Genomic DNA, 72,089 nt, shown 5'->3' on the forward strand with positions numbered 1-72,089 from the left:
TGTTGAGTGGGGGGTTCAGTTAGCTATAGCGTTAGTTAAATATAGCAATTTTCAAAAATGTTGAAATTTGGAAAATTGAAATTTGAAAATGAAAAAAAGAAACAGTAGTTAATTTTTTTTTGAATCAGTAATATTTTTCAATGTTTTTCTACCAGTTCTAGTAAACACACAGTAAGAAATAGTAATTGTTCCAAAGACCTTAAAATCAATATGGACAAAGAAAGGGAGGAGAAAAAGAGTCACAAAAAGGGACTCAATCACGGTCACACAGCAGGCTCCCAGTCTAATGCCCTACCCTCTAGATTAGGGGTTCTCAAACTGGGGGTCAGGACCCCTCAGGGGGTCATGAGATTATTACATGGGGGGTCGCGAGCTGTCAGTCTCCACCCCAAACCCCACTTTGCCTCCAGCATTTATAATGGTGTTAAATATATAAAAATGTGTTTTTACTTTATAAGGGGAGGTCTCACTCAGAGCGCTTGCTATGTGAAAAAGTACAAAAGTTTGAGATCCACTGCTCTAGACCATGCTGCTTGGTACCAGATATCTTGTTTGAAATGAAGTCTTTTTTTAGTGTTGATACTCCTTTTCCCTATGATGTTGCTTTCTGTTCTGGCCTGAGTGTTTAGTCATAAGAAAAGGAATATTGGGTCAGACGAATGGTCCATCTAGTCCAGTAGCCTGTCTTCTGACAGTGGCCAGTGCCACATGCTTCAGAGGGAATGAATAGAACAGGGCAATTATCGAGTGAGCCATCCCCTCTTTTTCAGCACCACCTTCTGGCAGATGGAGGCTTAGGGACACTCACAGCATGGGATTGCATCCCGGACTATCTTAGTTTATAGACATTGATAGAGTATCCCCCATGAACTTATTCAATTTGTATTTGAACCCAGTTATACTTTTTGCCTTCAGAGCACCTTCTGGCAATGAGTTCCACAAGTTGGCTGTGTGTTGTGTGAAGAAGTATTTCCTTGTGTTTGTTTTAAACCTATTAGTTTCATTGGGTGACCTCTGGTTCTTGAGTTATGTGAAGGGGTAAATAACACTTCCCTATTCACTTTCTCCAGATCATTCATGACTGTATAGACCTTGATCATATCCCCCCTTAGTTGTCTCTTTTCTAAACTGAACGATCCCAGTCTTTTTACTCTCACCTAATATGGATGCACGCCCCTAATAATTTTTGTTGCCCTTCTTTGTACTTTTTTGCAATTCTAATATATCTTTTTTTGAGATGAGACAACCAGAACTACATGCAGTACTCAAGGTGAGGGTATACCATGGATTTATATAGTGGCATTATATTTTCAATCTTATTTTCTAACCCCTTCCTAATGGTTTCTAACATTTTGTTCGCTTTTTTGACTGCCACTGCACATTGAGCGGATGTTTTTGGAGAACTAACCACAATGACTGAAATTGTGGAAAAGCAACATCACTTGCCCCATAACCTCAGCCATGCTGAACACAACGCCATCTACAGCCTCAGAAACAACTCTGACATCATAATCAAAAAGGCTGACAAAGGAGGTGCTGTCGTCATCATGAATAAATTGGAATATGACCAAGAGGCTGCTAGACAGCTCTTTAACACCACATTCTACAGGCCATTATCCTCTGATCCCACTGAGGATTACCTAAAGAAACTACACCATCTGCTAAAAAAACTCCCTGAGAAAGCACAGGAACAAATCTGTACAGACACATGCCTAGAACCCTTACCAGGGGTATTCTATTTGCTACCCAAGATCCATAAACCTGGAAATCCTGGACGCCCCATCATCTCAGGCATTGGCACCCTAACATCAGGATTGTCTGGCTATGTGGACTTTCTCCTCAGGCCCTACGCTACCAGCACTCCCAGCTATCTTCAAGACACCACTGACTTCCTGAGGAAACTACAATCCATCGGTGATCTTCCAGAAAACACCATCCTGGCAACTATTGATGTAGAAGCCCTCTACACCAATATTCCACACAAAGATGGACTACAAGCTATTAGGAACAGTATCCCCGATAATGTCACAGCTAACCTGGTGGCTGAACTTTGTGACTTTGTCCTCACCCACAACTATTTCACATTTGCGGACAATATATACCTTCAAGTCAGCGGCACTGCTATGGGTACCCGCATGGCCCCACAGTATGCCAACATTTTTATGGCTGGCTTAGAACAACGCTTCCTTAGCTCTCGTCCCCTAACGCCCCTACTCTACTTGCACTACATTGATGACATCTTCATCATCTGGACCCATGGAAAAGAAGCCCTTGAGGAATTCCACCATGATTTCAATAATTTCCATCCCACCATCAACCTCAGCCTAGATCAATCCACACAAGCGGTCCATTTCCTGGACACTACTGTGCTAATAAGCAATGGTCACATAAATACCACCCTATACCGGAAACCTTCTGACCGCTATACTTACCTACATGCCTCCAGCTTCCATCCAGGACACACCACACGATCCATTGTCTACAGCCAAGCTCTAAGATACAACCACATTTGCTCCAATCCCTCAGAGACAAGCACCTACAAGATCTCTATCAAGCATTCTTAAAACTACAATACCCACCTGCTGAAGTGAAAAAACAGATTGACAGAGCCAGACGAGTACCCAGAAGTCATCTCCTACAAGACAGGCCCAACAAAGAAAATAACAGAACACCACTAGCTGTCACCTTCAGCCCCCAACTAAAACCTCTCCAGCGCATCATCAAAGATCTACAACCTATCCTGAAAGATGATCCCTCACTCTCACAGATCTTGGGAGACAGACCTGTCCTCGCTTACAGACAACCCCCAAACCTGAAGCAAATACTCACCAGCAACCACACATCACTGAACAAAAACACTGACCCAGGAGCCTATCCTTGCAACAAAGCCCGATGCCAACTCTGTCCACATATCTATTCAAGTGACATCATCATAGGACCTAATCCCATCAGCCATACCATCAGGGGCTCGTTCACCTGCACATCTACCAATGTGATATATGCCATCATGTGCCAGCAATGCCCCTCTGCCATGTACATTGGCCAAACCGGACAGTCTCTACGCAAAAGAATTAATGAACACAAATCTGACATCAGGAATCATAACACTCAAAAACCAGTAGGAGAACACTTTAACCTGTCTGGTCATTCAATGACAGACCTGCGGGTGGCAATTTTGCAACAGAAAAGCTTCAAAAACAGACTCCAGCGAGAAACTGCTGAGCTGGAATTGATATGCAAACTAGATACAATCAATTTAGGCTTGAATAGGGACTGGGAATGGCCATTACAAACGTTGAATCTATCTCCCCTTGTAAGTATTCTCACACTTCTTATCAAACTGTCTGTACTGGGCTATCTTGATTATCACTTCAAAAGTTTTTTTTCTCTTACTTAATTGGCCTCTCAGAGTTGGTAAGACAACTCCCACCTTTTCATGCTCTCTGTATGTGTATATATATCTTCTCAATATATGTTCCATTCTATGCATCCGAAGAAGTGGGCGGTAGCCCACAAAAGCTTATGCTCAAATAAATTTGTTAGTCTCTAAGGTGCCATAAGTACTCCTGTTCTTTTTGCGGATACAGACTAACACGGCTGCTACTCTGAAACCTGTCACAATGACACCAAGATCTTCTACCTTGAGTGGTAACAGCTAATTTAGAACACATCATTTTGCATGTATGGTCCCAGTATTAAAGTTAGATTTATCTCTAGTTATTAGATTTCTTCAGTAATTCCACTGCATATCAAATAGGAACTCTTTTAGACAGTATTAACAATGCAGTGTCAATAACATAGCATAAGAAAAGCAATGACATTCTTAATATAAAGTATTCAGTGTACCTATTCAGTCATTTTATCATCCATCTTTACATCTCTGTTCCATTCATTTACAGCCTGTCATGTGAAAATAGCTACTGTGATTCTTTGTGTTTTACTAATCCTTCCGCTGTGTGTAAAAGGTTATAGAAGTCACCACAGTACCAGATTAGTAGTGTATCTGTCATTTCATTGTTTTCGATCCAGCTCAACTATCAAATGCTTTTGAGGATATTTCTACAACAAGATTGTATTAGTGTTGATTGTTACCACATCAAATGTTTTGTGTGCATTGTCAGGTTTAATTAAAAGTTGGCTTGAACAGCATCTGTTATTGCCTTTGCTAATATTATAAAGAAACACACTACATGAGGTTTTCACCTTCTAGATTCTTGATTATTTTTGGTGTATTGTGTCCTGTGTGTTCTAATATTAATGAGCTTCTTGTTGTTTAGTGTCCTCAAGTATTTTTAGTGGTACCAGGGCGTGTACAAGATAACAGTTTTTAGTCATTAGTTTGGACTCTGATTTGCTTCATCATTCTGCAGCATTCCCTGTGGCCCCAGGTTGATGATACAACAAACACAGGAATTGACTGTTCTACTGGTTTCTTATTAGGTAGAGAAAAAGAAAAGAAATATCAATGAAACTGAGCTTCTGCCTCTGAAATATAGAGTGACAAAAATTAAATATGGTTTATAACATTTATTTTAATTTCTGTTTCAGGACAAATAATTCCCTGTTCTAATTCCATAATGAATTACAATGGGAATGTATTTGGCCCAACATCTGTATATGTTAGAAGTGTTTTGTAGGTATGTACGTATCCCTTTGCTGTTTGTGTTGGTGGATGGCATGGATAAAGATCAAGTGCATATGCTGAGTTAGCTTTGCTGAGCAAGAAGTTTTGTTCACATGCTGGTACCCGGAGAGGGGTGGATAGATAGAAAATAATTGAGCTATTTGAATAATTCTAGGAGGTTAATATGATAATGATACCCAGCTCTATTTCTCCATTTAATTGAATCTGGGGGGTACAGCACAACAGTTTATCCACGTATCTGGCTGAGAATGTGGTTTAGACAGCAACAACTTGTTGGAGATTCGGCCCAGACAAGACTTAAGTAATGTTAATGGGGAAGGAAGAAAGAGAGGGAAGCAGTCAAAAAAAGGGCAAATTTTGTATTTGTGGCCCCCAGATGTAGGAGATGGGTGCCTGCTATTTGTCACTCAGCTTTGCAATCTGTGAATCATCCTTGATAACAAATGAGGTTTAGAAATAAGAAGATAATCTGCAGGTTAGTAAAAATTAAGGTCAAAATTTTCAAACATGGTGACTAAAGATAAGGTTATCTACACACACAAGTTGTATTGCTTATACCAGATGGGAAGGAGAATAAGGTAGCTCGATATAAGGCACTTTTATAGTAGTATAACTGCATTCACACTAGGGGCTGTACCAGTATAACTATTTTAGAAAAAAAATTACACATCTAACTGAAATAGTTATACCACCAAACAAACAAACAAACAAACAAACAAACAAAAAGTGTGTAGATCAGGGCTTTGGCTCCTAAATCCATATTTGGGTACCTAAATAAAAATGCCCAATTTTCAGAAGTTCTATAAGTGTTCGAGTGCCTAAATGTGGATTTAGGAGCATAACTCTAGGCAAAAAAGGTTGCCAAAACTCAATTTTTCCTGATATCGCTAAAATAACTAATGTAGAAGATTATTTTTAAAAATAGCTGTTCAGAGCTAGTGGCTTTGACATTATTGAAACTATTTGTGGAGTCCCTATTTAAACTGATTTTTATATTTAAGATCTTATTAAGATGTTTAAAATTACTGATGCAAATCTATGGAGCTTACCTAGAAAGTGGAGGGTCACACACAATAAAAATAATATTAAGTTTGTACTAAATTATATAAAACAGAGTGAAAGGGATTGAATAACCCAATTTCCTACTCACAGAGGGTAATAAAGAGAACTCAACTAGAAACATTCTATAATGTAGCAGCAGATAAGCCAAGCAAACGATGACTTGGACAGAGTTATTTTACATTGTTTCTGATTCTTTCTTGCTCAGATATTTGAGATATTGTACATAATGAAACTAAAATGAGGCACCATGCTGTTTACAAAGAAATAATTTTCACGGCTGAAACACCAATATAATGAAACTCTCAAACAAAATTAGTTCATTACCATTCCATGATTTACCTCTTGGTATGTGTAACAGAGTGGGCTGCCACTATAAGGACGTGGGACCAGCCAGCCCTGTCCTGAAGTGGAGCCCTGTTAAGAACAGGTTGGGGCCTGGTAGTTTGTAAGTGGTCAGCGATTGCCTGATGAGCATCCAACTCCTATAAAGGCTGAAAGAGCTCAATGGAAGGAGAACAACTGCAGAAAGCAGGTTGGCTCCTGTGCCAATCTCTGGAATAGGGTGATTCCCAGACAGATGGCCTATAAGAGGGCTGGGGGAAGAGCTGCTGGGTTCAGGGACACTCTGACAAGGAAGCCCCTGGTTCAGGGGAAAGGACCTGGTTAAGTTGTTGGGATTTATGTTCAACTGTTTATTTGTGGGGGTTGGCTGAAGACTGTCAGTACCACCCATAAATAAAGCCCTAAAATCAGGGCATGATTCAGATGGTGTCAGTCCTTCCCTGGGTGAGGGACAGGCCAGCAGACTACAGCATACATTTTCAGATCCGCATGGAAAACTGTATAAGCCTTGACCCTAAGCTACCGTATCTCCTTTTAGGCAACATAGGATAAAAATAAATAATAGACTTTGACTGTTGTTTTTTGCCAAAAATCATACTGAAAACATTGTCTTGAAATAGACTTTGAAGATCTGGGTAACTTTTTCTCCAGTCTCCCTGCGTACCACCCACTCATATTTCGGATCCAATCCTACGAGGCGCTGAATTGCCAACTCCTATGGTAGTTGAAGTTTTTCTTAAACCTCCAACTTCTGGAATTATGTAAGAATTTTGTTTTTAAATGAAAGTCAAGTTTTGTGCCCTCCTGGCTCTGGAGAAAAGCCTGCAAACATGACCCAAGTAGACTCTGAAGGCTCAGAAACCAAGAGACAAATAAGAAGAATGTGCAATGTATTATTTGTCTTAAAATCTCATGATTTGTGGGGCCTGACTCATAAATTTTCAATACATGGGGTTGGTAGTACTGTCTTCTGCAAAATGCTGACCACTTTCATGGGAGTTGAAGGCACTCAGGCCCAGATCCTCAAAGGTATTTGGGCACCTAATGCCCAATGAGATCAATGGAAGCTAGGCACCTAGACACGTTTGAGGGGCTGGGCTTCAGCACCTGGCAAAAATTGCTAAGCACTGTGCAGGACTGGGCCTACTGACAGCCGTGTTAAATGGTTTGAAAAAATGAACGTTGTAAGCAAAAATAGAGACAACAGCTGAAGGTGCATTCCTTTCTCCCATGCTTTGTCTTATCTACTAATACTGATAGCTCCTGAGGGTGAGAATGTTTCTTACTGTGTGTTTGTACAGAGCATAGCAAGATATAGGAGCCTGTGACGCTGGCGGGTCAGATGCCAGCTCTTGCCCACGGTGCAGGCATTAGCTAAGAACTGACAAGCTCGTAACTGGAGACCAGACCAGGTTACCTGTACATTAGTTTTGCTCAAAATAGGTATTAGTCTTATAGGAATGTATTTAGTGTTTAGACGCAATAAAACACTTGTAAGTTGCTGCATGTATTGATCTCACTTGTAATGTCTATCAGAAAATATGCAAGTTTTGCTTCATAACTTTAAAAATGTTTGCCCTGAACTTGTGAACTCAAGTGTGGGAATCATTCCCACCCATCCAGAAGAACTATCAAAATCAGATGGGCCACCAAGAATCATCAGAATACAAAGGATTGGTTAATGGCCCTATTGCACCAGGGAAATGCTATGTACAAGGTAGCTCGTTCTGTGGCCTTCAAAGCTGAATGAAGGAAATAAGACAAAGCCACAGGAAAAATTTCAATCTTTTTGGCTGTTTGAACTCTGACAGGGCCAGAGTCTCCAAACTGAAACCAGAGATCCCCAGGGGTTGCCTCCTGGGTCTGCCCTGTGAAAGACATTTAGAATTGACAGATTACTACAACTCTGTCACTCTTAGGATTTAGATGGTAACTCATTTGTGTGTATAAGTTTGCTTGCTTTAACGTGTAAATAACTCTCTTCTTCCTTTTTCCTAGTTAATAAACCTTTAGATAGCTTATTACAAGATTGACTACAGGTGTTGTCTTTGGTGTAGGATCTAGGGTACCAACAGATCTGGTGATAAGTGACTGGTCTCTTGGGACTGGAAGCAATCTGGATGTGGGGTGATCTTTAGTGTACGTGACCATTTATCACTAAGTCCAGTTTGTCTGGGTGGCAAGATGGACTGGAGAGTCTAAGGAAACAGATTATTATAGTGATCCAGGAGTTCACAATTGTTACTGGCTTGGTGAAAACTAATTATAGAGCACACTGCCAGTTTCAGGTGTCTACCCTGTTTTTGACAGTCAGCTTTGAGGTAGGCGCTCACGGTCATGAGTCACTCCAGACAGCATGACAGAGCCAATCAAGATTGTGTCCCTAGGCACTGTTGTAATGCAAATGAATAATAATAATATGACCTATTTTAGATACTTGTTTCTAGACGATTCTGCCTAAATACTAATATTTTTTAAAATGTAAACTTTTGGGGCAAAACATCTGTGGCTCTGTCTTAAAAACAGGAAAGGTTTTTTCCTCCTCAAGCCCTTAGGCATCTAGGTAAGCACTCCAGACAGCCAGTATTCAGCATTAATACATCATGTTTTGTGCACACTCAGGGTATGTCTACACTGCGGAAAAAAACCCACAGCACCGAGTCTGAGCCTGGATCAGCTGACTCAGGCTCACAGGGTCAGACTTGGGGAGGAGCGGTGTCTAAACATTGCAGTGTAGATGCTTGGGCTTTAGCTGGAGTCCGGGCTCTGAGACCTTTTCCTTCCTTGCAGGGTCTCAGAGCCTGGGCTCCAGCCTGAGCCCCATGAGACCGAGTCAGCTGACCCAGGCCAGCCGCATCCGTGGGTCTTTAATCACAGTGTAGAGCTACCCTCATAGTCCAGTCCAACAGCCCTTACTCACGTGAGTAGCCCCAATGATGATAATGGAACTATGTCCGTGAACAAGAGCTGCAGAGCTGGGCTCTTGCACAATACCTCAGTGATGGTAGGCATTTGGTTTCAGGCCTTACTCAACTGAGAATACAGTTTGTGTGATCTGTTTTTCATACTGGAATGCCACTTGAATCTGTTTCCTGCAGCCGCTGTTCAGGTTTCCCCAGATGGAATTTATTCTTCTGAGACTTCTGGAGTACTAGAGCCATGTGTCAGGTTGGATAAAGAATCTAAGACCAGGTGTACACTAGCGAGCTTACAGTGGCACAGCTGTACCGAGGCAGCTGCCCCAGTGGAAGATTGCTCGTGTAGCCGCTCTATGCGAACCCTACATGTTTTGTCCCACGTGAGGTGCCTGTCTAATTCTTAGGAGTTCCCGCTTCTTCTGATAGCCTGTTCAATACATTCATTCACCTCTGGGGAAAGAATATTCCTAGACTCCCTTAAGCCCTGATCCTGCAACACTGAAGTCAGTATGAGCAGAATCAAGCCCTTAATGCTCATCATTTCTTACCTATATTCCTGTAGGGACTCCATTTTGGATGTCAAGCAGAAGCACAGTAAACGTGAGAGGTTTGCTTTCCTCACATGACATTGTCCAAGGTCATTTTAATGATGGCTTTCTAGTGCTACCGTCCTCAGTTAATTTTTTTGTTTTAATTTTGCTATTGTTATGCTGTAGTGGATGCTAATGTCCTATTTTAAAATGCTATACCAAATTCTGCGCACTCTTACAGTGTGCAGTAACATCACGGACATTGCTGCAGTTTTCTTCAGGCTAGCTAAGCAGAGAATTTAGCTTGCTAGATCTTGTCTATAGTAATATTTTCTTCAGATTCCCTACTAATGGGAATGCTAATGGAGAGTGGTTGGTCTACTGCTGGTGTCTTAATTGCCATGTTGCTCAGATGTGCTTGAAGCAGGAATAGATTACAAAATGGTTAAACCACTGGTAGCCAGTCAACAATAGTGCTCCATACAACTCAGCAAGGCCATTAGATTAGTTAATTTTCAAAAAGACCTCTAAAGATGTACTCACAAAATTTGCATGATTATGCATTTGACAGCATGTATGGACACAATGTCTTATGCACGTAGTTAGCCATTTTGCAGGAAAAATATTTTCATATGCAAATAAGATGTTGCATGAGCAAGTGGATACAACCACAAATTTATTAGCACATTTTTAGAGTGACTTTTGAAAATGTGGCCTTCTGTTAATGTCTATAAGGGCAATTAGAGCCTGATCCTGGACAATTGAAGTTACCAGACGCTTTCCCATTGACTTCAGAGGGGCAGGATAGACCAGGAAGCAGCTTACAATACCCTCACATAATACAACAAGCCAACCATGAAGTGGTGTGTGTCTAAGCCCCTTCGTTTTCGGTTTAAAGTGATTTTTACTCCCAAAAACCTCTGGATTTTATAAAAAGTATTATTAATCTTTTTCCAATTTTCACCCTACTTTTGTATCATTCAAATATATAAAAATAACTTGTTTTATTAGGAAAATACAATACATTGTATAAGATATATGTATTACGATAATACATTAGTCTGTGGGTATATGCAAAGATGCCTGTTGCAGTAAGGCTATTTATTAGTTTAGAAGATACACACAAATAAACAAACATGCACACACTCAAGCTCTGAAGTGCATGTGCATCTGAACAGACTGATAAATCTCACGCCCATCACGTACACATTTCAAGCTGGCTCAGCTGATGCGGAGAGAGTATTTTCGAAATTTGGCTACATCTAAGGCTACGTCTACACTACGGGGGGGGGGATCGATTTCAGATATGCAAATTCAGCTACTGGAATAGTGTAGCTGAATTCGACGTATCTGATCCAACTTACCCCGCTGTGAGGACGGCGGCAAATCGACTGCCGCGGCTCCCCCGTCAACGGCGCTTACTCCTACCTGGGCTGGTGGAGTATGCGCGTCGATTCGGGGATCGATTATCGCGTCTGGACGAGACGCGATAAATCGATCCCCGAGAGAGCGATTTCTACCCGCCAATCTGGGTGGGTAGTGAAGACAAGCCCCAAGACTGTAGAAGAACAGGCCTTAGAAAAGACTCCTTAAAAAGATTGCTGTGAGCCTATGCTATGCAGGGCTTTTGGAAATTACACTGAAGGATTTCACTTAAGACAGGGAAGGTTTATAAATATTTTAAAATGTTGGGCCCAATTGTTAAATGTAAATATGTATAGGCTAACAGTTCTAAGTCTACAACAGTAAACTATTTATTCAAATAAAAAAAGTTTTATTTGGGGATGAGAGGTGAAATTGTGTTTTGAGTTCTGTTTTAGTTCTGCAGCAACCCACATTGAATTTCATTCATCAAACCATTAATCTACTGAATAGTTTTTTCTCCTGTCCTTCCATCCATCAAAATAAACTCCATATTTACCAAGAAAAAATATTAATTGTTTTTTGCACTGATTTTCAGCTGTTTTGTTGTTGTTGTTGTAGTAATAAACATTGATAAATTCCTGGGAAAAAATAGGTAAAATAAAAACCAAAAACGAAGGGCCCTATGTGTGTCAGAGGTTGCTAACAATAGAGATTTTAATGAGAAACCGTCAAGTGTAAGACACTCAGCCCCACCCCCTTGCAGACAAAAGGACCTTTGTACAAGATGCTGAAAATTAGGACCCTTCCCTTTACAGACATAATGATCTTCAAAGAGCCCTTTCAACATAATAAACACAGCAGAAGAAGACTGCTGCTATATGAGAGAGAGTTCTTATTTCTCCATGCACTTTGGGGGAGTTGGAGAGCTTCTCCACATTTTGATATCAATTATCACAAAAAACAGCAACCAAAAAGACATGTTTAACATAAGGCTGGTTGCATTTCCTTATGAAATAAGTTCAGGTCAGCAAAAGTCCTCCAGAAATTCTGACAAAATCTAAAGAAAAAAGTTCCCCACTTCATAACTGCATTTTGACAGGAAACACAAATAATAAAGCATCTGAAATACTTGATAACTGCAGCTTAATAATGTAAAAATTACATTCTATACCTTCCTCCCTTGTTTCCAGGGCTACTTTTCATCCACCTGGCTTTATAGTTGAAGAACGTTGTAGAAGCTGTTTTTTTTTTTCCAATTGCACACCCCAGGCTAGCTCTTAAATCTCATTTATATCTCCTAATTCTCCTAACTAAATCCAGAATACTTTGTATTTCTAAAAAAGCATCTTTTGGGGGATTAGGATTTTAATCATGATAATACCAGGAAAATAATCAAATAGGCAAATATTTCTCATTAAGGAATACAAATAATCACTGTTAAAATGTTTAATGTAAACTAGTGAGAATTTGATTACAGGATTTAGAAGATTAGAAATCAGATTTAAAAGTGCCTGGAGCATAAAATCAAAGACTTGAAACAACTAATTACCATGGTTTCAAACAAAAGAATCAGAACATGACTGGGATCAGGATGACTCTGCCACACTCCTACACTCACTCTCCACTGGTGTAAAGTCCGTGCCTAGCATACCTCTCTACAGCAGGTAGTCTGCTCTTACTAGCACTGGGGCTAAGTCAACACAAATCACAGCATCATAACTGGTTCCCTGTTGGCTCACCCTATTTCCCTGTGTTGAACGGAATTCAGATGCTGGCGAGAATTCAGTCCTTTGTTTATACTGAGAATGGAGCAATTTTATTAACTTTCCAATGGAAAATGTGATCACTTTAGTACTTATATTTAGGTCAGTTACATATGTATAAGTATAAAAGGACATGATTTGCTTCTGACAGTTGGCAAATTATCGTCCATAGAACATCATGCCAAAAACAATCTCATAAACATTCAGATCATTAATATACTACAGAACACAACAATGGGTCAGGGAAATCAAATAAATTGGTGGTTCTTAAGCTTTTGTTATAGCCAATCACTTTTTAAGAAAGAGAGTCTTGTACACACCTCTATTCCTATCCTCCGAGTCCTGATCCCACACTTTCCATGCAGCAACCATAGTGCCCATTTACATGAAAGAATACTATTAGGATAGCAACAATGACATAAGGTCTGGGATTTTTGATGGAGCCTAATAGGAGTCAAACATCCAACTCCCATGGAGTCTCAATAGGAGTTGGTTGCTTAATTTCCTTAGGCATCTTTGAAAATCTTACCCAAAATTCCAGTGGGAACAGGATCTGGCTTTAAAGAGGCAAGCCAAGAAATTCTGTATAAGTTAATTTAACATTTTGGTACTTAATCACTTCCTCATTAAAACCAAAACTATAAAATTTATTACTCGGTAAAGAATGGTCTATGGCATAAAAAGTCATTTTGAAGATCAATAAATGCAGCACTGACTGAATTATTCATATCTTCATTTTCACACATCATTAAATTTCCTATTTAGGTGAAATTCTGAATTGCCAACTGTTTAATAAATGATCAAAAGTTCAATGATGTATATAATCTGGATAGTTTGTCCCACAAGAAACAACATAAAAATAGGCCTATTATTGTTACAAAGTTGTAACTTTTAAATAAAGATACTTTAAGGTGTAATTTTCTATTTAATCTATTATACTCCTATGCTCAGAGAGAGATTTATAATATCACAGATTAGATGATGTATAGTAGTGGAAACTACTAAAGTTAAACTACTACCAGTAACATCTGAGCTTTCTGGAAAACATCCTATTAAAGCCTGCAATTCAGTTTCTTCAAAACTTTGACCAGTGTGGAATTAGATTTTGCTGACCATTAAAAGTTGTAGAGGTACAGAATAATTCTGAAACAATTGATATAAAAATATCTTTAAGCATATCAGCCATACATCCCCCCAATTAAAATACGCTAAAGGTGGCAGATTCCTGCTTTATTTTAACTTACGTTAGCAATCAAAATAAAGGGCCTGATTCTCATCTCACACCACTGCATATCAGAAGCAACTCCAATGCAGTCAGTGGTGATACATAAACGTAAAAGGGAAGAAAACCAGGCCCTAAGAAAGGAAACGAAAGGATTCTCTACTGCTTAATTGTCAGGAGCTACAGAGCTGCTAAAAGAGTGAGGGAAAGGGAGAAGCTCACAAAATTGTGCTGCAGTCCCTCCCCATCTCACCTTCCAAAGCAGAATTCCATGAATCCTGGTCTTTTTCCGTTACAGGACTGCAACAACCTCAGTGGAGCTCCTGGATGGGGGGAGAGAAGGACTCTGTTCTGTCTCTTTTCTCACAGAGATGAATTAAGAGCATAGTCAATGGAGAGAAGTATGTGACCACATATACATTGGTGTTCCCTGGAGAGGCCCGCAGCCTTAATGCATCCCTCCCCTGTGTGAGCATTTGAGAGTTCAATCCTAAATTCTGAGGATTAAATTTGAGGGTTGAATCTAGTTGTTCTGGACTAGATTTTTTAGAGTTTCTGGGAATGCCTATATGCTTCCTACCTGCACTTGAGTTAATCAGGTTCAGAGATGCAAAAAAAGATCCTGAGCTTCTTTTAGGGCTCTCAACAAGGATGGAGTGTTTGCTATTTTGAAGCCAGAACACAGAAATCAGGATACATTAAGAACTGTCTGGTTGATATTGTTTGTTTTTGTATTTGAAGACTGCTAATATGCCTGAAGCAAAGATAAACAGAGAATTTGCTGTTTTATTTTGCGCCTCAGAAAAACCTGTGGCTAAACGTGAAATCCCTGAGAGGTTTTTGTCTGATTAACTTGGTGCTTGTACTGAGGTTCTGTCCAGCTGAGTAGATGCTGATCCTGCCTCCACATCCCTTTATGGAAAATATCTTTTAGAATTTCATAGTAAATAAACCAGTAGAAATATAATAAGGTCCTAAAGAAATTACTCTATGAAATTATGGAGTTTGATCTTCTATTGTCTTCTACTTCACAGTCATTTACTCCTGTGCAAAATGAATGTAAATTTCACATTCATGTACATTTCTATTTCACATATAAATGCTATTCTGATTTAATATAATTGTACATTCACTTGACACAGTTGTAAATAACTACAAAGGGTTAAAGGCAGTGGCAAATCTGGCCCACAGAATTAAATAGGGAATAATACCTTTTCTTTAGTTGCTGGTTTTTTTAACCATCCTATAGAAGTCTAAAGCAAAGATAAAATTTTGTATTAAATTCTATATGATGGTTGAGAAAGCCTAAATAAATGTTACCATTTTCTACTAAATTCATACAGCCCCATTGTGGTCAATGGCAAAACTTCTATTGACTTCAACGGGGCTAGGATTTCACTCTCCGACTCTTCCATAAGGAACTCTTCACCTCCTTCTCATGATCAATAGTGTAGCCTATAGAGATGATGCTTGCTTATGTTAAATAGAAATATAAGTAGAGAAAAGGTTTGTAGGCCTAAATTTGAGCTTAATAGTAAAGGCCTAATAAAATATGAGTGAAGTGAGACAATTCAGAGGCAAGTTAGAGATAAGTTAGGACATAACCCCAGGTCATACTATAAACACGTTTTTGTCTAAAACACTCATTAAAACCCAATGTGAATGTTGGATGAATGCTACCTGTATTGATAGTTATTGGAATGATATTATGCAGGTGTTAATTAAGATAATGTTTGTTAGATAGCCAATGAGAAAGTAGAAAATATTTTATTATGATAGCTGAAATATAGATATGATAATAAGTACACTTAGTGTTAATTAAGGGGTGTTGTTATAATTCATTATAAAAATATATACACTAATTTTACATTAGCTTGATCGTCTACCATCAAGATACTGCTTGAGAAAAGATTATATACCCATTCTTCTCATCCAGGGTCTGATCACCTCTGGATGCACCATTTCCTCTTGGAATGTGAGTATAAATGCAGTGTATGGTTTATATTGTAATCCTGTTTGTTTTACCTAATTATATTGTTTTAAATAAAGTTTTTAATTCTGTCACTCATTGTGTCACTCACAATCCTCCACTAAATTAAATGATCTGTAACAGCCTTGGAGACTTGCACTTAAAGAATTCAGTTTGGTTTTAATCCTTAGCTTTAAATTTATTAATTGGGAACACATAAATCAAGGTTACAGGTTGGTGACTGCAGCAGAACTGTAGGGTGCATGACTAAATGATTCTGGGGTTCACTGGGGCGTGAGAAAGTCAGGAAAGCGCCAGAAAGCAAACTCTCACTTCTCTTAGAATTCTTGATAAGTTCTTCACGCAGCAGCAAACTGTTTTGAAGTAGACTGTGGATTTGTTTTGCAAACAGAGCACTGCTTATCAGTTCAAAGCACTTTCTCTTTTGCTAATAGCTGCAGTTAAAAATATTGTTAGCGTTACATAGGGGAATTGATTTTTGTAAGTATGTAATTTGATTTTGGTGGTACTGGAGGCTACTGAAAAACAGTAGATCCGAGACTGTTGGCATCCAGGCATATACAAACAAGCAGCTATGCTTGAGCACAGTTCACATACTCTGCAGTAAGGGCAATATTTTTCGTTCTTGTGTAGCAGGACCAGGTATAGCACTTTTATTAAGAAACAGTAAATCATTTATTTCTCAGACACTGTCTCTTCAATAGGGGGGAGCCTATACAGGAGAGATGGGCTCCACCTAAACCAAAGTGGAACCAGACTGCTGGCACTAAACATTAAAAAGGTTGTAGAGCAGTTTTTAAACTAGGAGATGGGGGGAAGCCGACTGCTGCAGAGGAGCATGTGGATCGGACAGAGACTTCTCTTAGGGGAGAGTCTATTGATAGAGATTCTCTAGGTTATAGTCAGGAGCAGAGGATGGAAGAGGATAATGTAAGGGCCAGATCAGATGATAAACATTCACATAAAAAAGAATCTGACACATCAGAAAAGGGCAGACAAATAAACAGTGACAAGTTTTTAAAGTGCTTGTACACAAATGCTAGAAGTCTAAATAATAAGATGGGTGAACTAGAGTGCCTTGTGATAAAGGAAGATATTGATATAATAGGCATCACAGAAACCTGGTGGACTGAGAGCAATCAATGGGACACAATCATTCCGGGGTACAAAATATATCGGAATGACAGAACAGGTCATGCGGGGGGGCGGGGGGGGGGGGAGTGGCACTATATGTGAAAGAAAATGTAGAATCAAATGAATTAAAAATCTTAACTGAATCCACATGTTCCATAGAATCTCTATGGATAGAAATTTCATGCTCTAATAAGAATATAACATTAGGGATCTATTATCGACCACCTGACCAGGACAGTGATAGTGATGATGAAATGCTAAGGGAAATTAGAGAGGCTATCAAAATTAAGAACTCAATAATAGTGGGGGATTTCAATTATCCCCATATTGACTGGGAACATTTCACTTCAGGATGAAATGCAGAGATAAATTTTCTCGATACTTTAAATGACTGCTTCATGGAGCAGCTGGTACGGGAACCCACAAGGGGAGAGGCAACTCTAGATTCAGTGCTGAGTGGAGCGCAGGAGCTGGTCCAAGAGGTAACTATAACAGGACCGCTTGAAAATAGTGACCACAATACAATAGCATTCAACATCCCTGTGGTGGGAAGAACATCTCAACAGCCCAACACTGTGGCATTTAATATCAAAAGGGGGAACTATGCAAAAATGAGGGGGTTAGTTAAACAGAAGTTAAAAGGTACAGTGACTAAAGTGAAATCCCTGCAAGCTGCATGGGTGCTTTTTAAAGACACCAGAATAGAGGCCCAACTTCAATGTATACCCCAAATTAAGAAACACAGTAAAAGAACTAAAAAAGAGCCACTGTGGCTTAACAACCATGTAAAAGAAGCAGTGAGAGATAAAAAGACTTCTTTTAAAAAGTGGAAGTCAAATCCTAGTGAGGCAAATAGAAAGGAGCATAAACACTGCCACATTAAGTGCAAGAATGTAATAAGAAAAGCCAAAGAGGAGTTTGAAGAACAGCTAGCCAAAAACTCCAAAGGTAATAACAACATGTTTTTTAAGTACATCAGAAGCAGGAAGCCTGCTAAACAACCAGTGGGGCCCCTTGATGATCGAGATACAAAAGGAGCACTTAAAGACGATAAAGTCATTGCGGAGAAACTAAATGGATTCTTTGCTTCAGTCTTCACGGCTGAGGATGTTAGGGAGATTCCCAAACCTGAGCTGGCTTTTGTAGGTGACAGATCTGAGGAACTGTCACAGATTGAAGTGTCACTAGAGGAGGTTTTGGAATTAATTAATAAACTTAACATTAACAAGTCACCAAGACCAGATGGCATTCACCCAAGAGTTCTGAAAGAACTCAAATGTGAAGTTGCGGAACTATTAACTAAGGTTTGTAACCTGTCCTTTAAATCGGCTTCTGTACCCAATGACTGGAAGTTAGCTAATGTAACGCCAATATTTAAAAAGGGCTCTAGAGGTGATCCCGGCAATTACAGACCGGTAAGTCTAACATCGGTACCGGGCAAATTAGTCGAAACAATATTTAAGAATAAAATTGTCAGACACATAGAAAAACATAAACTGTTGGGCAATAGTCAACATGGTTTCTGTAAAGGGAAATCGTGTCTTACTAATCTATTAGAGTTCTTTGAAGGGGTCAACAAACATGTGGACAAGGGGGATCTGGTGGACATAGTGTACTTAGATTTCCAGAAAGCCTTTGACAAGGTCCCTCACCAAAGGCTCTGACGTAAATTAAGCTGTCATGGGATAAAAGGGAAGGTCCTTTCATGGATTGAGAACTGGTTAAAAGACAGGGAACAAAGGGTAGGAATTAATGGTAAATTCTCAGAATGGAGAGGGGTAACTAGTGGTGTTCCCCAAGGGTCACTCCTCGGACCGATCCTATTCAACTTATTCATAAATGATCTGGAGAAAGGGCTAAACAGTGAGGTGGCAAAGTTTGCAGATGATACTAAACTGCTCAAGATAGTTAAGACCAAAGCAGACTGTGACGAACTTCAAAAAGATCTCACAAAACTAAGTGATTGTGCAACAAAATGGCAAATGAAATTTAATGTGGATAAATGTAAAGTAATGCACATTGGAAAAAATAACCCCAACTATACATACAATATGATGGGGGCTAATTTAGCTACAACAAGTCAGGAAAAAGATCTTGGAGTCATCGTGGATAGTTCTCTGAAGATGTCCATGCAGTGTGCAGAGGTGGTCAAAAAAGCAAACAGGATGTTAGGAATAATTAAAAAGGGAATAGAGAATAAGACTGAGAATATATTATTGCCCTTATATAAATCGATGGTACGCCCACATCTCGAATACTGTGTACAGATGTGGTCTCCTCATCTCAAAAAAGATATACTGGCACTAGAAAAGGTTTAGTAAAGGGCAACTAAAATGATTAGGGGTTTGAAACGGGTCCCATATGAGGAGAGATTAAAGAGGCTAGGACTCTTCAGCTTGGAAAAGAGGAGACTAAGGGGGGATATGATAGAGGTATATAAAATCATGAGTGAGGTGGAGAAAGTGGATAAGGAAAAGTTATTTACTTACTCCCATAATACAAGAACTAGGGGTCACCAAATGAAGTTAATAGGCAGCAGGTTTAAAACAAATAAAAGGAAGTTCTTCTTCACGCAGCGCACAGTCAACTTGTGGAACTCCTTACCTGAGGAGGTTGTGAAGGCTAGGACTATAACAACGTTTAAAAGAGAACTGGATACATTCATGGTGGTTAAGTCCATTAATGGCTATTAGCCAGGATGGGTAAGGAATGGTGTCCCTAGCCTCTGTTTGTCAGAGGGTGGAGATGGATGGCAGGAGAGAGATCCCTTGATCATTGGCTGTTAGATTCACTCCCTCTGGGGCACCTGGCATTGGCCGCTGTCAGTAGACAGGATACTGGGCTAGATGGTCCTTTGGTCTGACCCGGTACGGCCGTTCTTATGTAACTCCATGAATTTTAATAGGTTAAAATCAATAGCATTTTATTTTCATTTCTTAAAGTAATCAATCAAAACTGTTGAATTAAAACAGCAGCCCAGCTGTAGTACAATGCAACCCCCACGGTGCCAGTGACTTAACCAACTAATTTCTAGACAGCAGAAGAATGGTACGAATCAGGATTCCTGGGTTCTCTTCCTGGTTCTGGAAGGAAGTGTGCTGTAGTGATTACTCACAGTACAAACAAGCACCCTCATTTTGCAAATTCGGGCCTGTCACGTTAAAAACAGAGAAAGTTCTATTCCCAGTTCTGCTAGTGATGACCTTGTGCAACTCATCAGTCTCCTTATACCTTCTGTAAAATAGGGGGAATAATACTTGTCTGCCTCCTAAAATAGGGCTATGAGGCCTTACTCAATAATATGTGCTGTGAAGTACACACAATTATTTAGTCAGAAAAAGAGCTGAGACAACCAGGCCATGTTTTCAGGCTTCTGTTGTTATGATTCTTATTAAATGGAAGCAGAGCTCAGGTAATTACATAGCAGGGGTTTTAATAAGAGCATCAGATCTCACCAGCAATTGCTGAGAGTTGGCAACAATGCCTGTAAACAGCTTCTCCCTGGTGATTCACTCTTTGCCCACCCCCTCATCTGCCCTGGTGAAACACTTCAGACCTGTGTTGAAAATAATTTTTGGCCAGTGGCACCAGTTTCAAGAGTGAGTGCCGAAAAACTGTGATTTTTGGATACCTACATAAAACTCAGAAATTGTTAAAAATAAACACTGAAAAATGAAATTAATAACCCCCGAGAATGCAAGCCTTAATTAAGATACAGTCTTGCCTAATATTAAAGGAAGTCTGTTACAGAGACAAGAATAGAATTCAGCTCTCCTGAGTCCCAATCTGTTGCTTTAAACACAATCCATTTTCTTCTTATATCCATCTGTCCATCCTGTACACTAAAAGAGGCAGGACTCCTGGAAAAAAAAATAGTATGTGATGACACAAATAAAAACTATAACAGAATGCCTATGCACAAGGGGCCAAATTAAGTTTGCACACGCAAATGTAATCCCGTCATTGCCTAGCTTTTGAGTGCTTGACTTTGCAACCTTAAAAAAATAAATAAAAATGGAAAGACAGAAAATGCATCATGAGGAACCACAATGACCCTCTGTATCGATCACTAGCAAGGTCTGAGCTCAGAACCTGTGCATCCACAGCCCAGACCTTTGAGTTAAAATATACTTGATAGCGGTAATAGGCTATTAAGTATTCTTTATGTTTTAATTCAACAGTTTTGATTGATTACTTAAAGAAATGAAAATAAAATGCTATTGATTTTAACCTGTTAAAATTCATGGAGTTATTGAAGAGGCAATGTCTGAAAAATGTTGGCCTGGTTGAAGGGGGGGGAGCTATTAGTTTCATTTTACTAAAGGGGCTTTCAAAAGTTTTGGAACATTGCCCTAGGGCCTAGGCTTAAGGGACAGATGCTGAAACCTTGTCCTATCTACAGTTCAAGCTATGATGAATCACCAGAGAGCATTCTTAGGGTATATCTACACTACGAAATTAGGTCAAATTTATAGAAGCCGGTTTTACAGAAATTGGTTTTATACAGTTATAGACTCATAGACTCATAGACTTTAAGGTCAGAAGGGACCAATATGGTCATCTAGTCTGACCTCCCGCATGATGCAGGCCACAAAAGCCGACCCACCCACAACAGAATCTTCCAGCCTGCGACCCCTGCCCTATGCTGCGGAGGAAGGCGAAAAACCTCCAGGGCCTCTGCCAATCTACCCTGGAGGAAAATTCCTTCCCGACCCCAAATATGGCGATCAGCAGTACCCCGAGCATACAGGCAAGATTCTACAGCCGGACCCTCATTTTACCCGCGATGGCACGTTAATGCCTAATTGACTAAAACCACGTTATCCCTTCAAACCATTCCCTCCATAAACTTATCAAGCCTAATCTTGAAGCCAGAAAGGTCTTTCGCCCCCACCGTTTCCCTTGGAAGGCTGTTCCAAAATTTCACCCCTCTGACGGTTAGAAACCTTCTTCTAATTTCAAGCCTAAACTTCCCCACTGCCAGTTTATATCCATTCGTTCTCGTGTCCACATTACTACTGAGCTGAAATAATTCCTCTCCCTCCTTGGTATTAATCCCTTTGATATATTTAAAGAGAGCAATCATATCCCCCCTCAGCCTTCTTTTGGTTAGGCTAAACAAACCGAGCTCCTCGAGTCTCCTTTCATAGGAAAGGTTTTCCATTCCTCGGATCATCCTAGTGGCCCTTCTCTGTACCCGTTCCAGTTTGAGTTCATCCTTTTTAAACATAGGAGACCAGAACTGCACACAGTACTCCAAATGAGGTCTCACCAGCGCCTTGTATAACGGAAGCAGCACCTCCCTGTCCCTACTAGAAATACCTCGCCTAACGCATCCCAAAATCGCATTAGCTTTTTTCACAGCCACGTCACATTGCCGACTCATAGTCATCCTGCGATCAACCAGGACTCCGAGGTCCTTCTCCTCCTCCGTCACTTCCAACCTATGCGTCCCTAACTTATAACTAAAATTCTTATTAGTCATCCCTAAATGCATCACCGTACACTTCTCACTATTAAATCTCATCCTATTATTTTTACTCCAATTTACAAGGTCATCCAAGTCTCCCTGCAGAATATCCCGATCCTTCTCCGAATTGGCAATACCTCCCAACTTTGTGTCATCCGCAAACTTTATCAGCCCACTCCTACATTCGGTTCCGAGGTCAGTAACGAATAGATTGAATAAAATCGGACCCAAAACCGAACCTTGAGGAACCCCACTGGTGACCTCCCTCCAACCCGACAGTTCACCTTTCAGTACTACCCGCTGCAGTCTCCCCTTTAACCAGTTCATTATCCACCTCTGGAATTTCATATCGATCCCCATCTTTTCCAGTTGATTGTGTGTGTCCCCACATAAAATGCTCTAAGTGCATTAAGTCGGCGGACCGCGTCCACAGTACCGAGGCTAGCGTCGACTTCCGGAGCATTGCACTGTGGGTAGCTATCCCACAGTTCCCGCAGTCTCCGCCGCCCATTGGAATTCTGGGTTGAGATCCCAATGTCTGATGATGCAAAAACAGTGTCGCGGGGGGTTCTGGGTACATGTCGTCAGGCCCCTCCCCCTCCGTCAGAGCAACGGCAGACAATCGATTCGCGCCTTTTTACCTGGGTTACCTGTGCAGACAACATACCACGGCAAGCATGGAGCCCGCTCAGCTCAGCTCACCATCACCATATGTCATCTGGGTGCCAGCAGACGTGGTAATGCATTACTACACAGCAGCAGCTAATTGCCTTTTGGCAGTAGACGGTGCAGTATGACTGGTAGCCGTCATCGGCTATCTGGGTGCTGGCAGACGTGGGGCTGCATTGCTATACAGCAGCAGCTCCTTGCCTTTTGGCAGTAGATGGTGTATTACGACAGGTATCCATCGTCGTCGCAAAGGCCGATTTTAGCGCTAATCCCCTCGTCGGAGGTGGAGTAAAGAAACCAGTTTAAAGGGCCCTTTAAGTCGAAAAAAAGGGCTTCGTCGTGTGGACGTGTCCAGGCTTAATTCGATTTAACGCTGCTAAATTCGACCTAAACTCATAGTGTAGACCAGGCCTTAGGCTATATCCACACTTAAAATGCTGCACTACTAAAATGCTTAAGTGTAGAGGTTCTCCCGTCAGCATAGGTAATCCACCTCCCACCTCTTCCATTAACCTAGTGCTGTCTACACCAGGGGTTAGGTCAGTATAGCTGTCTCTCTCAGGGATATATATATGTTTACACCCCTGAGAGACATAGCTATCCTGATGTGTAGACCAGGCCTCAGTGGAGACGAAGGTCAGTGGAGACCAGGGAGCATGCTCAGTGCAGATATATATACCTAGTATTAACTGCACTGAGTACTTAGCTTTGACAAAATACCTAGTTTTGCCAAACTTCAGGTTTGGGAAAAAGCGTAACTGTTTTTGCTGAAACTTAAAAAACAAGCAAAATTCTTCATAAATTTGTGATGAAGACATACAGCTTTAAAAAAAAAATTGAAGCAAAGTTATGTAAGAAAAAAGCTAAAAATTAAGGGTTCTTCATATATACATATAAAGAATCATCAATAAGGAATAGTCCATTTAAATTAGCCAAACATTTACAGCCTGATCAGTCCAATGGATCCACATGGATCATTTTTAAGGTTTGGGGCCTACAAGTTTTGGCTAGTGTTAGCAAACTGACTATCGCTTATTGAAGGCTATAGCCACATGTATTTACATCCACTACTCACATGCACATACACACATGCAGTGCAAAAGTGATCACGGTGATCCAGTGATTTCTACATGCCGTGCCAACCACTCTGCTCCACTTTCACATCTCCACTCAGCATTCAGCAAGAAACTGTTGTTAGGATGTGACAGTTGGCTTCCTTGAAACTGGTGCCAGTGGTCAAAAATTCTTTTCAACACAGGTCTGAAGTGTTTCATCAGGGCAGATGGGGGGGTGGGCAAAGAGTGAATCACCAGGGGGCGGCTGTTTACAGGCATTGTTGCCAACTCTCAGCAACTGCTGGTGAGATCTGATGCACTTATTAAAACCCCTGCTATGTAATTACCTGAGCTCTGCTTCCATTTAATAAGAATCGTAATAACAGAAACCCGAAACCATGGCCTGGTTGTACCCTAAAGGCTCAAAGGCAAATAAAAGGAACTCAACATTTACACTTCTAGAAACTCAACCAAGCAGGATTCTCTTCGTGGGCCTGACTTGGATTTGAAGCACTGAACTCCCTGCACGCTGGACTTCACTGTGGCTTTAAGCCCCTCACCCCTATTTTAGGCCCTCCCTTCTCACCGCGTGGCCCCTTCTCTGAGCCCCTAGCCCCAGATTCCCCCGATGCTCAGGGATCAGCACGCTGCTAGCCTGAAGCCTACTTCGGGCATGCTCAGTGGGAGCCCCAGCAGCCTGCCACGGCGCCCCGCCCCAGCCTAACCCGGATACACACGCTCCGCTGCCTTTCACCTCTGCTCGCCGGGGAACGTGGAGCCGGGAGCCAGCTGAGCAGCGAGAGACGCCGCCGGGCTCCCTGCGGTTCCATGCGGGCGGGTGCTGCCTGCGGGCCGCTGCCGGGCTGGGTGTGGGGCGGGCGGGCCGCTATGGAACGCTGGTGAGCGCCCGCCTTCGGCCCCCGAGAGCCCGCTCCGTGCCCGCCCCGCCGCCCCCGGCCATGGCCCCCATGGGGATCCGCCTCTCCCCGCTGGGGGTGGCCGTGTTCTGTCTGCTGGGCCTCGGCGTCCTCTACCACCTCTATTCCGGCTTCCTGGCCGGCCGCCTCGCCCTCTTCGTGCTGGGCGACCCGGCGGAGCGGGCAGGGGGCGGACCCGACGTTCCTCCGGGCCCCTTGCCCGAGGGCACCGTGGACCTGCGGGAGCTGCTGGCCGTGTCCGTGCTGGCCGCCGTCAAGGGGGGTGAGGAGGTGAAGCGCGTCCGGGAAAGCAACGTTCTCAACGAGAAGGCGAAGGGCAAGACCCGCGAGGGGGCCGAGGAGAAGATGACCAGCGGGGACGTGCTGTCCAACCGCAAGATGTTCTACCTGCTCAAGAACACCTTCCCCAGCGTGCAGGTGGGTCCCACGCCCGCCCCCTGAGCCCCTGGTCAGGGGCCCCTTCCCTTAACAGAGTGAGCCACGTGTCTCTCAACCCCCCCTCTGCATAGCTGAACAGCAGCCCCCCCATGGGACTCTCTTCCCTGGCACCGCCTCCTTATCCAGCACACCCGTCCCTGATCATAAATCATTTGAACCGGTAACTCAGTATCCTGTAATGGCAACTTTCTGTTTGTTTAAACTGGGTGGCACCTGAAATACTTTGTCAGTGATTCTCAATCTTTTCCTTGCCAGGATCCTCTCATGCTAAGGTCTGAGCTGCACCCAAGCTTTGTACCGGTATAACTCTTTCAGTTAGGGGTGTGATTTTTATGTTTTCTTGTAATGGTTGTCCTAGTGTAATGCCGACCCCAGTTGTCATCTGCATAAAACCTGGGACCTCTGGAGCTTAATGCATGAGCTAAAAGACACATCTCTCTTGGCCAGTGTAACAGGCTCATCAATTCTAGTCACAAGAGGGGGATAGAGTGCCACACCAAGCAGGCCTGGGTTACACTAGGTCAGTAGTTCTCAAACTTTTTTTATTGGTGATCCCTTTCACATAGCAAGTCTCTGAGTGCGACCCCCCTCCTTCCCCCGGTAAATTAAAAACACTTTTTTTAATATTTATTTAACACCATTCTAAATGCTGGAGGCAAAGTGAGGTTTGGGGTGGAGGTTGACAGCTTGTGACCCCCCATGTAATAACCTTGTGACCCCCTGAGGGGTCCTGACCCCCAGTTTGAGAACCCCTGCACTAAGTACAACCCATAGTGTAGATGCAGTTACACTATTATAAAGATGTCTTGTACAAGTATAGTTTATTCTCTTTCCTATGTGGGATTAGGTGTACTAGTCTGAGGTATCTTTATAGTGGTATAACTGTGTCCACGCTACAGGTTTATGTTGCTTGAACTATTTCAGTGCAGTTAAAGCAGCACAACTTTCTAGTGTAGAAAAGACCTTAGCAATACAGTATAAGAAGAGCAGGACACCTTATTGTGATCCCCAGACTGAGAACCCATGTTTTATACAAATATAGTTATACTGCAAACAGTAAGCACGTTAATATGAAACTTCCAGTTTTAATACATTCTGCCCCAAAGTGCTATAAAGGCTTTTGTCTCTCAGTAGGTTGAATGAAAAGAGGCATATTATACATCTGAATTGCAGGGATTGGGGTGGAGTTGGGAAATAAAAAAGTTTGTTTGCATATTTTGACATAACTAGCGTAAGGTAGTACCACGTACTACCTTACATGTGTTGTCATAGGCTGATAAGAAAAAGACAACATGGATATGTCAAGAACAAATCATCCCAAACCAACCTAATTCTTTGACAGGGTTATGGCCTAGTGGAGGATGGGGGGCAGCTGTAGACCTGATAGATTTTGATTTTAGTGAGGCTTTTGACACCGTTCAACATGACATTCTCATAAGCAAACTAGGGAATGTGGTCTAGGTGAAATTACTATATAGTGGTGCACAAGTGGCTGAAAAGCTGTACTCTCAGATTAGAGTGGTAGCCGTGTTAGTCTGTATCAGCAAAAACAATGAGGAGTCCTTGTGGCAACTTAGAGACTAACAAATTTATTTGGGCATAAGCTTTCGTGGGCTAGAACCCACTTCTACCAATGTGATATATGCCATCATATGCCAGCAATGCCCCTCTGCCATGTACATTGGCCAAACCGGACAGTCTTTACGCAGAAGAATAAATGGACACAAATCTGACATCAGGAATCATAACATTCAAAAACCAGTAGGAGAACACTTTACTCTCTCTGGTCACTCAATAACAGACCTAAAAGTGGCAATTCTTCAACAAAAAAACTTCAAAAACAGACTCCAACATGAAGCTGCAGAACTGGAATTAATTTGCATCAGATTAGGCCTGAATAAAGACTGGAGTGGTTGGGTCTTTACAAAACCTAAACTTAATTTCCCCAATACTAATTTCTCCCTACTGTCACTCAGACCTTGTCAATTGTCTGTAATGGGCCACTCTCTTACCACTTCAAAAGTTATTTTTCCTCCCTTGGTATCCTGCTGTTAATTGATTTATCTCATTAGACTGACCTCACACTTGGTAAAGCAACCCCCATCCTTTCATGTATTTATACCTGCTCCTGTATTTTTCACTTCATGCATCTGATGAAGTGGGTTCTAGCCCACGAAAGTTTATGCCCAAATAAATTTGTTAGACTCTCAGATTAGTTGTCCATGGTTGCCTGTCAAACTGGAAGGGTGTATTTAGTGGTGTCCTTTAGAGGTCTGTCCTGGGTCCAGTACTAATCAATATTTTCATTTAATGACTTGGATAATGGAGTGGAGAGCATGCTTATAAAATTTGCTTATGACACCAAGCTGAGAGTGATTGCAAGCACTTTGGAGGACAAGGTTAGAAATCTAAACAACCTTAAGAACGTTAGAATAGCTACAGCAATGGTCCATCTAGCCCAGTATCCAGTCTTCTGACAGTGGACAGTGCCATATGCTTTAGAATGAATGAATGGAACATGGCAATTATTGAGTGATCCATCGCCTGTCCTTCAGTTTCAGCTTCTGGCAGTCAGAGGTTTAGGGACACCCAGAGCATGTGGTTGCATCCCTGACCATCTTAGGTCCATCAATGACTATTATTCATCACCCATGAATTTATCTAATTCTCTTTAGAGTCCAGTTATACTTTTGGCCTTCACGATTTTGAGAGGTTGACTGTTGTGTGAAGAAGTACTTCCTTTTGTTTGTTTTAAACCTGCTGACTATTAATTTCATTGGATGACCCCTGGTTTGTGTGTTATGTGAAGGGGTAAATAACACTTCCTTATTCACTTTCTCCACACCATTCATGATTTTGTAGACATTTATAGTATCAACCCCCATTAGTCGGCTCTTTTCTAAGCTGAACAGTGCCAGTCTTTTTAATAATTTTTGTTGCCCTTCCCTGTATTGTACTTTTTCCAATTACAAGATATCTTTTTTGAGGTGGGGCAACCTGAACTGCATGCGGTATTCAAGGTGAGGGCATGTCATATATTTACATAGTAGCATTATGATATTTTCTGTTTTATTATCTGTGCTTTTCCCAATAGTTCCTAACATTCTGTTAGCTTTTTTGACTGCTGCTGCAACATGAGCAGATGTTTTTAGAGATCTATCCACAATGACTCCAAGATCTTTCTTGAGTGGTAACAGCTATTTTAGACCCCATCATTTTGTGTGTATAGTTGGGATTATATTTTCCAGTGTGCATTACTTTGTCGCCCAGTCACCCAGTTTAGAGAGATCCCTTTGTAACTCTTTGCAGTCAGCTTTGGACATAACTATATTGAGTAATTTTGTATTGTCTGCAGACTTCGCCACCTCACTGTTTACACTTTTCCAGCACTGGTCCCAATACAGATCCTTGGGGGACCCTACTATTTAATTCTCTCCACTATGAAAACTGACTATTTATTCCTACCTTTGTTTCCTATCTTTTAATCAGTTACTGATTCATGAAAGGACCTTCCCTCTTATCCCATGACAATGTACTTTGCTTAAGAGCCTTTGGGGTGGGACCTTGCCAAAGGTTTCTGAAAGTCCAAGAACACTATATCAACTGAATCACCCTTGTCCAGGTGCTGGTTGACAAAGAATTGTAATAGATTGGTGAGGCATGATTTCCCTTTACAAAAGCCATGTTGTCTCTTCCCCAATATATTGTGTTCATCTATGTGTCTGATAATTCTGTTATTTAGCACAGTTTCAACCAATTTGCCTGGTACTGAAGTTAGGCTTACCTGCCTGTAATTGCCTCTGGAGCCTTTTTTAAAAATTGGTGTTATATTAGCTACCCTCCAGACGTCTGGGTACAGAGGCTGATTTAAGCGATAGATACATACCACAGTTAGTAGTTCTTCAATTTCACACGAGTTCCTTCAGAATTTTTGGGTGAATACCATCCGGTCCTGGGAACTTATTATTGTTTAATTTACCAGTTTGTTCCAAAATCTCCTTTGATACCTCAATCTGAGACAGTTCCTCATATTTGTCACCTAGAAAGAATGGTTTAGGTGTGGGAATCTCCCTCGCATCTTTGGAGTGAAGACCTTAGTAAGTTGGAGAATAAGTCTGAAATAAACAAGATGAAATTCAATAAAGACAAGTACAGAGTATTACACTTACAAAGGAAAAATCAAATGCACAGCTACGTGGGTGGTGGGTAGAATAGGCCAGGGGTCGGGGATGTCCTGTCGCCCGGCCCCACACCATAACTCCGAAGCTTCTCCCCCTCTTCAAAATTAGTATTTATTTGTTGTTCTTCAAACCTCTCCACTTTTCCCTTGGTAATTAGCTAACACATCACAGTATTACCTAAAACTTCATATACTTAGTTTAGGGAATGCTATACTAACATTTAGTTACCTTAGGCAACTTTTTTTAGGGGTAACTAATGGCTATATGGAATGAACTCCTGGGGGACTTCAGTCATGTCTTTTCTACCTGCACAAACTCTGAACAGTAGGAGAAGTCTTCTGACTGGTGATTGACTAAATGTAATGAAATATCTCTGGTAATGGGAATACCAAGTGACACACAATACACTGGCCATGTAATATGGGTAATAATCACAATCTTATGAATTAGTACATCAAAGATGTAGTAAACATACTAAGACACTTCTTCCAAAAAGCTAAACTATTACTAAGCTAGGAAGAAAATCTTTTTATATATATATATATCCAAACAAAAACACCAAAACAGACAAGAAGTATGCTAAACTTCAGTTCATTTACAGTTTTCTTCATTTTATCCCACCTCCCTCTTTTCCTGAATTTGTACATCGTGTTTAGACTCTTGAGGGAAGAGTCTTGTCTTCAGACAGATCTGTAAATTGTTTGCCATGCCCTGAGGGCACTCTTTTACGAAAAAAATGGTGGTTTTGTCTCTCTCTCACACACACGCAGCCCCCGCCACTTTCTTTTCCCCCCAATTCCACCCTCATTCTGGAATTTATCCTTCACTCCAGAATGAGGAGTACAGGATCAGGCCCTTGATGAGGGAATTGATGATAGATGGTGATACTGAATCTCAGCTTGATACAATTTTTTAAAAAAACCCTGAAGTTAGCCTCCAGTTCATGAGTGCAAAAACTTGAGGCATTGTTTTGATTAGCAGTATTAATGCTTTGAATCATCCCAGCATATTCACTTTAAAAGTAAATAGATATGCTTTCCTTCTCTGCCTCTCTACAGCTCTTAAAATTAAATTGAGGGAAGCTTGTATGTACAAGATGAAACATATTTAAAATAATTCTTTATACTGTTAACTCCTGTTTAGCAGTAATGATATATAAATTACAACTAAGAGAAGGTGAAAACTCCGTACAGTCTGTGCAAAAGGTTGGCACACACAGATGTGGGTGTAGATCTCAGCTGGTGAAAGTTGTCATAGCTCCATTGATCTTCAACCCGACAGTGTAGGTCTCTTTGTAAAATATTATGTCATGTTCCTTAGCATTGGTTTTTGTGGTGGTGGTGTGTGAAAGGCAGAAGCAATAGTAGGAGTTAGGTTGTCACAGGAGACTGAACCTGTTTTTTGTTGTTGTTTTTTTTTGTTTAAAAACAAGTGTCTTTTGTTATGGAAGCATTGGTTGCTATTACCCTCTGAGCTAACGGTAATCTAAATTTCCATTATAAACCCCACTATCTAATGCCACCAACTTTTGACTGGTGAAACCAATTTGTTTGTAAATTAATATGCTCAAAATAAGTTAGGAATAATATTTTTCTAGAGACCTTGAAAGTTGCTCCCACAGGAAAATTACAGTAATACTGAAAAGGTAATGAAGGTTTCTGTTCTTTAAAGAAACTGTGACTTGAGGGTATGTTGACACTTAAACTGCCACAGTGGCAAAGAAATAGACGCACACTACAGCTGTGGAAACACTTAGGCACACAAATAACTTCTTGCATGAGTAATGTTATGCAAGTGCCTGTGTGTTTGTGGCATCCCTTGCTGGGATATCTCCTTGTCAGTTAGCAAAGGACCAAATTTTGCAGCGAGGCAAGAAATATTGATATACCAAAATGATATACCTTTAATGCAAATAATTTTTGAGATCTGTTTTTATAGATTGTCTCAAAATGTGAAAATGCCATTTTTGATATTTCTACTGGAAACAGTTCTTTCCAGCAGGCAGGAGATTTGACTATGTGGATAATGATTCTCTGCACCAAATTTTTCTCTTCTGTAGCTAACAAGTAACTCTTTTGCATGGGTTCTTTATATGGGTAGTGATGATTCACTTGTTCAGTTAAAATAAAGTCAGGTTTTTCATGGTTATGTGGAGTTACACTTCCTTCATTAACCCGAAATAGTAATTCTCAGCATTATTAATAGGATGGATTATGACCAAGTAAAACTAAAATGTTAAGATTAATTGCTGTTGGTTAACACTTATGAAAACAAAACTCAAAGATACTGTTTGCAATAATTTTTTTTTTTTTTAAATAAGGCATTCACTACCAGGCATAAGTCAAGTATGCACTATTTTGGTTTTAGTGCTCTAAGGCTTCAATTCTGCAAAGAGAAGCATTTGGGCCAACCCCTATGTGAAGCTCTGTTAAAATCAGTGGTTCCCTACATGGGTCCAGGAATGCTTTTCTTTGCAGGAATAGGGACTTAAATCAAGTTTGGTGTACACTGAAAACTTACACTGGCAAAGCTACATCTCTTGGGGTGTGAAAAGCCCATACCCATGAGAGATGTATCTATGCCAACCTAACCTCCATTGTAGACAGTACTAGGTTGACAAAAGAATTCTTCCATCAACCTAGCTACCACCTCTTGGGGAGGTGGCTTAACTACAGCAATGGGAGAACCCCCTCCCATTGCTGTAGTGAATGTCTACACTGAAGCGCTACAGTGGTGTACCTGCAGCTATGTCGCTTTAGCGGATTAAGTGTAAGCATAGCCTCAGTCACAGTTTATTTAAAGAACAGAAACTTTATTACGTTTTCAGCATTATTGTAATTTTCCAGTGTTCAAAAATAGCCTAATTAGATAGTAGGAAATAAAGTGTTTGTCATTTGATCAAAGTAGACATAAGACCCAATGAGCCACTGTATTCCCAGCGGTACTGTCTACCCTGCACTACGCTACTTAACATTATAAAGAAGAAAAGCATGTAAACAGTCAGTACTTGAAGCAGAGTTTCTTGTTAAGACCTCGTTATCCATAGAAAAGGAAGAGTTAGACTTCCTAGTTATGGTATTTGAAATAAACATGTAAAGTGTCTTGGATTTCTGACACCTCTGATTTATAAATAAAAGCACTTGAAATCTGCAGGGGAGAGAAATCCATAGAAAATGTTGTACCTTTGTTTTTTTTCTCTTAGGAAAAAAATGTGCAGTGAGTCTCCATTCTATGCAGAATGGGGGAAAAAATCCACTATTTATACAAGTTATTCTGTTTGATGTCAGCTGGCTAAATTCACACCAGTTACAGTAGCAAAGTTAAATAGGAGCAAGGAGTAGCAATTAATTTTTACTATATGCTTCAGTAAGCCTGATCACCTTTTAATGAGGGTTATTCTTTAATATTTGTATTACAGTGGTGCCTTTATATGCTTCTCAGGACTGGTGCTCCCCGGGACTGGTTGCTATTCAGACATGAAGGCATGGTATGTCACAAAGGGCTTACTGTCTTAAAGCATAAAACATATGATGACATACAAACATTGCATTAAAAGAGGGTTATTTAGGTTGTAAAGTCACACACTCAAAAGTTAGAAAATGCCAGAATAACGGTTGCCAGTTCTGCCTCTTTGTGTTTATGCATTTTGTTAGTATGTGATCATATAATTAGCAGCCATATATTTTTCCACAGGGCTGCTGCCTTTTTCAGTGTATTCACTGGCATGAATTCCTCCAGTATATCTCAAACCTTAGCTGTAGCCACCCTACTTTTGCAGTCCTGAGCCTCATGTGAAAGGGAATGCAAATCATTATAGCATTATGAGTTATATGATTTGGGCAGTTACATTGTTGCAGTACTTTTGTGACATTGTCTCCTTTTTTGGCAATCTCCAGCAAGTACCTAAATAGAACAGTGAGCTAAGATATAAACCCAAAATTCCACTGACAGATACTGTCTTGGGCTTTATGCAGGCCCTCTGCACTGAAGTGAATCTCCCATTTAAAGCTCACTGAAGAAAATATATTAATTCAGGCCCTTAACATCATGGTGCAATATGTTCTGTGATTATCTTTTCAAATGTATTTAAAACTATTTTAGTTGGTATTTTTATTTTAAATTTCCAGACAGAGACCTTTGAGATTGAATTCCTCTGTCCATAAATGAGGAACAGCACAGAATAGTGCAAGCTTCTGCATGCGGTTTTGCCCATGTGCCTCAAATCTGATCTGATTAGGATGCCTTTAAGAAAGAAGATGGTGATTAAGGGCTGGTCTACACTGGGAGAGGGGGTGTCGATGTAAGATACGTCGACTTCAGCTACGCTATTCCCGAGCTGAAGTTGCGTATCTTATTTCGACTTACCTCGGGTCCTCACGGTGCGGGATCGACGGCCGCAGCTCCCCCATCGACTCCGCTACTGCCGCTCGCCCTGGTGGAGTTCCGGAATCGACGGGAGCGGGTTTGGGGATTGATACATCGCGTCTAGATGAGACGCGATATATCGATTCCCGATAGATCGATTACTACCCGCCGATTTGGCAGGTAGTCTGGACATACCCTTACTCTCTATGCCCATCCAATCCTGTCCTGTCTGCAGAGAAGTGGCCAGCTAGAGTGGTGACTTTTTTTGTGATGGGGACACTTGTCTACTAAGAAGTGAACAGCAGCTATTAACTATTTTACATAGGATACTGACCTGCAGGGAATTTAGAACAAGAAAGAGTCCAGGTGACAGCAACAAAGACTGTTACACTCCTGAGGTACCTGTGAAGAAAGGTTGGGGGGAAATAAAGTTTATATTAATTAGAAACAAACTGAGATTAAACATGACTGAGGTCATGCCTTTGCTTAGAAACAGTTTCTTATCACTGCAAGAGTTTATCTACTTCATCATATATGGGAGTGGATTAGCTACCACCATGAGAGCAGATCAGGGTTGGTGAGTGAGGGAATAAATGTGCCATCCTCTCTGATTGAGTTTTAAGGAGCCTTGGCAATGAGATTGTGTGCTTCAGGGAGCTCTGAACTGGGTCTTGCATTTATGTCCCTCATGGCTGGTAATCTGGAAGAAAACATCAGTAATCTCAGTCGGCACATAAAGTACTAGAATTCCCTCAACTGAGAGCTTTATGAGCCGTGCTATTTATTTATTCCTGTCTCTAGCTGCTTCTATCTCCCCCCTCTCCCTCCCCCCCCCCAGCAAAAAAAGAAATGAGAAAGCAACTTCTTGTGGCTAAGCAATTCTAGCATAATAGAGCATCTTCTGACTGTTTTGAGAGCATTCAGTCTAGCTTTAGGTGGTTAGTCCACTGATCTTGTTGGCTGATTTTCTGTTAGTGGACAAAGTTGGCATTCTTGTTGGTTTTGTTAGTTTCAACAGGGGCTTTTGAAACTGTTGACCATAAAAATCTTGATAAATCCTCTGCAGTTCCTGTAAAGGGTGAATTGGAGTGAAAGTGTTAAGCCTAATTTCTGCACATATGCCTAATTGGTAAAGGCTACTTTTTAAATTACAAGCAGGCAGTATTTGACTGAGTTAATCTGCAGTTTTAATGAAATAATAGTGGGATTTATATTTCGGAGTGCTTACTTACCTCCATCTGTTGTTTACACTTCATATATAGATAGATAACTTTTAGGATTTTTTTAAAATTCTCCTACTTTAGTTCCTATAATTAGGTTATTTATGGAAGCTTAATTTTAGCACTTTCAATCAATTTCTTACTCTTTTTTTCAAAGTTTAGCATTGTATGATGAGCTCATTGTGTTTGGAACAAGGAAACAATTTCTTCCTTAGAAATATTGCATTTTCCGTTAGCTGTAGTTGCTATCTTTTAAACTATAAAAATGTATTTCCTTAAAAAGCTGCCAGAAGGATTTGACTATTCACATACTTAATTATTATTATTTGTGTATCTTCAATTTTCTGTGTAATTGAGACTTCATAGAGTATAGCTGTAGTTTTGCTTCCCAAACTGGGAAAAATGTCTTATTTAATGCACCCTTTCATAGACAACTGGCTAATATTCAAGCATGTTTGGGAGGAGAGTGGGTGATGCAAAAAAAGACTTAATGAACTGTTAAGGAATAGCCCAGAGCAGGAAAATGAACCAGTGAGGTTCCTGTAATGCTTTATGCAGGCTGGACTGTGGTTTGTTTATTCAGATTACTAGATTCATCAACATGGATTTTTTTTTTTTTTTGGTATGCTTATGACTTGTCTTTCAATTCCAGCTTTCTGTTTTGCCAACAAATTATGAAAGAGAATGTCCTCAATATAAAGAACCAAGTTCTTAAGGCCTGGGAAGTCCCCTGTTGTACAGCTTTTTCAGGCCCAGATGTTTTGGCTGAATTTTCTGCTCGTACCTTTCTAGAATAAATTGCCTTCGTACTTCATGAGATTCAGATAAACCACAAATTCATTTTAAAGTACCGTATATACTCATTCATAAGCCAAATTTTTTTAGTAAAAAAGGGAAGCACTAGAGACGGGGGTCGGCTTATGAACAGGTATCGAGAGGGAGAGGTGGGACACAGCCCCTCCCCCCAACAGAGGGAGCAAGGAGAGGCAGTACAGCCAGCAGAGACAGAAGGGAAGAGGTGGGGCCAGAGTCTCTCCACTTCTGGCCGTGCTGCTCTCTCCCCAGCCTCTGAAGCAGCTGCAGCTCTGGGGCTGGCAGGCTGCAATTGCGCCGCTGGGCCCCGCCCCCCAGAGCAGGCTGTGGCCGCGCTGCCCGGTCACCGGAGCACGCTGCAGCCATGTCGCCTGGCCCAGCCTGCTGGAACATGCTGTGGCTGCGCCGCCCGGTCTGGCCAGCCAGAGCAGGCTGCGGCTGCACTGCCCAGCCTGCCGGAGCAGCTTCAGCCAGGACACTTTATGCCGGGACACTTTGTTTACTTAGGTTTACCTCCGTACCTGCGGACGCTCGAGGTAAACAAACCATCTCGGCCCACCAGCGGCTTATCCTGATGGCCTGGGAGCCAAAGTTTGCTGACCCCTGAATTATAGGGTCGGCTCATGAACGGGTTATAAAAATTTTCCATTTTTACTTATCCATCTTTGGGGGGTCAGCTTATAAACGAACTGGCTTATGATCGAGTATATACGGTAGTTTTGAATTTGTAGGTTGCAATTAAGTTGCCTTTTTTGTATAAGAAAATAATTGATAGGCTACTCTTGAATGGCTATTCGCCACTTTTAGATGTGTTTAGGAAGCTGCAGGGAAACGAGAAATTTGTATAGCAGAAGGCCGTTTTTTGTGAGGAGTGATTTCCTTCAAACTTAATCAGGAATGTTACTGAAGTGGCTGAAGTTTACTTTTTTTAAAAGTGGTTTATTTAATTCGCACAGTGAGGAAAATATCCTTAATAGCCGGGTTTATAGTTAAACACCATGATCTGAAATATGGGTAGCTTGCAGCAAAATATAGGAGTTCTACATTTTGGTCACTTGTCATGTATTCTGCGTTGTATATGGGCAGATCTAAAGGTTCAGAGGTATAATTTGGTCTCCAAAGTCATTAAATGTTTTGGGATTTCCCCCTCTCCCCTCCCCCACCCACATTGAGTTAGAAATTAAATTCCTCAAGGAGAAAGGGAAGGCTGTTAATTTCCATTATGTGCACAAATATTTGATAGATCCTCCTGGTACAACACTCTGGGTTAATGTGTCTGTTTGTATCATTTTTAACATAGATAAATACTGAAGAACACGTTGATGCACCTGATGAGATAATTTTCTGGGATCGCAGTATTCCTGAAGACATAAAGGAAAAAATACAGTCTAAAAAGGTCCCAGCAGAAAGTGTGACAGTGTGGATCGATCCATTAGACGCCACGCATGAATACACAGGTAACTGTTTTGTTTTGTTTTTTTTTTAAATTGAGCTAAATATTTAATTCTGATTTTTTTCCCTTTAGATAGGAGACAAAAATGTAATGTATTTTCAAGAGCAAGAGCATTTATACAAGAGTTGTTGTTTATTAGAGCTTTTGTAATTTTGCTGAACTACTCTTAAAAAGGAGATCCCAGGTAGATACCTTGGCCACAGCTGTTTTCAAAGCTTAGCACTGTGTTGACTCTCGAGCTAGGTGACACTAAAATACATCTGATGATATTTGTCACTTATGGTTGCAGTTGATTAATACCCATTTCTTATGCTTGAATAGCCAGTGATGCTATATTCTAAACAAATTACTTTAAATTCCAGTTGAATTCTCTGTTCCTGGGCTTGAATTAAGAAACGGACATGAAGTTAAAATGCATCACATAATTGTAAATCTTCCCCTTCTCCAAAAGACTCATGATGCTGCACAAACTATTTAAAATACAGTATAGTGGAGTTAAAAACCTAACCAATATAAACACAGGTAAGTAATTACAGCAAAACTAAACCAGTGGTTCTTTTCCTTGACAATATTGCACTGGTATGATGGTAATCATGTATGAAAATTCAAAACCTAGGAAGAACATTCAGCTCTAAAGTAAACAGAATGTAAAATGAGGTGGAGAATGGGAGGAATTTGTTCTGCCCAAATCTGCCACCTTCGTGTAAGAATCTTTTGCTTAATGACCAGGTGGCAGAATTGGGTCCAGTAGGAGCAGAGTGCACATCTACTGAACAATAGAAAGTATGGGAAAACTGGGGAGTTTTTACTCTTTATAATATTTAATGCTCTTTAATATTTTGGTAACTGTGGAATGACTTAAATCAAGATAGAACAAGGTCATATCTTTTTAAAGGATTGAATTTAAAACTCAGGCTGTTTTAAAGCTTGAAGGATAAGCTCTCTGTACAATCTATTAATTTACTAATGCTGTTCGGGTATTGTGTCAATATATGTAAGTCTATAAAGTCAGGTCTTTTTTTTGTTTGTTTTTTTGTGTGTGCTCTTAACCTATGTGATGTTGAGCTAATTAATTTGTCTGATTTCCTGGCCCCTTCCCCCTCAACCCCACCCCTTAGAGGATCTTCGACAATATGTCACTACTATGGTGTGTGTGGCTGTGAATGGTGAACCAGTAATAGGAGTAATACACAAGCCTTTCTCAGCATATACAGGTATCAGTATGCATCTCTCATTTTTTGTTTCTGCCATTTTCACTGACGTACAGTTAAAGTTTTACATTTGAGGGAGAATCTGTAGTTATAAATGGATACAATAATACTTAATACAGGAAAACAAAAATGTGTCATTATTACTTATTTATATTGTGGTAATGTCCAAAATCCTTAAGATTGGGGCATCCACAAAACACAGGAAAAAGTGATCTTTGTGGGGCAGAAGAATGGTACATGAAAGAAACATAAACCGAAAATACAGTTGTTGATGAAGCTCTTTCATTGAAACGTTAAGAACAATCTCTAAAGAAAATAACATTGCATATATAGGCCTCTGTTCTATCACCCTTATACTGAGTAGCCCCTTGCTCACACAAGCAGTTTCATTGAAGTCCATACGACTGCTCCCATGAGCAGATTATTTATTATCATGAGTAAGGGTAGCAAAATCAGGACCTTAATGACCTGGGGCACCTACAGAAATTTTTCCTATCATACCCCCTATGGCCCCAGCACCTCACCTGTCGAAGTCTGCGCCTTCCAACCCGGCGTGTCCAGGTGCAGTGTCCTGATGGTTTGGGGGGTTACCCGAGATGACTCTGGTGAATCACTAGCACCAGCTCACAGCAGGAGGGAACCCTGTCCGTGCCCACTCAGGGAAAACACTCCCAAGCCACCTGCTGCCAGCAACATAGGTGCACTGTTCTGGGTGCCCAGAGCCCCACTCTGTCCCAGTGCAGGCTAGCAGTTTACACATCCCACTCTTATATTCAAGTGCCCAGTCCCTTATCTTCTGGACACCTGCAACGTACACCAGTTCACTGCCTCCAGAAAAGCAATGCATCCCTGTTCACTGGTTTCACCTTAGTTCAACACACTCCTTAGCACAGGGTGTTTAGACAGGTTTGTAGTAAAACCACATTGAAGTTTATTTAACAGAGCTTGAGATAAAGATTCAAATAAAACCAAGTGTAAGGTTTTGGGAGCATAAGGTTTCAGGTAAAAGAAAAACATAAGACACAATCTAATAGCCTATACAAGTTACTTTCCTGTCTAGTAAGGTATTTCTCACCCAAAGGTTAGTCCTTGCAGCACTTGTTCAGACCAAAGAGCTGCCCCACCCCGGGCACGACAGTTGCAATGCCACTCACGCAATTTTGGCCCTGCAGTCTCTCCATCATGATGGCCAAACCTGAGTGGGCAGTGGGGTGGCCAGCGCTGTTCTTCCTCGCCACAGCCCATGCTATGGACCCTGCGTAATGTGCGCCTGACTGCAGGCACCACTGTTAATAACTATTATGCATCCATCTTTCACAATTTTAAACACAAGACTTTCTTGGGGGAAAATCTGTGTACAGTAACTCCTCACTTAAAGTCGTCCTGGTTAACGTTGTTTCATTGTTATGTTGCTGATCAATTAGAGAACATGCTCGTTTAAAGTTGTGCAATGCTCCCTTATAATATTGTTTGGCAGCTGCCTGCTTTATCCACTGCTTGCAGAAAGAGCAGCCCATTGGAGCGAGCTGGTGGGGACTTGGAACCAGGGTGGACCGGCAGCCCACTATCAGCTCCCCGCTCCTCTAAGTTCCCTGTGCGGCAGCCGCCCAGCAGGCTATCAATTGCCTGGCAGTTCAGCTGTCCCTACCCCCACTGCTATGTACTGCTCCTGCCCTCTGCCTTGGAGCTGCTCCCTGGAGCCTCCTGCTTGCTGTGTGGAGGTGGGGGGGAAGAGGGGTGCTAATGTCAGGGTGTCCCCTTCCCCCTGCTCCTGCACCTTGTCTCCACAGAGCAAGGGGAGGACATGACACGACAGGACTCAGGACGGAGGGAGCTTGCTGGCAGCAGCTGCTGTCTCAACTTGCTGATCTACTTAAAAATGCAGTGTACTTAGAGTGGGGTCAGTGTACTTAAAGGGGCAATGCTTCTCTCTCTCACACACACGGTGTCTGTCTCTCTCTGCCATGCCGTCTCCCCTCCCTCCATTCCTGCTGCCTTGTAGAGTGTGAGGCTACATTAACAATGTGTTAACCCTTGAGGGCTCAGCCGAGTGCTAGTTCATCATTTAGCAGTAAGGCATTCCCTGGGAAATATCCCACCCTCTTCCACCCTCTGACTTCACCACCTCAACCAAACTTCACAATCATCATTGCTGTCTACAGGATTAAATTGTTTGTTTAAAATTTATACTGTGTGTGTGTGTGTGTGTGTGTGTGTGTGTGTGTGTGTGTGTGTGTGTGTGTGTGTGTATATGTGTGTGTGTGTGTATATGTGTGTGTGTGTGTGTGTATATATATATTTCGTATATATATATATATATACGAAATATATATATATATACGAAATATATATAAAATTAGTCTTTTATCTGGTGAAAAAAATTTCCTTGGAACCTAACCCCCCCCTATTTACATTAATTCTTATGGGGAAACGCTTAAAGTTACATTGTAGTTATGTTCCTGAAAAATGATAAGCGAGGAGTTACTGTATTCCAAACATGCAGCACTCACATACAGAATCTCTTGACTCTGTTGAAGCACTGATTAGGATGGATGCGAGTTTAAACATACACATTCAAAGACAGGGTATTGCCAATAACTTCTGAAAGGCTCAAACAATAAATTAAGTGTTGAGTATATTTGAAGGAAATGTGTTTTATATTCCTGGATAGTTAAAACAGAGGCTGATAACATGTTTCCCTTAGGCCATACTGACCTCTAGAGTCCAGAGAAGTTATATAATAGCTCTGACTAATAGCACCACAACTAAGCTCGTTCAAATGAACTAGGTTTTCTACTTATTAGAATATTCAGTGTTGTGATTTTTCCCCACCTAAGTATTACATTCTTTAAATGAAAACTTTAATTCCAGTTGTTTATCATTAGCACTTTATTTTCACATTTATATGTATCTTGGCTTTTTCTGATGCACCTGCCACACCTATTATTGAAGAGCTGATTTTCTTTCCAACAAAAATTCTGTAATTGTAACTGGGAATTTACCACATTCTTTCTTTTTTTTAAAAAAAGGAATCTGCAAGGATAGCCCATCAGAAATCTTCAGGAATGGCATCCAAATAAGATTTTTTTAAAATGTAAAAATATAGTTAGTTGTATTACTCAAGATTAGGGATTGTGGAGGGTAACTTTCCAAACTGGAAATGCCATAACCCTTTGTTTTGTCATGATCCTGCTCTACCACATAGATATAAATCAATAAGGGGGAGCCATATTTAAAGATTACAGGTTAGTTCAGTCTCTGCCCACATAGTCTCAGCCTCTCTCCTGTGCTGAAATCACCAAATAAATGTCAAATTGTAATGGCTTTTGGACACAGCCTATCAAGGGATGGTTTTGAACCAGTAATCTAGAAGTGGAAGGCTATGCATACTGAATTCAGTCTCCTGAATCAATCAATGTTTTCTGAAAATAAACATGTTCATATTCTTCTCTCGATCTGAAAGATGACAGTATTTTGTTGAATGATGGGAAGGAAATAAAAGGTAAAATTTCACAATCCATTTGAAATGTAGTCAATTTAAAAGAATGAGCTAAAGGAATTTCAGGTAATATCTACATTACATCTGCCCCTGAATCTCCCTGTGAATTTTACAATCACTTTTTTCCAGTTTTACAATATTTTATCTATTATGAAAGATTACAGTTGAACCTAACTAGACATAAAGTGTTCTAAAATGCACTAAAACCCACTAATGGAATGTATGTTTCCTTTGCAGCGTGGGCAATGGTGGATGGTGGGTCAAATATAAAAGCTCGTTCCTCCTACAGTGAGAGAACTCCAAGAATTATTGTGTCCCGCTCTCATGCAGGAAAAGTAGAACAGGTAGCACGGCAAACATTTGGAAATAAAACTGTGATCATCCCAGCAGGTGGAGCAGGTTTGTTACCTTTAAGCATTCCAGACATTTTATTGCTTGTGGATTACTTAGTAAGGAAATAGTTATTAACTGGAGAAGTGACCAAAAACAAGTAACTTGCAGCAGAAGTACTGTACTTCATGCACCTAGAACCCAAATTTAAACCTATTTCAGATTGTGGGATGGGAACTGAGTGACTAAAAGCACTGGTTAGTTGGCAGGAAAAGGAGTAAGTACCCAAATATTAGGCACAACATGAAACAAAGGAAAAGAGAGTACTGGGTACATTGAGAGAGGAGCATTTTGGGTGACTTTTGCTCTATGCCAAACATTAGAAAAGATCAGAGTGAAAGTGGCTGCTATGTTAAGAAAAGGCTGATAATCATGAACAGAAACAGGAGTTGTTGCACTGTTTTACTGGCGTGAGAAAACAATAAAAAGATAATATAGCTTCAGATGTACACTCTGAAAATTTTAAGAAAAAGGAGTTCAGTGATTTAAGAATCTAATAGTCAGTTCCAGGAGTGATCTAACTACAAGCAAACAAATTGGTTGGAGGGATTTTTATATTAAATGTCTTGGCAAAATTGGTTCATGGCATAGGCGGAGTGTGCCTATATGAAGGGGGAAGCACAAGTGTGAAGTAATTACCCACTTCAAGATCCTGCAAAATGCAGGTAATTTCTGAATTTCACAAAAGGGCATCTTCCAATTTTGTATGGACAGCTATATCTGTTTTTTTTTTTGTTTTTTTAGAAAGGATGCAGTTAATAATATCTCATGTTGATGAGCTGTCATGGGTAAGAGAATGAGTCTAAAGAAGTTGGGTTCTGGTTAGCAGGAAAGATGAAAGTTTAATTGGTATAGCAGATATTCCATTCCATTTGGCAGCATATAAAAAGGGGGAAAGGTTTAGCAAGAATGAAGAGGATGGACTGTACTGTGAAATGAGTGAGTAGGGAGCTTTGTAAAAGAATGAAGTCAATCAATAAAATGAAGAAAACTGATTACATGCAAAGATTTTTATGAACTGGAAATATGTTTGATATGCATGCCAGCTAGAATTAACAAAATGGTGCATTTGGGAGTAAAGTGGAGATAAGTGATACAATTGTGGTAAAGCAAACAAGCCCAAGAGTGAAACACTATCATTTAGTTAAATGCATACACAATCTGATTCTGTTGATGTATCTGACAAACCAGCAGAGGATGGTGAAAAGGAAATGATCATGGGCAAAATGGGTGTGTTGTAGTGGAAAAATCTTGATTTCAGCACCTTGCAGGAAGTGTAACAGAAGGTGAAGGTTTCTGCTGTATTCACCGTTACATTCTCAACTAACATGACACAGTTAACAAAATCATTTTAGTAATTGCTAATAAATGCCATTATTTTGTGATGAATTAGGAAAGTTGAAGTTTTCATTAACTGATTTACCTTTCTAATCTTTAGGCTATAAAGTTTTAGCCCTCCTTGATGTGCCTGACAAGAAACAAGAAAAAGCTGATGTATATATTCATGTGACATACATCAAGAAATGGGATATATGTGCCGGGAATGCCGTGCTGAAAGCATTGGGTGGTCATATGACTACCCTGACTGGTGAAGAAATCAGTTATACTGGTTCAGATGGCAATGAGGGGGGACTCCTAGCCAGTATCAATGTGGATCATCAAGCGTTGGTTGACAAACTCCCAGATCTGGAGAAGGCATCACATAAACAAACATAACTGCTGAGGAGTACACACATGGTTCTGCAGCCTCAAAATGTTCAGCCTAAGGAAACGGGCATGAGAAGAGCCTGCTACGGGACTAGGCACTGAGAGCCAAGGCCACTCAGTGTTTTCTGGGGGATTACATATAGCATCGGGCTTCTTCATTGGTGGTGGTTACAAATTCAGAATTAGGAAGGCGACTGAACTGTCTCATGCCATCTTTTATCTTTTGATACGTTTCCATACAGTTATACTCAAGGTGCATATACAGTATATATTTTGTGAATATAGGCAAACTAAAAGAAAATCCAGATGGGTACTTATAATAATCTAAGTGGTACTTTTCATATGGATTCTTGGGACACATCACATTGTTACAGTATTGTAGCCGCCCCATCTTGAATCAGGTAGAAGAAAGGATTGATTTATGTAGTCACTTGATAATCCATCTAGCAGGAAATCTATGACCATGTGTTCAATATTCCCTTGGATAAAAAGCACAAGTTGCAGACACATTTGTGTCTGCTTTCAACAGTTCCTCTGACAGAACAGTATTTTTGAATGATCAGACATGTTCTGTACTAGTTTGCTGATATTTTTTCTGAAAACTTAAACCAGTTTAATTCACGTGAGAAAATCATGAATATTGGTGGTTTATTAATCAGTGTAATTATTTCTGTATATCTTTTAAAAAGAAAATAAGTAAGTGATTCCTTGTGTGGGTTTTTAACAAACTCTTGTCCTTGATTTCCGTTTGCAATGTTAAAGGTGCATGCTAGATTTTTCTCTAATGTGAGATTAGTTCAGTGTTTGTCCCTGTAGAAGCAGCCTCCTTTCCTTTAATGTCTTTTTGTTTACTAAGTTACTTAGCAAACACATACGACAGAGTTGTTGGCAACAGTAAGTAGGTGGTTTAGCTTACAATATGGATTTAAACTAGCAGTTTTTTAGAATTCCAAAATTAACTTGCTGGCTTCTTAAAGGTTGTCTTGTATGAATTCCCTTCAAAAGATGTACTCTTTCCTTCTTCGCTGTAAGCACTCTAATTCTGAACAGTCTGTGGCCACATGTTCACCTTGTAAGTTCACCATGGAATTTAGCTCTGCATTAAATTACAACATTTTCCCATAACCCAAAATGGGTTTGGGAAATTTTTGGGGACCTGTGGGATTGCTGTACCTCAGTTTGAAATAGGACACTTTTTAATTAATTCCACTTCCGAGTTTTAGCCCAGTTCATATGGGACAAAACACTAGCCCTTTGAGGTCAGATAACAAATAGCTGCACCACTAAAATCTGTGGGCCTTTCTCTTCTGAAAATGTAACTGTGTAACTGGGAGTCTTCTTAGAGAGGTGGAAGAATAATATTTAATAAAGCAAGTTAAAATGTACTTTTTTTTTTTTTTTTTTAGTACATGTGGGTGTCTCATCATCTCAAGGAAGCTAAAAGTTTCATTTAAACATAAATCTTTTTTTTTCAGTTCTATGTTTATTCAGTGCAAGTATAGACCATTTATGCAAAATTTATATTCCCCTGGTAAAAATTTTAATCTTCACTCCAATAATCATCCATGTGGTAAAAGGAGGGTGACACTGCCTACAAAATAACTTTATAGTTCTTCTTAAATCAAGAGCCTAAATACATCAATGACTTCCTTATGTTACAAAATAAAAGAAATATGCTCCTTTTCAGTGGGCAGATTTATTCTGCACAATTAAACTTCACTGAAGAACTAAAGTCAACGATTTAGCAAGGCTTTAGTAAGATTATTTTGCAGGAGTACAATGTATTTTTTTTCTCCTTCTGTCTACTTTAAAACTACTTGGGGCCTGATTAAAAAGATAGCTCTTTTACTACTAATTAAAGAACAAGGGTTAAATTTAATCCTAGAAATAGCTGTAGTTAGCACATTAGTAAAAGCTGAATGCATCATAGAGATAGGGCATAAGGTGTTAAATAATACTAAGGCAAAGATTTATTTCGAAGGTTCGGATTGGGAGATCATGTAAACTTTTCCTAGTAAGTATGTGACTATTTACTTTGGGGCTGATTCTGCCAACCCTACTTGCATAGAGCTAGATTGTGGAAAAGACTGCATGCCCATGCAAGGAAAGTAAGAAGGGATAATAACTCCCCTTACATTCCTACATAGGCTACTTAGATCAGGGAGTAAACAGAGATATTCACCTGCTTAATCTCTCCCCAGAGCAGGTGACCAGGGAATGGGCAAAGCTATGACTCCACTCCCCCTACTTGCTGGCCACAGCGGCTAGCCTTGAGTCTATTTGAGACTATTTGCTTACAGTTACTGCATCCTTAGGTGTTTTGCTGCATCAGGTCCAGAGTATTCAACACCTTGCAGGATCAAACCTTTATTGTGGGTATCGGCCAGCCGTAAATTACTATCTCTGAGGCCTAAGGAGAAGGCTTTGGAGGAATTGTGATTCAGAGGCATGCAGGGCTGTGCCTAGAGTCTCACAATCTAGCGCAAAGAGGCATCCCCTTGAAGTTGGCAGAATTGGGCCCTTGGTTAACATCAAGCTTTCTAATGTTTTCATATTACAAAAGAATAACTTTTTTGCACAGACCAGCTAGTATTTAAAAGTACTTAAACAGTGCACATCTGGGTTATTTGTGATAAAACTAAGGCCCTGTCTACACTATCCATTTTACCATGATTGTGCTGTGTTCCTAAACATGGTATTAGCCCAGCTTGGATATAACACAGTTTGATCTTGCCCATGTGGTAGGGACTAACTCGTGTTCAGCATGGTAAGGGATCACACTGTAGCATTATCCTCTACAAGGGCTGGAGCACAGGTCCTTACTTTGGTTACAACAACTCTTTGGTCTCTTCCACATAAACCAAACCCTGTTGTACAATGGCAGTACAATATTTAGGCATGCTGGTGAAACATAACATAGTGCAGTTGGGGCCTACAATAGTACTTCTATAAATTTTTAATGTAAAACTTCTATCATAGCTACTAAAAGGGAAGCCCAGGATAATGTTTTATTTTGGCACTAGTTTTTATTTTAACTCGATACTTCAACCAATGTTCTAAGGCTTTAGAGTACCTTGATTTGTAATACACTTTGTTTTTCTCAGAACCATGGTTCACAGTAAAAGGTGGTGTAGATGCTACATAGCACTGTACCAAAAGTTCTAATTTGCATTCCTTGAATGCCAAATATTTCTAAATAAATAAACATGGAAATAAAAGGGTTGAATATTGTGCTTACAAAATGGCTTTTGGTTTTACCTATTTTTTTTATGATATAAAAGCTGATGTATGGAGGGTTTGTTCTTAAACCCACTGCTATTTCATAGATTTTAATAGCTATTTGATGGTTATAATAAATTGGCTCAGGGGAGGTGTGGGGTGTTTTTGTTAATTTTGAAAGCAAGTTGGGGAAACCATTTAGAGAAGCTGACCAATGGTGGAGTAGGGGAAACAGTTACTTAGATTCATCTTTTGGTTACTTATTCCAATTTTGATATCATATACCATTTCCTTAGTTTAAAAAACATCAATCAGGTCATCATGCATCATAATGTTCTAATGTATCTAATCTAATTGTACAAGAGCAAAATTTCCACCGTTAACCTGTGTGTTGTAGCATCATTTTGTTAACAGTATAGAAACAGGCAGTCTATTCCTTCCCTCCTCCCAGTCATTTTAGAAGTGAATTTGAGTGCTGTGCTGCCAACTGTACTCTAATGTCAACTGAGTCCTGCAACTGCACTGACACTATCTTGCTGTGGCTTTAAACTTTTTAATGAGATTCTCCCTCTTTTTTTCCTCAGCTTTTCTCTAAAGAGAAAGCTAACGTCTTTAACTGTGCCAATTTAAAATTTTTCTTGAGTGTTTAAAACTGCATTTTTGTTTTGGAGGGAAAAATGTCAGTGGAAGCTCTGAATTTAGCTTGAAGGGGTTCAGGTCATATTAAGACTTCTAAGAATGATACATTACTCGGGCAATTTAGATCTCTTGACCCAATTATGCTTGATATTCTTCTGAGGTAAGTGAATCTTATGTTTTCTCTTCTTATTTATCATCTTAATTTTAAAGATTGGTCCATCTCCAACTCTTTCTGACTTCTTAAATTGCTGAAGTGGGATTGTCTAATACTGATTACTAAGGTTAAGATTTTTTCCCACTGTTATTTTAGTAAAAGCTACAGACAGGCCACAAGCAATAAACAAAAATTCACGGATGCCCATGACCCTGTCTGTGACTTTTTACTAAAAATAATGGGGATGGGGGGAGGACTATGTCTTAGGCCTTGTCTACACTACAAAGTTTTGTTGGCAAAAGTTATGCTGCTTTAATTAACAGCGCTGTTGCATGTCCACACTATGCTCCTTGTGTCAGCAGAGTGCATCCACATTAGCAGCTCTTGCATTGACACAGAGAGCAGTGCACTGTGATAGCTATACTACTGTGCAACTGGCAGCAGGGTGCTTTGGGAAGGGTTTAGTTACAGTTACCTCTCATGGCTTCAATTTAGTTTTGACATGACTGGAGGTATCTGGAGTCAGAAGATCACAGGCTAATTTTTCTCAATTTTCTAAGTTATTATTTGAAGTATTAAGCTTTCAGCTTATTTCTTTGTGGTAATAGGGTCTGGTTCCAGATAAATTTGTCCTCATCATTGAATGTTCTTATTCATAGTACCTGCTTCTTTTCTTCCTCCAGCAATGTTCAGTGAACTGTATATAGGAAAAGCAGTAGCAGCTCAAGGATTGGCACCCTGGAAATCTTCCCTAATGTCTCAGCAAACTGTATCTGCGGCTGCTGATTGTGTATCAAATGAATAGGAATTCTATAGATAAATCCTCTATTGGACTACGTTGTTGGCTTTGCACTTTTCACATTTTAAATGGACACTTCAATTGATTTGAGTTGTGGTTTATTTGCTTTTCTGCTAAGTTATTTTCAGATACACCTCTACCCCGATATAATGCGACCCAATATAACACGAATTCGGATATAACGCGGTAAAGCAGCGCTCCAGGGGGGCGGGGCTGCGCAGTCCGGCGGATCAAAGCAAGTTCGATATAACACTTTCACCTATAATGCGGTAAGATTTTTTTTGGCTCCCGAGGACAGCGTTATATCGGGGTAGAGGTGTACTACTTATCTTCCTGGGAAGGACAGACTCTTTCAGCCCTAGATATCCCCATCCCTCATATTTGGTTACCATCCCTTTGGTCTCCAGAGGAATTTTCACTAGCCAATGGGTTCTGGCAAACTGGCACCAGAGCCTGGATTCGAAAGCCCTACTGCCAGTAGCTTTTGTATGTGAACTTTGTTCCTCGGGCTGATGCATTCTTATTACTTAAGAGATTTCTAAGAGGTCCCTTTCTGTCATGTTCTTGCTTTCAAAAAGTCTGTTTCTTTTCCACTTGACCTCAAACAATTTCCCTTTTTATAATGTTTCAAGTCTGAAGTTTTATTTTTGTATTTGGTAAGTAAGTTCACACAAATATCAGTGTTTACACTGACATACTCTAACCTAACAGAGTCCAGCCATTCATTTCTTTACAAACTTGAAGATGGATGTTGCTGTCATTGAAGCCCCACAGTATTGTGCTCTTACACATGACAGTGGAATAGTGCAACGTAAGTAAAATGACCTTACTCACATGATAAGCCACTAAAGCAGGCAGCTGTTTTGTTTAGGGAAGTCAGAGCGCTCTGTATTGGGTTTTATTTTAAATTGTTCCCTGGATTTTTCTATTTTCATTTATGATGGTTAATACGGAAGAAATTTCAAGTACTAATCCTATAACTAACTCAGTGGTTCTTGGGCTGCTTGCAGTCCAATCAGCAAACAGCTGCAGCCCATGTGACATCCTCAGGTCCATACAGCTAGTATTTGAGCTGCATCCACGCAATATATATAACACAGAGAGAGTTGCATATGCAGCCCACAGTGGTAAATAGGTTGAGAACCACTGCTATAGCTCCATTTGACAAGATGCTTGTCTTGAATACAGTGCTACCACAGCAGTGTCACAACTTTGTTTTTGTAACTGGAGCCTTGAAACGCCCTTTAAAACATAAATTGTATTCTCCAGAGACCAAATCTGTGGTGCACTCATTTTAAACATATGTCTCACTTTCAGATGAGAAGGGAAAACAGGCTTGTCTAGTGATGTTTGGTGTAGTGTGTGGGGGTGGGAACCAGACTCTTTGCAGTGGTTTTGGTGTTAGGAGTTGCATATTTTTTTCCTCCCCATATCTGGTCATGTGACCTTGGGAAGTCATTCATAGCCTGATTGTTTTTTTCAGAGGTATAAAGCACCAGCAGCTTCCATTTAAAGTCAGCTTTTCTTCTCAGTAGAGCAGAGGGGAAGATTAATTCCTTTGGAATGCAGCATTTCACACCAGCCAGTAGGCAATAGACTCCAGGGATTGCATTCTCTAACACAGTTGGATTTACTAATACAGTGAAAGTCTGTTCAAACTTGGAGGGTCAAGCTTGAAGTAATTTCTCATTTATAGAGAGTTTCATTATGATATTGTTTCCATATTTCTTTGACATCTTGTTAAATCTTAAATACTTATCTTTGCTTTAACAATGCTCCATACTTCGTGGATTAAAACTTGTAATAATTGCATGAACCAAAAGAATTGTAATAAATCAAAAGATACCATAACATCTCATTGCAATAAGCCACAAAAGGGTGTCTGTTAATATGCTGTTGGAGCACCCTCACTACCTGGGAGTTTGAAGGCCTGTTAGGTAACCAGTTGTTAGAGTGCCAATGACCTACTAATACATATCCTAGCGTTGCTAATTGTGTTAGAATGTGAGGCTTAGGAATTTTAAAATGGTGGTGGTGTGGGGAGGATTACCTCGTGGATATTTTTTCTATGAAAAATAGTTCCTAGCAGGAGGATAAGAAGAGTAGGGGCAAAAGAAGTGCTGTATTAGGCACTCTTCTTAGCCCCTCTTCCTCATCCTCCTATTTTTAAATAGGGTATCCCCTTATTTATGGTGACTGCTTTTAGACCCAGTACCATTCACCAAAAATGTGCAACTGGATACTCTGCATCTCCAACCAGTTTCCAATATATGTTGCTTTTACACATCTCTCCACATCTTACAATATTAATTCTGAGGGGGAAAATAGTTTCTAGTCACCTACTCAGTGATTCAGTAACACAGTAGAACACTCGATAGTAAACGGAGTAGTGGCACACAATGCAGATTTACATTTACTTTAGCACCTCTTGGGCAAGAACGCTGTAGAGGAGCAGGGTGTCTCTAATCTGTCAGAGTGGGGGATGACTGCTTCCCCGTGGCAGTTGAACAAACCACTTCCCTGTTCCATTCCTGTTTGCGTAAAACTCCCAGTTTGAAAACTGCTCCTGGGCGGGGAGTGTAACAACGTGCTTGTAGCAACACTCGCAATAGAGTAGCATATTGTACAAACAACTCATGTAAGGTGGTTTCCCTCCTGTCCCCCTCCCCCACCAAAAGAAACTTGGGAGTAATAAAACTAGCATGGATTACCTTTCAAGGGTAAGGCAACAAACTGTTTTAGCTTCCTTGATTGCAGTTTCAGTTTATGTTGCAAAATTTCAGAAAACTCTGAAGAAGTTTGTCAGCATCAAAATTACTCAGTCATGCAGGAACAGAGAAGGCAAAGCTAAGACCTTGTCTACACAGGAAAGGGTTATTTTAATATTATTTAAGGGGTGGATGTAAATAGTTATACCAGTAAAACTACCAGTATAAACTGCTGTCTGGACTCTTATTCAGATATGAGTGTTATGTTTTCCTCAAGTCTAACTTAAACCTCTTCCCAAATGATGTAAGCTAAATACAAAAGTCACTCTTATTCCAGAACAAGAATGTCCATGGGGGGAGGTTATACCAGTATAACTGTACCTTTACCTTTATATCTGGTAAAACTTTCCCATAACGACAATCCCTAACAGTAAAAAGTGTTATCTAGAAGTAAATTTATATGTATAAGAACCTGGAAACATTGATTAGGCCACTAGGGGGCTATATTTTCCTATCAATACAATGAACACGTCCAGAAAGTTAACTAAAGTTCTGCAAAGATTTACACACATGCGGGGTCTATATATCACTGCGGGGTCTCATCCAAAGGCTGCAGTAATTTAAAAATAAACAAACCCATGTCTTGTTCATACCAAGATCTACATTTATGCAAAGGTCACTGAAATTGGACTGTTTTTGCTTCAATAAATAGTGAGAAGTACGGTCTAACACCTGCTCAAATTTACTTTTGCTTGATGCAAAAAAACCTCTAACCCTACCACTTTCTCCCCAGCACATGCGTGGTGCTCTCTCTCTCACCCCTGAACTTCTAGCCCTTGATTATGGCAGAGGAATTGCATTCCCTTGCTTGGTTTGATCACTACATATGAGTCTCAAACTACAGATGATTTGTCCTTTGAAACACTTTTGTTTGTGTAGATCCCTTTTAACATGACTTATATGTGAATTTTGGAGCAGATGGGCTGGGAGTTGCATAGATGTTAGAGTGTGATTTAACTGCCTGGGGCTTGATTTAAGATGTTTAACAGCTGAGTGTTCTCAGAGTTGAGTGGTTATGACTATGGGACTAGCTGTTTACTCTAAAAGGACAATTAAGTCTGGATGTGATCCTTTGTGAGGTGAAAGCAAAATAACTGACTTGGAGGGCACATACTGCAAACTTGCTCAAGTCTGCCCTAGTTTAGGCAAAGTGAAATAAATGCAGCATCTCCGCAGTTAATCAATATTCAGGAGGGATGGCAGTTTCTCAAAGAGACAATATTAAAGATGCAACAGCAAACTATCCCTATGCAAAGTAAAACTAGGCTCCATCTAGAGTTCTGTAATGACCTGAAAAATCAAAAAGGAATCCTACAAAATGTGGACAAATCGCTAAGGATGAGTACAAAAGAATAGCGCAAGTATGTAGGCACTAAATCAGAAAGGCTAAGGCACAAAATGAGTAATACCTAGCAAGGGATGTGAAAGTAAATAACAGGAGATTCTATAAATACATGAGGAGCAAGAGAAAGATGAAGGAAAGCGTAGGCCCTCTACTTTGCGGGGAAGGAGAGCCAATAACCAACGACAGCAAGAGTATGTCTACACAGCATTTTGGGGCAAGCCTCCCAGCCAGAGTTGACAGACTTGGGCTAATGGGATTCTTGTTAGTGCTCTACAAATAGCAGTATGGGCAGCACTCAGGCTGGAGATCAGATTCTGAAGTAAGGGGGGAAAGTGGGCTTCAGAGTCTGAGCTCCAGCCCGAGTCTCAACTTCAAATCACAGTCTATACAGCTATTCGTAGAGCGCTAGCACAAGTCCTACTACCCCACATCTGCCCTCCTGAGCTGGGAGGCTCGCTCCTACTCATTCCAAAAGGCTATGTAGACATCCCCAAGAAGGCTGAGGTATTTAATGCTTCTCTCTCTTCAGCCTTCACTAAAAAGATTGTGACCAGATACTTAACACCATTATTGGTAGTAGGGGGGAAGAAACACAAGCCAAAGTAAGAAAATAACAGGTTAAAGAATATATAGATAACTTAGATGTATTCAAGTCAACAGGGCATGATGAAACTCATCCTTGGGTACTTATGGAACTAGCTGAAGCCATCTCAGAACAACTAGCAATTATATTTGAGAACTCCTGAAGGATGGGTGAGATCCCAGAGGACTGAAGGAGGACAAACATAGTGCCTATCTTTAAAAAGGGGAACAAAGAGGACCCAAGGAATTTAGATCAGTCAGGCTAACTTCAATACTGGAAAAGATATTGGCACAAATTATTAAACAATTTGTAAGCACATAGAGCAGTGATACTTACTCCCCAGTGGTTCAGGAGCCAAATTAGCAATCAACATTACCCAAAAGAGCCATAGTAGTGTGAATTCATTGTTTAATTTATTATAGAGATATGGATATATTTTCTCTCAGCAAAATGACTGACCAAGTATTATTTTATCAACTACAATTGGTTAATAACATAGTAAAAGCATCCTGATTGGTTAATAATTAAAGCATACAATGCTTTAATATCTCATGCTGCAAAGAGACGGAGGAGACACATTAAAGAGCCACTTGCGGCTCTCAAGCCCCATCTGAGTATCATTGATCTAGAGGGTAGTAAGGTTATAGGGAAGAGCCAGCATGGATTTGTCAAGAACAAATTATGGCAAACCAGCCCAATTTCCTTTTTTGACAGGGTTCCTGGCCGGGTGAATGGGAGGGATCATCTTGACTTTAGTAAGGCTTTTGACACAGTCCCACACAACATTCTCATAAGCAAACTGGGGAAATGGGGTCTAGATGAATTTACTATAAAGTGGGTGCACAACTAGTTGAAAGACTGTACTCAAACTGTAGTTATCAGTGGTTCCCTGTCAAATTTGGAGGGTGTATCCAGTGGGGTCCTACAAGGATCTGTCCTGGGTCCTGTACAAATCAAGTCTCTTCATTAATGATTTGGAAAATGGAGTGGACAGTATGCGTATAAAATCTGTGGATACCATCAAGTTGGGAGTGGCTGCTAGCACTTTGGAGGACAGGATTAGAATTCCAAATGACCATGCCAAATTAGAAAATTGATCTGAAATCAACCAGATGAAATTCAATAAAGGCAAGTGCAAAATACTACTCTTAGGCCTGGTCTACACTGGGTGCGGGGGATCGATCTAAGATACGCAACTTCAGCTACATGAATAACGTAGCTGAAGTCGACGTACTTAGATCGACTTACCGTGGTGTCTTCACCGCGGTGAATCGACTGCTGCTGCTCTCCCATCGACTCCGCCTGCACCTCTCACGGAGGTAGAGTACAGGAGTTGACGGGAGAGCGCTCAGGGGTCAATTTATCGTGTCTAGACTAGATGCGATAAATCCACCCCCGCTGGATTGATCAGTGTCGGCCGATTTGGCGGATAGTGTAGACATACCCTTAGGAAAGAAAAATTGACTGCACCACTTCAAAATGGGGAGTAACTAGCCCAGGTGGTAGTGCTGCAGAAAAGGATGTGGGGATTATAGTGGATCACAAATTGAATGAGTCAGGAATGTGATGTAGTTGCTTATAATGCTAATATCTTTCTAGAGCAGAGTTGGGCAAACTACGGCCCGCGCCTCTGAGCTCCTGGCCCGGGAGGCTAGCCCCCGGCCCCTCCCCTGCTGTTCCCCCTCCCCCGCAGCCTCAGCGCGCCACGCCGCCAGCACAACTCTCTGGGCGGCTGGGCAGTGCAATTGCAGAGCCGCGGTCTGACCCGGTGCTCTGGGCAGCGCGGCTGTAACCCCGCCAGCCACCGGTGCTCTGTGCTGTGCGGTAAGGGAGCAGGGGGGGTTGGATAGAGGGCAGGGGAGTTTGGGGTGGTGGTCAGGGGGCAGGGGTGTGAATAGGGGTTGGGGTAGTCAGAGGGTGGGGAACAGGGGGGTTGGATGGGGCAGGGGTCCTGGGGGGCAGTTAGGAATGAGGGGGGGTTGGATGGGGCAGCAGGGGGTGGGCAGGCAGGGGTGGGAGGTCCGGGGGTGGTCAGGGGACAGAGCAGGGGGTGGTGGATGGGGCAGGATTCCTGGGGGAGCCGACAGGGAACGGGGGGGTTGATGGGGTAGGAGTCCTGGGGGGGGCCATCAGGGGACAGGGAACCGGGGGAGCGGAGTTGGATGGGGCGGGAGTCCCAGGGGAACAGTCAGGGGGCAAGAAGCGGGGGGGTCGGATAGGAGGTGGGGACCGGGCCACTCCTGGCTGTTTGAGGAGACACAGCCTCCCCTAACCTGCCCTCCATACAATTTTGGAAACCCGATGTGACCCTCAGGCCAAAAAGTTTGCCCGCCCCTGTTCTAGAGCATATTGACAGGAGTGTCGTATGTAAGACATATGAGGCAATTGTCCTCACTCTACCTGGCAAGGGGGAGTCCTTAGCTGGAGTTCTGTGTTCAATCCCAAGTGCCCACACTGTAGGAAAATGCAGATAAATTGGGTCCTGAGAAATGTCTCTCAAGCAGTGAGCTTGCCATGGCAGTTCATGTAACTGAAATGCTTGAGCTAACTTGCATCTGGGCTCCTCCTCTCCCTGTTTCCGTCTCTTCCATATCCCCTTTTCCTGCCCAAGCTATCCTTCTTCCTAACCTTATCGTTTTTGGTGTTTTAGTTAAATATCCCGATAAAGACAATCATACGTCGCACTTTACCTTCTGTAATCTCATTTACTACTAATATAATTATTTCTATGTCTGAAACCAATATGAGCCAAATTTATTTTCTAGTCCATGTATTGCTCAGTATTGTATACTTAAAGAACCTGTATCATTGGGGTTCATCCTCCATCTATTGAAGTTAACACCAATTTCATGGATTGCAGGACATACAGAATCAATCCCATCATGTCCAACCAGCAATGTGGAGGTATCTGGGGGGTGTGGAGAGAAGGATCGCTGGGTCTAAGGGGAACACGGGAAGCAAGGGGAATAGAGGGAGACTTCTTTGTGTTTAAATGTAAATCTAAAAAAATATGCTAATTTTAGACCTTTGACATATGTGAGATTAATTCTGTTAGTAAAGGTGTGTGCATATATACAGTATTATACTTCATACAAGCAGTATCACACTTATCAGTTACATAATCAAACTTAAGGAACACCCACATTCTAGGCACATGATCATTTTATAACAAGCCATTTTAAAAGACAAGTGAGAATTTTAAAGAAGTTTAAAAAAAATAAAGTAAAGAAGATATTAGCCTTTTGTTCAATCCAACCTCCATGTATAAATAACAGCACTTTGATCAGTTAACATCAGCAATCCCATGTTAGCCTCAGGCTCATTTTGCATATGCATTTATTGAGATAATCAAGATTAACTGAAGTCTTGTTATGTATCTATCATAGGACCTAGAGGGATAACTTCTTATTTCAAAATGCTAATTAGGATCATCAAAGAAAAATCCTCTTGGTGGATAACACCACTAGATTTCCATTTTTGTATATAATACTTTTATCTAGTGAAATTGGATTAATACTAATTAAATCCTTTGGAAAACTACACACACACACACACACACACACACACACACACACACACACACCCCCCCCAACGAAGGTGGTATTATGACTATGCCTATTGCTATCTCAGGTTCTTTATGATTTTCATGGTTAAGAGTTAATGTGTTTTTCCTTAGCACATGTCTGCTGAGTCACTTGAAAGAGCAAAATGGGTTTTGGACAGTAGAATTGAAACTTCACATTTAACTTCTTGAATTGGGGGATCTAGTTTCTCATCAAATGCCTGTTCAAGCAAAAGTGTGTGTGTGCGTGTGCGCCTGCCTTTTAGGAACGGGGATCTGAATTTTGTGGCTTGGGATCCATCTCTAATTACATATTTAGAAGGTTAAGAGTCTGGAGGCACTGGAATTAACTCTGAAATATTTGATGTGAGTTTGAATGAAAGTGTTTAGAATTCAAATAATTTTATCAATATTTGCTGAAATAGAAAAGCTAGAGTCTACTAAATTACCGTTATCCTCAATTAGTTGTGAGGGGCAGAGGATTTGTGAGAATGACATATTGAGTCTTGAGAGGAAACTTACTGTTACTGAGATCTTATAAATAGTTCTATTCTAAAATGAAACAGGAAAATTAACTTAGGTCAGCCTGGCCACTTGGCTGAATTAAACCAAAAAAAAAAAAAAAAAAAAGAAATCCCATTACCATATTTTAAATGAAAGATCTGTAACTGTTTGAAAGTGCTATGAATTATTTAGATATTAGCTTCTACAGTAAAGAGAATCTAATTTTTAATTCTTTGGGGCTCAAATATTTTATCCAATCATAAATATATAATTGACAAAGCACAAAGGGCTTGCTTGAGAAATATGGAGCATTAATGTTTCAAAGACATTTACAAGGTTAGAGGACCTGCCAACTCCTCTGTGTCTGAATTGTCCTTATTCATGAGTGGCCCTATTGGAATAAATGCGAGAATTAATATGAATAAGGGTTTCCAAGATCAGCCCCTGAAATTCCTATGCAGCTCAAACCTGACATGTAGGAGCCACCTCTAGGAAAGAGTAGTGTTTGATCTCAAAGTATGTTCATTCATTCATTTCTTGGATACCCCCTTGAGGCTGCTGGCAAATGGTGCTAATTTAATTCTAAATAGTAATAGTTACTTAATTGTTAGAATGGAGGACTGTTCATAAGGGCCAAAATATTCTCTCCTCAATTTGACTGTAGTGAGAGCTGCAGGTACTCAGCACCTCTGAAAATCTTCAGTTCTTCAAGTTGGGCATCCAACAATGTGCTTTTGAAAACTTAGGCCGAGAATTCTATGAAAAACTATATCATGGCCTCCTCTCTGTTCTTTATTTTCTTCCTCAAGGTGTATGGTTTTGTGTTCTTTGCAACAGTAATTTGTAACGTTGATATATTATTTATCAACATGCAGAATTTTATTTTCGATAAACACTCCTCAATAGATTATTAGACATTTAAAACTCTACATTTAATGGTTATTTCAGGATAATGGTTCTTCAGCACTCTAAATATTATGTACATAAGCAAGGACGTAGACCAGACTCCTGAATCCATCTTTCTATATAGTAATTCAAGTAGAATTGGAGACAAAACCTGTGCTTGAGCTCTACCTTGCTGTGTGGCATTGAATGGGTTTTACTTTTGGTTTGTTAAGTGATCTATCTTTCAAGGGCCACTTACTTTCATTTCAGATCTGTTGGTGATAATGTTTAATGTGTCTAGCTAGGCAGAAAATAGTATCAGGTTAGGACAAACTGGAAAAAGATTGGGTTTGGTTTCTACTGTGAGTAGTTTGGGTGAACTTGTGTGGCCTAAATCAATTGTTCCTGTCTGCCTTTATTGTAGAGATGGGAGACTAACGATAACGGGGGGGAGGGAGTTTGGTTGGTTTGTTTTGTTTTGTTTGTGGCCAACTGCTTCTCCCTGCTACTGGACCGCTCCTCCCGCCTGCATAGTAGGGTTGGCTCTTCTAGGTAGGTAGCAATGGAAAATCAGCTCCCCACACCAAGTACTTCTGGAATACAGGGTTTCCTTGGCTGTGTTAGAAAGTAGACTGTCCTCTCCTTCCTGTGCTGCGAGTATGGCCTGCCTCAGTATTTTTGGCTGGTGTTTCTGCCCACAGTGAAATAGTTAATGTTGACATTTAAATTCTGATAATTGCTTAATTGAGATGGATGGGGCAGCTGACACTGAGTGATTGTCTGCAGACTCAGACTGCACTGCATTGGTTTACGTTTGGTTCATACTTGAAAGATTACCTTTGTCAGCATAAGGGCATAGATTGTAGAGCACAACTATATAGCAACTTTAAAAATAAAAACAAAAAACCACACTGTAACGATGCTGGTTCTGGCGGGACCCAACTGAGAGTGCCAATTCAGGACAAATTGCTAAAACAGTGCAGTTACAGCCCAAGGCTGGGGTTTTTCCACCTCTAAGGCAAACCAAACCAGCCAGACAGTGAAGACTTTGGTCTCACCCCACGGGCTAACCACAAGTCACACAAGCAATTCCCTTAGACACTCCAGTTTCCCAGTATCACCACCAGTGCCACTCGTTATGGGGAAAAATGGTTATGAAAACCAGTACCCCAGTAAAAGAAAAAAGGTTCTCTCGATCCCAAAGGACCAAGCCCCAGACCCAGGTCAATATACAAATCAGATCTTACCCACAATCACACTGTTGCCAATCCTTTAGAATCTAAAATCTAAAGGTTTGTTTATAAAAGGAAAAAGATATAGATGAGAGCTAGAATTGGTTAAATGGGATCAATTCCATACAGTAATGGCAAAATTCTTGGTTCAGGCTTGTAGCCGTGATGAAATAAACTGCAGGTTTAAATCAAGTCTCCGGAGTACATCCCCAGCTGGGATTGGTCATTCAGTCCTTTGTGTAGAGCTTCCATTTGTAGCAAAGTCCCTCCAGAGGTAAGAAGCAGGATTGAAGACAAGATGGAGGAGAGGCATCAGCCTTTTATAGTCTTTTCCAGGTGTAAGAACACCTCTTTGTCCTTACTGTGGAAAATTACAGCAAAATGAAGTCTGTAGTCACACGGGCCAGTCCCTGCATACTTTGCTGAGTTGCAAGGCATATCTGCCTTCTCTCAATGGGTCAATTGTATAGCTGATGGTCCTTAATGGGCCATCAAGCAGGCTAGGCAGAGCTAACACCAACTTGTCTGGGATGTCTCCCAGAAGCATAGCATAAGTTTGAAATACAGACAGTATAGAGCCAATATTCATAACTTCAACTACAAAATTGATACACACATATAGACAGCATAGTTATAACCAGCAAACCATAACCTTGCCTTAGACACCTCATTTGACCCCCTTTATACAAGATTTGGTGCCACTACAGGACTTTGGTTGCAACCATGTTCTATATGGTCCCAGATTATGTCAATAACGTCACACATACACACACATGTGGAGCTACATCTTCATAATTCAAACTGGATTATCAAGGGCAGAGCTGGTAGCACCATCTATGATTAAATTTGCCCAACACTTCCCATTATAAGACCCTGTTTTCAGTTATTTAGAACTTTGCCAAACTTTCGTTGTTTGGGATGAAACTTTCCATGCTGTCTGTCTGCCTCAGGGTGTATTTTATTGTTGTTGTTGTTATTATTTTGAAACTTTCATCCAAAATGGCTCAGCTGTTTCTGAGAATGAAGATAATGGGGAAAATACATTCTTGTGCTCATGTTAAAATTCTGTTGACCTTTTCATTTAAAAACTTGTGTCCCCATGCTTAGGAACAGGGACTTGAAATTTGGCAGGGGGTGGCCTTTGTGTCATCCCCATGAAAATCCACCCGAGTGTGGTCAAGTTACTAGTTTTGAAAAAAATGCAGTTTGCACCTGTTCAGTAGAGTCTTAGATTTTGGGAGATAAATTCCCCAAGATTCTATTCACATTAGGCTTACTCCAGCCTAGGGCTGAGCAGGATTTTCCTTGCAATTGTAGCTCTGGGTTGCCGTGGGCAATGGCAGGCCCAGGTCCAGAGACCTGAACTGAGAGCAGGGGAATTCTCTTCTGAGCTCTCAATGGCTATGCTGCTGAGCACAGGCAGTCCAGATGAGAAAGATGCCTGAACTGAGTGTGGAGAGACAAGAGCCAAACCTATGGGGAGGACTGGGAAAAGGATCTGTGGATGGGAGGTGACTGGGACTAGAGGCTGGTGGCAGAGGAGGATGGAAACTGATTGGGAGTTGGGATGGGTGGAGAAACTGGGACTATCGGTAAGGAGACTGGGACTTGAAGCCAGGGTGGAGGCTGAGAAACAATTTTGGGGGAGAGGAGACAGATCTGATAATCAACCAGGGCATGGGAGGAGAACTTGTACTGGCTGGACAAAATCTGGGGCAAGAACCCACTGTGTGGAGGAAAGAGGAGAAGCAGAAAGAAATTTGATAAAGGAGCCAAGGGAGAGAGACTGGAATGGGGAACATTGGTCAGGGAGAGAGAGAAGGATTAGATAAGGATCCAGGATGGGGGAGCTGGAACTGGCTGGGCAAAAAAGACTTGAACTGGGATGAGAAGCCTCAGGAATGGAGAATGGGACTGGGACAAGGAGCCAGGGTGGGGATGAAACAGGACTGGGACAAAAATGGGGATTACTCTTTGGGCAAGCGGGGGTGGGGGGCAAGATGGGAGCAGAAGACTCTATGCCCATTAGAGCCCCTCCGGAGCCTGGAATGGATCCCAAGATTCCTTAGTCTCATCTTCATCAGCAAATATCCATGAAACCCACCGTTAAAGTGTCTCATCCGCCTCTAGTGCTAATCCATATAGAGTAATATAGGCCAAAGTGGTGGTCTGTTAGCTCAAGTGGCAGAGGTCGGTGATGTGGATGTAAATGTTCCAACCCTGCTGATGACCCATGTGGGTATCAACATGATGCCACATGATAGAATTAAAAAAAAAACAAAACAAAAAAACTAGATTTTTGTGTGTGTAATTTCCTATGTTGCAAAGTCAAGCACTCAAAATTAGGAAAATGCCAGAATTAAGGTTATCTGTGCAACCTTAACTTACTCCATTGTGCATATGCATTATGATGCAGTCTCTAATTGTGTGATCACATAATATTTTTTCCACAGGCCCTCTGCCTCATTCAGTGCACTACAGGATGGACCTGCTTTGAGTGGTGAATCAGGGTTGCATAGTGATAGAGACTGCTGTCTATAGAACCCCTGCCTTATTTATTTCAGCAGTTGGAAGGTGTGTAGTGAATAAGGCAGGGGATTTAGAAAGAGACAGGATGGTCTTGTGGTTCAGGCAATTGAATACAGCCTAGAGAGCTGGGTTCTGTCACTGTCTCTGCTACCGAGCTCCTGTGTGATGCTGGACAAATCATTTAAAACATCTGTGAAGTATTCAGATACTGTAGTGATGAATGCCTCAGAAAAGCCCATGAGGAAATCTAATAATTCTATCTTCAGAGCAGGTTTTGCATGGCATGCAGTAAGTAAGGCATGGGCCACACATAGAACAACAAGGAAAACCCCAAAATATTGAATAGCTGTTCATTAAGTGAGTTGTATCCATTCTCTGCACTGAATGAGACTGGGGTCCTCTGCACAAAATAGTATGTGATCATTTAATTAGAGACTATATCATAATGCATATAATTTCCTAACTTTTGAATACTTGATTTCACAATCTTGATAAAGATTTTTAATGTTTTGTGTCTGTGTGTAATTTAGATAGGGCCTAATAGGCCCTATGAAGTTAATAGGAGCAGCACATCTAAAATTAGGCCTTACAGTGTGTTACTCACTCCACATAGAGCTGAAGAGGCCAGAATTTACAATCTCTAGTTAACCTTGATCTACTTTCATGAGTTACAGCTAAGGAAAGGCTATCAGGGAAACACATAGCCACTCTCCCTACAGAACGTGAAAGGAAAATGGCGAGGCAAATTGGGGCTATTTCAAAATAAATCTGTTTCTCCCTGGAGATAGAATTGTTCCTGTTTGAAAGGCATGGCTGTAGAAGTGAGACTATATGATTTCAGTGATATGGGCATAATTGTTCAGGCCCAAGTCTAAAAACCAGAGAACAGCGTAACTGAAATAAACATGGTCCTGTTGTATGGTTGTGACACAGTGGCTCATTGGTGATTCACTATTGTGTGTCAGCACATCTTGTCAGTACTGACCATCATTTAGGGTGACCAGATGTCCTGATTTTATAGGGACAGTCCCGATTTTTGGGTCTTTTTCTTATATAGGCTCCTATTACCCCGCACCCCCATCCCGATTTTTCACATTTGATGTCTGGTCACCCTACTATCATTCCACTTAACACACTGTTGTCATGATACATGCCCGAAAGGCGGCATGTAAGATATCAATAGAAAACTTTAAAACTCACTAGTCATTAATATTCTTGCATGATGTATGTATGAGATGTGTACAGAGAGTTATAAATATGTGCTAAAAGTATGTTCTTAGAATGTGTTTGGCAAGCAATGCATAAGCCCTGTCTGTCCTAGACCATGAAATGTGTATTTGCTTGGCTGTCCAGTCTGGTTGTCAGGAAGAGACAATAAAGATATATTTACATAAAAGCTAAACAAAGCCATCAAAGAAAGGGGGGTCTGAACCTCAACTGATAAGTAATTGAATCAATTGATTGTATACAATATTATTGCATTATAAAAGTATCAGTAAGGTCTGTTATGAAATCGAATGGCACACTGGTGATTAACAATTGTAAAATGTATGTATTAACACTATATGAGGAATTATGAATATTCATTGGTATTATGCTTTCAAATCTGTGAGCAAACAAAGGGAGAAACAGGTTCTCCCAGACAGGAGGAAAAGTAGCTATCTACAATAAAATTAAGCAAGGTGTGACCAAAAACAATGGAAGGCCTATTTACATATGAATCAGCAGGGGACTGGGAACCCCACAGGAAGGGAAGAACAGGAGGCCATCCTGCGTCTGGGGACAAAACAGTGAGTTTGGGAAGATATATGGAGAGAGAAGAAGCCATCTTGGCATCCATCACTGGACAGGCACAAGGGACCAGAACTCTTGGAAGCTGAGAAGGATGAGCCCTACAACCAAGGGGGTTGAAGTCTCTGGGAACTGAATATAATTGGAAAAACCTGCTTAGGCAAAGATCTTTCACTTAGGAAGACAAGGGAAATCAGCACCTTGTACTTCTGTGGAAGGTCCTGATTGAAAGTCAACCACAGCTGGAAGGAAGAAAGTGATTGGTAAGAATTCTACCTTGAACCAAGGCTGTAGCTTGTTGAGTTAAGTCTGTCACCAGCAGTGGTGGGTGTTCTCAAGCACACAATGTATTTCAATAACACATACAGCAATACTTTATACTTCACATATAATGATAGCACATACAATCCAACAGGATATCAATGTTCAACAGATCAAGACTTTTAACATGATGCCTCACAAGGCATACTTTGTACAAAACATAGCATAATTATATGACAGTGGTGAATGTGGGAGTTCAAGGGTGCTACTTTGAGGTATGGAGTGCCACAACATATTACTTGTGTGACTTTGCAAGTCACTTAATCTCTCAGTGCCTTAGTTTTCAAACTGTAAAAATCGAAATACACCTCTACCCCAATATAATGCTGTCCTCGGGAGCCAAAAAATCTTACCGCGTTATAGGTGAAACCGCGTTATATCGAACTTGCTTTGATCCGCCAGAGCGCGCAGCCCCGCCCCCCCGGAGCGCTGCTTTATCGCGTTATATCCAAATTCGTGTTATATCGAGTCGTGTTATATTGGGGTAGAGGTGTAATAGTACTTCCCTGGTGTATTGTGAAGCTAAATCCAGTGTTTATGGAGTGTTCAGATACTCTGGTGATAGGGGACCATAAAAGTACCTACATTCATTTCAGTGAGCAATATAGTGACAGCTATTTCTGAATATTTTACACTTTTAACTTTTTAATATTCCTGATGTGGTCAAGTCCTCAGGGTTTTTCCCCCATCCCAGATCATTTCAAGTGCTTCTTTTTAATCCAACCACATCCTGCCAGTACCGCAAGTGCCTTCCATGATCTTTATAGATGGTCAGTTCACAAAGGAACTTGCAACAGTCCACGTGGGTCACAAAACTTCTAAAACAACTAACATTTAGTCTAAAGGTCAGTGAAAGAATGGTATTTTTAGAAATCGCTCCAAGTTGATTAATCTCATCAAAGTATCCCCAAAGACTTTGCTATATTACCATCATTTCAGAACTTCATGTCCCACCATGCACTGTAAAACCTGATTTTTATTTTATTTATTTCACAATTCCAGTAGCAACTCTTTATCAGCTAACTATTAGGCTGGTTCTTATGTCACAATTAAAATGCAAATAGTAGGTTGACCAAGTCTGGTGTTCTTAGGGTATTTACATTTTGTTATCCCTGTCAAGGTCCATGATTACATCAAGTGCTTCCACAGCTGCTTGAAACCTGTATGTGTTTTATCAAATGGAACATTGTCATGACAAGTGTTTAAAACATTGTGTAGAAATGTTCCAAAAGCAGCTGTTGAATGGATCATTTTCCTCTGTTGCTTGGATTCTTATTCCGTAGAGATGCAAAGAAAATCTGCTCAGTAAGTCAAACAGTTCTTTCATGCCTGCAACTGTCTCTAACTTCTATAGATTAAAAATGGAACATTTGGGCCTAATCTAAAAAGGAACGTTGTGGGTTGATGCAATTTTTTTTATTGTATGTAATGTGCCTAGAGCTAGTGATAAATGGAAAAATATCAGTTGTGAAGATCAGATGTACTGGAGTAAAATACTGAAAACTGGTTTTTAGAGTGACAAATCCTTTCCCTAAATCGCTACAGTAAAGGTGTGAATTGGGCAGTCCTGTTGCTTTCATTTCAGTAATTACTGCAACTCCTTTTAAAACAATGCTTTTACTTGATGTATTTGAAAATTATCAATACTATTAGGATACTATATTGTAAACTATAGCAATTTTAATTCAAGTTCTGAGTAAATATATTTTCCTGACAAAAGCTAGCGGTTGAAAATACATATCGGTGATTTAGGGTGAAATACATTATAGGGAAATTAACTCTGAATTTCCTGGGTTGATAATATCTTAACATTAAGTCCAAAACACGTTAAAGCATGGAAATGCATTACTAAATCCCGCAATAATCTTGACTGTGACCTGTAGTGATATCATCAAATAACCCAACAATTGTGATTAGTGCATAAGTCTGTAGTCCCAAACTAAGCTGATTTTTAAAGACACACTAGATGTTCTTTTCCCTTCCTCACTGCTTTACTACTGGGAGGAGTTAAGGTTGTTTGGGTGCATTCACTGTGCATTTCTATCCCTTAATACATTTGGATTTGTGACCCTTAGGATCTATCAATTTTATAGGAAAATATGAATAAGTGTGTAGGATCACTAATGGCCATTACCACAAAGTAATTAGAGAATATTCCCAATGGATCTGCCCTTTATTTTAGTTTATTTTCATATTTAGATACAGAACTAAACCAGAGTCAGGCAATCTTAATACTCAATCGCTTTTCTGTGTCGGTAGTATTAGAGTTAACAAAAGTTTTAAAGGGAAGTTCAACACTAGGATTATTTTGCCGCCTTAATGTGTTAATACAGAGTGACTGACTGAAAGAAACAGATTATACTAATAGAAGACAGTAGAACATGCAGAAGTAAATTATAACATGAAATATTGTTCCTGATTCCTTTGGGTAATTTCCCCTTTTTTCCCCTTAGAAAAGCTGACATTAGTGATCGTTTTTAAAAACCTCTCCTCTTGTTCTCCATTCCTTGCTATATTGCTTCATACACAATGAATTATCAAACTTCACCACAGAGGGGAAGTAGAGCATCATTCTTTAACCCTGTGCCAGGGTGAGCAATATTACCTGCTGATTTGGTATCTCCCCATTAGGGGGTAGGGCTCACTACTTATGGGGTCAGCAAGAGGCAGCAAAAGACTTTTAATAAGTTGGCTTAATAATTTGCCATCTATCATGGCTATTACAGAAAAGTGTTGCTGCTCTGGGACGAGGCACAAGTTATTATGTTGCCTTTTCCTAATCCACGGCAAATTAAACAGAACTCAGGCAGCCCAAGAAATAAGAACTGTGCTTTGATCGTGATTTTTTTTCAGATTGAAAAATCAGAATAAAAATGAACATTGTTAATTTGAGTCTTTAGTAATTAGCAAATGGAGACTACATGTATTTAGGCACTGGAATCTCCTCGCATTGTAACACACCCGTGTTTTGTTTTGGAATCTCAGACTTTGGTTTCAAGCTCTCCTTGGCTGTGACAAAGAGGAGACCCTGTGTTGTGGATCTTCGCAACCTTATGAGGCTGTAGTGGTAAACTTCAAAAATAGGAAGTGATGCGTTTGTGTAATCCAGATCTTATTTTAGGAAGGTTAAATACTGAACAAAAAAAGGAGAGATTTTCTAGAAACATACCACCGTGCTACAGGTGTGGGACACCCAGGGAATCTTATCCCATATTTTAATAGCGGAAGATACTAATTACTTTCAAGTGGTGACTATTTACATTTTAATGGTGGCTACAGAAGCACACCTTCACAACCCCAAGTTTGTAAGCCTAGTGTCCAGGACCACTTTGCCCCACTCTCCTCCCTACCCTCCACACAGAGAAGAACATAGAATTGTCATAGTGGATCAGAACAGTGGTCCATCTAGTCTAGAATCCTGCCTTTGACAGTTGTCCGTACCAGATGTTTCAGTGCAAGATTCAAGAGGTAGGAATAACTTTGTGAGGTTCTCCATTCAGTTCTTGAATATGCCTGTAGGGCTCCCATAACCTGTAGGTATCCTGCAGGTCTCTTGAATTTCAGGACCACAAGCCAGTCTCCTATGCATGGATATCCTGTCCCTCTACACTGCCTCTATGACTTCCTGTCGCACCCTCCAGTTCCCTGACAGCGTGGCTTCATTCAATCGTTACACAAGCAGCTGCCTCCAGAACCCACCTCTATGGGGGGTTCCATGACGTATGTGATTCTGCTTGGGGCTCTGTTACCTTGTGTGCATATTTACTGGGGTGTGGGGAGGAAAAACATGCAGCCCTTCTGTCAAGGCTGATTCCTCATTCTGGCACTTCGAGTGCAGAAGGTGGGGGCCTGCAAGGACTCTAAAATTTAATACTCGCCACTCCACGCTTGTATTAAACTCCCAAGGTTACAGCTTTTCTCTGACCTTGGATGGGTAGATGCTGCCATCACCCAAGTGCAAAAATCCTTTGAGAACCCAGGAAGGTGCACTTGGGAATTCCTTCCTGTGGGGTACCCTCAAGCCCTTTCACCACCACCACCCCCGGGGAAGAGCTGAGAAAGAAAAAACAAAGAAAATCAGCTGTTGCCACCAGCTAATAAAAAAAAATGTGCACAAATCTCTTAAGACACAAAACTCCAAACCTGTTCTTAAAAAAGGTAAATTTTATTTAAAAAGAAAATACATCTGAAAACTCAGGCTATTGCTAGATTTAAAAAGAGCAAATACAGGAATTAAGCATTAAAAATAGCTCTCTTGAGGTCTAGCTTAAAGGTTACAAGCAAAACAAAAGCACCTGGGGTTAGCACAGAAGAGTCCATAAGCCATAAAGAAATAAAAGGGATAAACCTAATTGCATCTTCCTAGACATTTCCTGATCTACTTACATATCTGGGGTTTTAAATGAGCAGCTTCTAGGTATGATCCTGATAATCTTTTCATACCTGTCCCCAAGCTTCTTACAGCATAGTTCTGCCCTGTCCCCTCTCTCCTGGAGAACAACCACAGACAGAGAAAAGGGGAGTCTTGTTTCAATTTTAAAAAGTTCTAGCCTTCTGATTGGCTCTCCTGGCCAGGTTCCCACTCACTTCTTTTAACCCTTTACAGGTAAAGCAAGTAGAGAACAGCTACTAAGAGGGATTTTATAGCTAACTACCTGGCTGGGTCAATAAAAGGGAGCTACCCCCCTTTCATTTATCATACCACCTATCCCCTCCCAATGAGTAGATAGTCAGACCCACTGAGCATCCTTGACAGGAACATGAAGGATACTACATAAGTGATTGATTACCCCTGCCTCCCATCTCTCTTTCCATATGCCCAGGGATATATCCTGGCACAGATGGGTTGCATTAGGATTAACTTTTTTCTCCCTTCCCATCTGTACAACTTCAGTTTTCTCCTTCAGATGGGAAACATTTCTTTACTGATGCAGTTGTCTGCTCAGCTGGAGAGTGATTGATCTCTCATCATTCATACAGTCCTTGATTACATCCTTTCTAAGATCTGACACACTAAGATAATAAAGAAGAATTTGAATAGTTATTGAAAGTCATCTGAACAACCATTGAAAAGCCCACATAGCATCAGCAAGAATCTTGGATTTGATTTTTGCATAAAAAATGTTTATTAACATTATTTTAATAGCAATGGACCAAAATCCTGCAGCCCTGAGGTAACATTTTTTGCTCAGGTTAAGGACTGTAGAATGTAGCCCACTGCACTAGGTAACCCATTCAAACCTTCTTAAAATGCTATTTCTGTACAGTCAGTGCATGAAATTCAAATCACAGTAGCTTTTCTTATATAAATTATAATTATAGGCCTAAATGGGGTATAATGAAGCTATGTTCTCATTGTGTACCCTGTGATTAGCCCTTGGGGAAAATCAAAGTTGCAACCTGCAAACCGAATCTATTGCATCTATTGAATCCGAATTACTGTGGTCCTAGACAAGGAAAAGGAAATGTTAATGTTAAAAACATTGGTCCTTCCCTGAAGGTGCTACAGCCCTCTGTTCTTAAAACATTGCCTCCTGACACAATGTTGATGTCATCTGCCTTCAGAAAAAACAATGTTAATGCCCATATTGCCTGTTGGTTCATAATATGTGGTTTCTACCTCAAAGTATAGCCTGAATTAAAAATGTGGCTGAGCCACTTATGTAAGATCTAACTTAGCTGAGATCTAACTTAGTGGAGAGTCTACCGTCTACATGTGGCTACTGTAATATCAGAGTGATCAGCCAGCTTAGATTGGCTAATGTCTTCAAGACTCTTAATCAAATATGGCCTGCTCCTGTTCTACCATCACTCTAGCATCTTGCCATCTATGCCAGAGACTTAAATACCTATCATACATCCTGGTGCTATAGAGAATCTGATCAAAGTGGGATTGACCTTGCAGACCATGCTTCCCTCTTTAAAAAAGCATACCTTATTCATGAACCTAAGCAACCAGGAAATTCTCACTAAGCCTGCTGGAATCAGGGCTACTCCCCTGACCCCAGTTGGATCACTTCTGCTGGAGACCACCCTCTATCAGCCATCTGCAGGGTCCTTGAATATTTCCTCCATAGCAAGCATCACACCATCCTCATGCAAATAGGGATTACCAGACCTGTTGTGACCACTAGCTCCAGGCTACACTGGAACAATAGAAAGGCAGACTGGGACAATTACACTAAGCTCATTGACCAATATACAGTTTGTAGCCTTCATAACATCTCAATAGATCAAGCATATTCAAAGTTTATCAAACCAATTTTTAAGGCCACCTCCAAGTCCATCTGATGCGGTTGCCAAAAACACCTATATACCATCTCTGGATGAAGACTGTACAGAGCTCCTTTCAAAAAATATTGTGATTCAGAAAGAGCCAAGCACCTCCTAGAGAGCCTGAATGCAGCCTGAAGATCATGCTGGGAAAAGCAGTCTCGGAAATGGAGATGTTAAGATCTAGCAGGAAAGCATGGACACGCTTCAAGAAGTTAAGTGCAGCACAAAATCCACCAGATATACAGCAACAGAAAGTCTCTCCAAGCTGTGTTATCACACACCTGACCAACATCACTAACACAGTCAAAGATAAAATTGGTGAGGTGTCAATCAAAAGAGAGTGGTGTCAATACAAGCAATCTCCACAGCTTGACCAAGAGAAAAGCTTCCAACCATTCTCTAGGAAAGAAATAGAAAAGGCACTGAAATTAATGAAAAGCGGGAAAGCCTGTGGCTTTGAAAATGTATCACCAGAACTATTACATCATCTTGGGAAGAAAACCCAACTGTGATTGTCCATCTTCATGCCCTGCATCATACAGGAGAATGTGACACCCAAGATGTGACAAAAAGCTAAGGTGATAGCTTTACCAAAGCCAAATAAAGACCACTCTTCTGCAGCCAGCTATTGTCCAATATCACACCTGCACTGTAGCTACAAAATCCTTCAGTGGATGGTCCTACTAAGAATTACTCCCATGACAGAACAACTTTTGAATGATGATCAGGCCAGTTTCCAACGAAACTGAAGTACTCACTATGTACATTGAGAATAGATTTTAAAAGAAGAAGACAACTGGAGCTGTGTTTTTTTGACTTTACAGCCGCCTATGACACCATCTGACCCACTGTTTTTTTTGTACAAGATGTCAAGAGTTCTCCCTAGATGGGTTTTCATGGCAACTCTGCTGAGGCTCTGAAATAGATGTTTTCAGGTGGCTCTGGGTCACAAAACCAGGACATAGAGATTCCAGAAGAATGAATTCCTGTAAGGCTCAATTCTTGCACCAACTTAATTTAATAGTATTCAGTAAGTCATTGGTGAATATATCTCCAGGCACCTCATGTACGCCAATGACATCTGCTTGGCTTCAAGGACCCG

At 40.7% G+C, this 72,089-nt stretch overlaps 1 protein-coding gene across 1 annotated transcript; it reads left to right on the forward strand.

The window, feature by feature from the left end:
• Nucleotides 1-25,124: 25,124 nt before the first annotated feature.
• BPNT2 (3'(2'), 5'-bisphosphate nucleotidase 2) lies at nt 25,125-45,764 on the forward strand. The gene is made up of 5 exons (XM_065398251.1): nt 25,125-25,520; nt 37,421-37,577; nt 38,692-38,787; nt 42,521-42,682; nt 44,112-45,764. The coding sequence occupies exons 1-5, from the start codon at nt 25,125-25,127 to the stop codon at nt 44,387-44,389; spliced, it is 1,089 nt and encodes a 362-aa protein (XP_065254323.1). The 3' UTR covers nt 44,390-45,764.
• The last annotated feature ends 26,325 nt before the right edge of the window (nt 45,765-72,089 follow it).

The sequence above is a fragment of the Emys orbicularis genome, chromosome 2, assembly GCF_028017835.1.
Source record: "Emys orbicularis isolate rEmyOrb1 chromosome 2, rEmyOrb1.hap1, whole genome shotgun sequence".
NCBI classification, from domain to species: domain Eukaryota; kingdom Metazoa; phylum Chordata; order Testudines; family Emydidae; genus Emys; species Emys orbicularis.

Excerpts from the sequence above, each read along its gene's own strand:
- BPNT2 (XM_065398251.1), top strand. The coding sequence starts at position 25,125 with ATGGCCCCCATGGGGATCCGCCTCTCCCCGCTGGGGGTGGCCGTGTTC. Across the intron at positions 37,578-38,691 it reads CGCCACGCATGAATACACAG|AGGATCTTCGACAATATGTC; the intron begins GTAACTGTTTTG and ends CCCACCCCTTAG. Across the intron at positions 38,788-42,520 it reads GCCTTTCTCAGCATATACAG|CGTGGGCAATGGTGGATGGT; the intron begins GTATCAGTATGC and ends TTTCCTTTGCAG.